Here is a 72,089-nt window from a genome sequence, read left to right as displayed (position 1 = left end):
GACCAACCTCCATGAAGGAATGAAGGCCATCGCCGAATGGATGAAGAGCAGCTGCCTCAAACTCAATTCCGACAAGACTGAATTCCTCATCTTCGGCTCCACCCCCTCCGCATGGGATGACTCCTGGTGGCCTGCCATTCTTGGAGCCGTTCCAACTCCCACGACCACGCATGCAACCTAGGATTCATCTTGGACTCCTCATTATCCATGACCCAGCGAGTCAACATCATAACCTCCTCCTGCTTTTACACCCTCCACAAGCTCCGAAAGATCTACAAATGGATACCCAACTGTCATAGTTTGGACTCTTGCTCTAGGCAAGACTGCTGGTTAAAGGATGACAGTACTTTTGTTTGGAGTCGACTATGTCTTTCCTACAAGTCGCAACTGTTGTCCCAACCATACCGGCTCAGTAGCAGCACCTCACCAGAAACAAAATAGTAAAAGGTGATTTGTGGCAGCCTTTACTCATGGAATCAAGAGTAAGACATCTCAGGGAGTGACATGTTTAAACGGAGATTAACCCTTTCTCACAGATATATCATGTCTCATACAAACACAGGCAATGACAAAGTTGCTGTAAAGTTTCAATAGCTTTTATTCAACATAACTGTAATTTGCGATAAGTCGCATGGGCTGCAATGATTAGGATAATGAATAATGCAAGAAGCAGAATTGTGAAGACGAGATTCATTTTAACAAAGACCCCCACCATCTTGCAATGCATATAAAAGACTTATGAGATGTAATGTTGCCTAATACCCTAATGTGAAAGGCCTGACCTCCTACCTAAATGAGAGCTGGGTTTGTTAAACCTAATCTGCCAATGCCATGTCCATGAGAGGAGCCCCCAACCCTCGTCACCTTGGAATGAGGTCTCTACCTCAGACTCCGCAGGGACACGAAGACTGGATCAGCGATAAGATGACCGCAGCATCGATATCAGGGATGGTGGCGATGCCCTCTGGTCGGAATCCCTCTGATTATCTATCTAAAGTGCAATATATTTATACAGATCTTCAAGGACCCCTGACGTAGGTGTGTTCCCAAACAATAGATACCAAACATGCTTGGGACGACAATTAATATAAACAATCCCTCGAAAGTATAGAGAGGGAAAATCCCTAAGTGTGAACACCTACTTTTTGTTTGTCTTTGGTGCTTGATCCTGACGCCTTAGCGCGGTGACACTGATAATGTAACTCATAACAAGTGGCCTAACTCTAAACAAGGCAGCCATTTTAGCAGAAATAAATAATTAAATGTGCTAAGACAGAGCAAGCTAAGTAGGTTAAAAGTCACTAGGTGACGGGGGAACGAGTCTGCAAGCCAAAGGCTAAGCTAACTCCTGTCATCCCATTAAATAAAGCAGGATTCACTACATAACATAACCAGAAGAATAGTCACCCAAGCCCTCATAAGCAGCAAACTGGACTACGGAAATGCCCTCGGTGCAGGAACCATAGCCAAACTCCTGAAGAGGATGCAACGCATCTAGAACGCCTCTGCACGCCTCCTCCTGGACATCCACTGCCACTGCGACATCACAGACCACCTGAAGAACCAGCACTGGCTCCAAATCAACAAGAGAATCATCTTCAAACTCCTCACCCACGCTCACAATGCACTGCACAACACCGGACCAGAATACCTCAACAGACGGCTCGCCTTCTACACCCTGACCCGGCCTCTCTGTTCCGTCGCCCTCGCAACGTCCCACGCGTCCTCAGAACTACAACCGGCGGTAGATTATTCTTGCACCTTACCACCAAAACGTGGAACACTGTTCCCACCCACCTGCACCAGACTAAAGACCTCCTTACCTTTAGGAAACTTCTCAAGACCTGGCTGTTCGAGCAGTAGCAGCACCTCCCTATCCTACTCCCCCCTTCTTCTCAGCGCCTTGAGACCCTCAAAGGTGAGTAGTGTGCTTTACAAATTCCTGATTGATCGACTGATTGATTGAGATGTACTCGTCCGCCAGGCATACCATCTGCACATTCATGAAGTGGACACTTTTATGATTCCTGTACACCTGTTCAATCTAGGGGTGGACGGGACAAGCGCAATATGTGTCCCGCCAATCGCACCAATAATATTGGGGATATGTCCCATTGCATAGAATCTGACATCCACTGTGGCCAAATCTTCCACTTAGGGAAAAGCTATGTAGCTGCACATGTGTCTTACCAGGGTAGACAAGAGACTTGCCAGCACGATTGAGAACATTGGCTGTGGCATTCCTGCTGCCAAGCCCACTTTCACTTGGAAAGAACCAGTTGCCAGGAAATGGAGCACTGATAGAACTTGCACAAGAGGGGGGATCCCAGTAGGATGACGGATAGCTGATATCAGGTCAGGCTCCAACTGGGCACATAGCTCTGTGATTGTGGCCGTGTCCAGCCTATAGGTGAGGATATTGTGCCTGTCCTCCAGTGTAGCTAAGTCCACCAGGGGTCTGTACACGGCTGTCGCAATTTGAAGAACTAAACAACAACAGCAGTCCACATTGTGCAATTAGGTATAGGGACAGTGTAAATTTCAAAGTATGTGCCTATTTATCCTGTGATGCTTATCGATAGGCCTGTTCACCCCCCCTGGATTGGCGACTGCCTGTGAACAGCTGTGCAATTCCTCAAAGATAATATTGGGCCCTGTGGACTACAGTGACCAATGGGGATGTGCGCCTGCGGTCACGTTATACACCGCTGCGGACGTGACTGCCATTTTGTAAATCATTCCTCACTTGTTTCCTGACCTTGAACAGGAGACCTACACTGCGTGTACTGCTGTGATCTGTGTCTGGAACCTACAATGGCCCGTGTGTCCGGGGAAGGGGCCCCAGCCTTCACTTCGGAGGAGTGGGAGCCACTGGTGGATTTGGGTCCCACCCCAGTACGGACTGCTGTATGGACCTCCAGACCAACATGTGAGTACACTGTGGACAAGATGCCTGTGGATGCATGGAGATGTGTGTGAAGGCATTGTGTAAGGGGGAGATTATCTGTTGCTGGTCTACATGTCATGCGCTGGGCAAACAGGTATGGTGGGCCATGTGTGTGACAGCCAGGACTGTTAGTTTAATGGAGTTCTCCTGTCTTTATTGCCTCTGCCTGTGAGCGCCCATCAAAATAAGGGAAAATGGCGTGCCATCGCCAAGGAGGTGCAGACCCTGGGGGTCAATGGCAGGCTGAGCATCCACTGTCGGAAATGGTGGGAGGACCTGAGAAGCTGGCCACAGAAGACCCGTCAAACCCTGACCCCCCGATGGCCCGTATACTGGCGGTGGCGTACCCTGAGCTGGATGGGTGCTGGATGGGTGCTTGAGGGAATCACGGCAGCCACAAGGGGGTGAGTAAAGTGGGTATCATTACAAATTTTGGCTGGTGGCGTGGTATTCAGGTGTGGTGTTTGTATGTTAGTATGTTAGTGGGTGCCCCTAAGGCCAGGCCAGACATTGCAGCGTGGGTCCTATAAAGGGTAATGATTGCATGGTAAATACAGGAAACCTAGCTTGTTAGTAGTTTCTTCCAGGCAGGATATCGTTGGTCCCAGGTGTGCTACAGTTAGCGGTGTGTGCTTCTCATCATGCCTTGGTGACTAGTCATATCACTGGTAGTGCAATGCATATTGCGTAGGCCTGTTCCCTGTGTGTGAGGGTGTTGTGTACGCCAATGGTGGTGTTGGTGCAGTCATTGACCCAGTGTACCCTTTGTCTCTCTCCCTCCCTTTCTTGTTTTGTCATCCTGTCCTTGTGTGCATTAGCATCATCTGGCAGAGGAGTAGGGGCACTGGCAACAGAGGGAGCTGCATCCCACATGACCCTGGAGGCAGAGTCCACCGACGCCGAGGGAACCAGTGGGACGAAGGGTGAGGTGAGCACCAAGGCACAGAGTGGAGATGACAACACAGACTCTGATACCTCCTCAAGTCCCTGGTGGTGGTGGACACCTCTGTGACCACCCCACTCCAGGTACAGCCACCACAACCCATACCAGCACCGTCCTCCCAGTAGCCCCTCAGCGAGTTGCCCGTGCCCGCTCACCCAGGAGGGTGGGCATCTCCTTCGCCCCAGGCACCTCAGGCCCTGCCCAAGTGAGCCCTGCTTCCCTGAGTGAGGAGGCTATTGACCTCCTGAGATCCATCTCTGTAGGGCAGTCAACAATTGTGAATGCCAACCAGGGGCTGGCATCCCAGATGCAGCAATGCAATGCATTCCTGGAGGGCATTCACTGTGGATTGGCGGCCCAACAGAGATCGATTCAGGCTCTGGCCTCCTCTATGATGGCAGCCATTGTCCCTGTTTCTACTGTCCCCCTCCAACTACCACTACCCAGTCCCACTCCCCTCAACCCCAACCTATCCAAGGCACCCATACAAGCGAGCATGCACACAAGGCAACAGACAAGCGTGACACAGGCAAACACAAGCACTACACTTCATCCCACAGGCACTCACACAAACACCATAGAGTTGCAGACACAACAACATCCACTGCCTCAGCTGTCTTCCCCTCCTCCTCCACCTCCCTCCCAGTCACGTCCACACTCACATCTGCATGCACTACATCTACATCCACTATCAGCATCACCACACCAAGCAGAACACACTGGCAGACACCTCCACAACAACTATGCAAGTGTCCCCTCTGTCCTCTCCCACCATGTCTGTCCCCCCAAGGGACACAAACGCAAGCACTCACACACCCAACAGCCATCCACCTCACATCAGCATACAGCCCATGCACCTGCACCCAAATCCAGCAGACATACACCTCCAACAACCACTCCCTCACCCTCCACTCCCATTACTTCTCCCTCCTCCCACCCCAACATCCCTAAATAGCTTTTCCTTTCTCAAATTGACCTCTTCCCTCCCCCTCCACCGTCCTGCACATATGGGCAGGGTACCAAGGACACAGCTCAGCACCTCAGGCTAACACTCCATGGGGACATCGGTAGCATCACCTGTGCTTGGTGGTAAGGATACCAGACCTACAACACAGAAGCACCACCAGTGAAGAAGGGGAAGGAGCCTGCACCACCAGGGAAGAGTGTGAAGAGTCCTTCTCCACCAGGGAAGAGTGTGAAGGGGCCTGCACCAGCTGTGAAGAAGGGGAAGGAGACTCCACCACCAGGCAGAGAGGGTAAGAGCCCATTCACCCCTGCCAGGAAGGGTAAGGGATCCACAACCCATGGACAGGAGGAGACGAGGCACTCTACACCAGTGAATGCTGTCAGGATAACACCACAACCACCACCAGCTGTTACGGGCCCCCACTGCCAGCTGTGGAAGTGCATCCATCAGGGAGTGCAGCGTCTGCCCAGGAGGCTCCTCCAACCACCTCTCTCTGATTGTTTATCAGATGAGTCCTGAAAGGCACGAGAAGGGTGTGTACCAGTATACTGACATCTATTGGGAGGTTTCAAATTGTCAAGATTGCATCTTTTCTTGGAGATCCCTGAATGCATAGATTAATTTTATCTTTACTATTTTTTTGTTTATCTGAGCATTTTGTGGAACCCTCCTGTACTTACTTGGTATTATCCTTGCCAGAATCATGTTTAAGATGTGGCTTACTTGGTCTGGCCCTAGACTATCCTGACCTATATTAGTAAAAGTTTTGACGATAATCTTTGGCAGCTCTCGTTCATGGTCTATTTGAGGAACATCTCGGAGCAGCTGATGTACTGGCAATGCTGCTGCTTCTCCTTTAATATTACTTAGTATAATTGACGACTTGAGAGTCGCAAGTGCTGGTGTACCATGCTTGGTAGTATAAATTACAGCAAATACTGTGCCCCAAGTGACACAGTCATCCATGGAGGGAACCGTTCCAAATGGCAAGCAGATTGTGAGAGTTCTATGTTTATCTTGGGATCTGTATGGAGAAACACTGCTTCTAGCTGATTTGTTTTTGGTGTTATTCAATACGGAATTTAATTGCATTTGGTGGGAACCTTACCCATTATTGAATGAACAGTTGTCAGGTTTATCCCGGGTGTAGCCAATTGTGCAGCAGCTGGAGCAGCCCTCGCTGAGGTATTATCTAAAGTCCACCTTATGAATTGTATTAAGCGTCTGTATATCCTAACTAAATTAATATATAATGGGCTCATGTCTGCTGCTGGTAAATTTTGAATGTTGGGAAATGGTGAATATGTTGCCAGTTCTGGCAGTGTAGGTCCATCTTTACTTAGGGGATCTAGTCTAGCACTTTCAATAATGTGAAGAAGGGGTCCTTGAAACCAATTATGTTGTTCTTGATATGTAAGTGCTATTTTTTTATTGTGCAGGTGGGTTTGCTACAGTATATGTATGAAAAGTGTTTGAATTTGCATCTACTACAGTAAAGGGTACACATGAATAGAAAATGTCTGTTTTGTACACATCGTGTGCCTCTACCACAAACATAACTTCTCCACCCCCATTAGCAAGTAAATGTGTGACGGGTGGTCTCATACTTACTAGAATAATCACCGGTTGTGCCACATTTAAACAGTAAATTCAGAGATGAAAACACCAAATGGGGTATCCTTTTAAGATTCAAGCTTGAACAACATACAGACTAAGATAGTTACTACAGTTTTAGCTAGCACCACAGATGTCTCCATATAAGGGTGATTAATGTACCATTGACATGTGAGAGAGAGTTACCCAGGAGATCCGTTCAATTTGAACCTGACCAACATTAGTATCACCATGTCGTGCGGTTCCTATTTTGATAATAAAACTGTGGCCCTGATTTACCAAATAGTCATGCAGCGCAGTGCAGTAGCGAATTTTTTTGCATTTTGCTGCTTGACAGGGAGGGAGCAGTAGAGCACCATATCTGCAGATATGTGGCTCTCCCTAGCACCAGGCTGACTTTAGCTACTGTGCGCCACGCACACACCTTTGTATCCTAGTGCAAGGGTATGTGTGGGGTTTTGTACTATAAGGGTACGCTTCCAGTACAAAATTCTATGCTTAGACACACGTAAAAGATTTTCCCCACATTGTATGTGTGCAGCACACATGCAAAGTCAGAAAAAAAACAGAAATGAAAACTTTTCTCCTTTTACTGACTGGTTTTAAAAGGCATTCACTTTTCGTGCAAACCCGTTGTACTATTTTTTGTAGATAGGGTTTTGCATCAAAAGGCTTAGGTGGTTGCATGGGAATGCCCATGCACCACCCATGTAACACCACTTTGGTGCTACATTACCCAAAGCAGTGCTATGAGCTGCTTTGTGTTACTTTTAGGGTACTTTCCAGTACAAAACAAGTTTTGCACTAGAAAGTAAATAAGTAAAAAGCATTTTGTGTTGGTTAACAATCACAATTGTGGCACTGACCCAGCGCAAAGTGTTTTTAAATCTCCCCCTCATTTTTTAGGTCAGCAGCACCACTGAGTGTGGGTGACTGAGTCAGTGTGATACCGTCTGGAAGTTGCCCGCCTAATTCCTGGCTAGCCCACAGTGCCTCACCCAACCCTGGAAAGAAAAAGTGATTTGTGGCATCCTAAACTCGACACTCAGGCTCCTCAGGGAAGTATGGTGAACAGATCATACCTGTTCCACTCAGTTACTCAGAATCTCACAAATACAAAGGCAGAACAAGGGATGCAAAATAGATTTCAATGCATTTATTGAATCAATTGCATCCTAATATATAATCGCTGAGCTGTGATGATTAGGCAGATGAAACATAAAACAATGATGAACCTTACATGCTAAAAGTTTAGAGATTCCTACACCTTATGTCTAAAATTTGAGAGCATAGCGGAGGAAACCTTTCTGTGTATCTCATTTTAAGGGAGTGACCCCAACCCCATACCTGAAGAAGCTGGCAAGAGTCTGCCTGTTGTCTAGATGGCAATCCTCTTGGGTAGCTTTAGAGTCAGCACCAGGATCAGCAAAGGTGTCAATGGAATGATGTGCGTCACTGGATGGTCATGACTGAAATGCCCTCTGCTCCCTTTCATCCTATGTGGTGTTTATATAATAAATCTTGCAGTGTTCTAAGAAGAGGCATGGCATACTACTATGTCTAGAAATTGGGGTCTGACTCCTGAGCTCCTAGAGTGGCAATACGTGTTAGAATATCATGCACTGAACTTCACAGCCTTTAACAGGACAGAAAGTGAAATGTGCACAAAGGGCTGATAAAATGTGCAGAGCAAATAACTATGGCCCTCCTTACGACCTTGGCAGCCAGGTGACCACCAGGCTGGCGATGGTGGTAGTACCATCGCCAGGCCGGTGGTAATGACCGCCAAATAATGACCATTGCGTTGATCCCTCCCTTACACAGCCAATGTACCACCCCAAACGTCAGTGCGGTAGGAACACTGAACACTGCGGTAGAAATCTCCAGGCAGGCAGAAGACAAGGATCCCACCATATTATGACATGGCACACCACCAGGATTTCTGGGGAGGTAGCAACGCCACCAAAAGCCTGGCGGAAACACATCATATAGAAGGAGAAACTCACTTCCAGGGACACAGAGGAGACCATGGCCGCCATGGAACCTGAACTGGAAGTCGTGCTGTACCACACCATGGCCGCCCTGGAGCACCAACGCCGATTAAAACAACAACGGTGAGTACAACTGCCTAGCAAACAAGGGAGGGAGGGAGGGGACAGTGACACAACATGTGCAACACACATCATACACACACACCACACACCTAGAACCATCTGCAGAGTTAAACAACAGTAACAGAACCCAGGAGCAAAGAAAGTCAGGACACATACATCTGTTCCAACCACTGTAATCCTGTTGGATGAAGAGCCCAAATCCACAAAATATATACATCAATCAATATTCAAATGCAGCACCAGTGGCCAGTACAAACTCTGAAGAAGCCCACAGGGCAAAGTCCAAGCCCCAACTTGACTCCTGGCAACATCGGAACTCCACTGTGTAGAGGCATCATGTTGGAAATAGGCAGGCACTTTTGGGGGCGGGAGACTTCTTTTTGAGAGGGGAATCCTTGGGTTTGGGTTAGGGAGAGGGCGGCACTTTACTATTCTGTTTTGAGAACGGAGGAGTGGGCTTGGGGCGGGAGGCCAGAGTTGCAGTCATGTGCCCCTTAGTGGCAGCTGAAGTCTTTGAGGGTGGAACAAGGCTAGACCTGGTGCTGCAGGTACTAGGCAGGATGAAGGGGAGGGAAGGGGTCAAGGCAGTAATGGAAAAGCTTCTTAGGGCCAATTGGCGGGGTGTGGGAGGAGGGATGGGAGTGGAGGTAGAGGGAGTGGTCATTGGAGGAGGAGGTATGCTGGACTTGGATGCAGGTGCATAAACAGTGTGCATGTGTGATGTGCATGGCTGTTGAGGGTCTGAGTGTGAGCATTTGTATGTCTTTGGAGGGGGGCAGACAGGGTGGGGGAGGTCCAACAGGACATGTGGATGGATGTTGTGGTGGTGTCTGCAAGTGAGGTGGGTGCACTGCATGAGGTAGTGATGGTAGGGTGACTGCACATGTAGTGTGGGGTGCATGTCTGCGGGCCTGCTGTTGTTGTGACTGTGGGCAAGGCTGTGCAGGTGGCAGGTCCAGGGACGGTGGAGGGGGAGACAGTGGAGGCAGAGGATGATGTTTTGTGTACATTTGCGTGTTGGCTGTGTGAGTGCTTGTGAACTGAAGTGTGCTGACTGTGTTTGTCTGTGCGAGTCTTGTCTGTTGTTTTGGGTGCATGCTTGTCAGAATGTGTGCGTGGGATGGGTTTGCGGTGAGGAGACTGGGACTGTGAGGAGGTAGTTGGAGAGGGGACGAAAGAAACAGGGACACTGGCTGCCATCAGAGGAGGCCAGAGCCTGAAACGATCTCAGTAGGGCAGCCAAGCCACTGTGAATGCCCTCCAGGAAGGCATTGCATTTCTGCATCTATGGATGCCAGCCCCTGGATGGCATTGACTATGGTTGACTGCCCTACAGAGATGGATCTCAGGAGGTTAATAGCCTCCTCACTAAGGGCAGCAGGGCTGACTGGGGCAGGGCCAGAGATGCCTGGGGCAAAGGAGATACCCACCGTCCTGGGTGAGAGGGCACAGGCAACTTTGTGGGGGAGCTATTGGGAGGGTGGTGCTGGTACAGGGGTGGCAGTTGTGCCTGTAGCTGTGGTGGTCCCAGAGTGGTCCACCAGCACCAGGGAGCTACCATTGGAGGCTGTATCAGAGTCAGTTGATTCAGCTCCAGTCTCCCCCGTGGTGCTCCTCTCCCCCTCACTGATCCCCTCGGTGTCAGTGGACTCTGCCTCCTCGGTCCCGTGGGCTGCAGCTCCCTCGGTTGCCGGTGCCCCTGCTCCTTCGCCTGATGATGCTAATGCACACATGGACAGGATGACAAAAAGAGGGGGGGAAGAAGTGGAGCACACAGTCAATCACAGCAACAACCAATGGCATATACATCACTGTCACACACAGAGATTATGAATGGGCATTATGGACCACAATGGCATTCCATTGGTTAGGTACCACAGCAGGTAGGAGCCAAACACTGCCATCTGCACATCAATTGGAACCAACTAAGCCCTGTCTGACATGAAAAACCTGCTACCTAGCCATCTACAATATGCATTATACCCCAAATACCTAAGCTGGACCACTCTGCGATGTATAAGCTGGCATATTGGGGCATCAACTGACTAGAACAATGCACCAAAACCCCATGCCAGGCAACATAGTTAGTAGTCACACACACACTGTGCTCACCCCATTGTGGCTGCTATGATGCCCTCAAGCACCCATCCAGCTCTGGGTAGGCCACCGCTAGTATGTGGGCCATCAGGGGGGTCAGGCTCTGATGGGCACCCCTCTCTCATTGGGAGGCCATCCCCAGCTGAGCCTCCGTGGTCTTCCTAGCCCAGAGTCTCGGATGCTCCCACTGTTTCCTGCAGTGGGTGCTCCTCCGGCTATTGCCCCCCAGGGTCCACACATCCTTGGTGATGGCACTCCACAAACCTTTCTTCTGATAGGAGCTGACCTGCAGAGGAAACACTGACAGAAAGACACCATTAACCATACAATCTAGACTGTCATACAAGTGGCTCACATACTGCATTTGCCCATCATCAAGCACACACATAACTCTTACCACTGCAAACACATTGCCACCAGCCATAGCCCCCCAAATGACACACTGCCAGCACGCACACATCTCCATGCAGCCATGTCGCATGCAACGTACCCGTGGTGTACTCTCCTGTTGGTCTAGAGGCCCATGCAACTTCCCATACAGTGGTAGGATCCCATCCATGAGCCTATCCAACTCCTCCGAAGTGAAGGCTGGGGCCCTTTCCCCTGTTGCACGGGTCATGGCTGATTCCAGACACAGGTCACAGCAGCACACGCAATGGAGATGTGGTCCTGTGAAAGGTCAGGAATCAAGTGAAGTGGTAGAAAGAAAATGGTTGTCATGGCCACGGCGGTGAACACCGTCACCACCGACATTGATCATCATTGGTTGCTATGCTCCATGGAGGCCCATGTTAGCCAATGAGGAATTGCACGGCGGTGCAGACCGCCTTCCGCCATGACGCCTAACGCGGGCGGAGTGAGGTCACTTTCACCTGTCCCTGCATACAGGACAGGCGGTTGCCATTTTCTACTGCTAGTACACATGTACTGATTTAAAAGTGTGTCATTGTTGTTGAATGTACACACCTAGACAATTCCAGTGTAAAACATACAATCATGCTCTGTGTACACTGATGTAGTATGTCCATAGATCCTGTTGTTACTCCCTTCTTACTTTTGGGTCCCTTAGGTACCAGCCACTGCAGAGGAATAGGAGGAGGAGGCAAGCACCCTTGTACAGACCACTTGTGAACTGGGCTACACTGGAGAACAGGCACATCATACTCACCTATCGCCTGGACAGGGCCAAAATCACAGAGCTGTTTGCACAATTAGAGCCTGGTCTGCTACCTGCTATCTGTTGCACCAAGGTAATACCCCCTTTTGAGCAGGTCCTTTCAGTGCTCCATTTCCTTGTAACAGGTTCTTTCCAGGTGACAGTGTGCTTGACTGCAGGAATGTCACAGTCAATGTTCTCGATTGTGCTTACAAGGGTTTTGGCAGTCTTGCTCAAACACATGTGCAGCTATATCGCATTCCCCAGGTAGGTGAATTGCCCACTGTGAAGGATGGATTCTATGCAATGGGGCACATACCACATGTTATTGGGGCCATTGATGGGACCCACATTGCCTTAGTTCTTCTCCCCTGGCCATTGAACAGGTGTACAGGATTAGGAAGAGTTTCTACTCACTCAATGTCCTTATGGTGTGCCTTGCTGACCAGTACATCTCCCATGTCACTGCTAAGTATCCTGGGTCAGTGCATGATGCCTTTGTCTTGAGGAATAGCAGCATTCCACAGCTGATGGCACAACTACAGAGGCACGGAGTGTGGCTCATAGGTCAGCCAGAATCCCACCCAATGTCTCCATGTATGCCTTCAGGAGTCATACTCCCTGCCATTGTGCAAGGCTAATGTGTGTCCCTCACTTCTTGCAGGTCATTCCGGCTACCCAAACCTGTTGTGGCTCTTGACCCCTGTTAGGAATCCGATAACAGGGGCTGAGAATAGGGACAATGATGCTTATGGTCATACCAGGAGGGTTGTTGAGAGGACCTTCGGTCTCCTGAAGGCGAGGTTCAGGTGCCTCCATCTGACAGGTGGATCCCTATGCTACTCCCCTCAGAAGGACTGCAGGATTGTTGTTGTGTGCTGCATGTTGCACAACTTGACGCTCAGATGCCATGGGCAAGGTGAAAATGCCCCTGTGGCAGCAGTGGACAGTGAGGACAGTGAGGAGGAGGAAGAGGAGGAGGATGTGGACACTTATGATACAGCAATGCTTCCAATGACACTCAGGTAAGACTACTGAACTAAACATGTCTCCATTTAAGTGTTGTGCTGTGTGGCTGTAGCATAATGTCATTAACCACCTTTGTATCCCAACTCACTGTGACCTATGGCTTCCCATATTGCAGATTTTGGGTGTGGTTACAACACTGTGATGCTGCTGTGAAGTGTGCAGACTGTTGAGACACATGTAGGATGGATCAACATATTACTGGACATTTGCACAGGTAAATGTAGTTCAAAACAGTTCAATACATTGTAAATTTACTTCAGATAAAGCACTGTTACTCAAGTTGTGTTAACAAAAATAACAATTCAAAGTGCAATAAAATGGGGTGATGGTTGGGAAAAGTCCAGTGTAGTGGGCCAGTCTGTTTGTTGTACAGGTCCAGTGTCCAAGGGGCTATAGGAAGGGGAGTAATGGCATTTCATAGTGGACAAGGTGACACAGTGAAACACAAGGGGGAAATTCAGGAGGGGCTCATTTCCTGGCGGTGGTCTTGGTCTTGGCAACTGTCTCTGGTGTCTGTTTGGGTTGCAGGAAATGTTGGCGGGGTGGTTCACCTTCTGTAGGGGGAGGGATGCTGGTGGCCTGTGGGTCCTGTGGCAGGGCCTCCTGTCCCCTAGCTGCAGCAGATATGGATGGCTGGTCAGTACACTGACAAGTGGTAGGGGCCATTTGGTGTGCTGTTGTGATGTTGATCACGTCACACAGCACCCCTGCAATGGAGACCATAGTGGCATTCAAGGCCTGCCATTCTTGCTTGATCTCCTGGTGGTGTTCCCCCTGCAGGCGCTGGTTCTCCTGCTTGATGTTTAACACCTGACCCATCTTATCCTTGGATTGATGGTATGCCCCCAGGACATTGGTGAGTACCTCCTGGAGAGTCGGTTCCCTGTGCCTGTCCTCCCCCTGGTGCACAGCTGTCCTCCGACTATCCCTGGCCCCCTGTGCCTGTGTGCACTGAACGGTGTGCCCACTCCCACCGACCCCTTGTTGTCTTGCCTGTGAGGTGTGGACTCGGGTCCCTGTACAGGTGGGCACACTACTGATTGTTGTGTCCTGGGGATAGAGGTCTGGGGATCTTTGGTGGCAGTTGTTGTGTTGGATTCTGAGGGGAGAGGCTCTGTAGTGGACTGGGTGTGGAATTGGGTATCCGACTGACCAGTGGTCCCAGGTGGGCCAGGGAGTTCATCCAGATACAGAGCTCCTGAGTTGCTGTCATTACTGATGACATCTTCTGGTGGGGTACTGGTTAGCCATGGCACCTCCTCTCCTCTGACATTGGCTGGGGCACCTGTGGGGATGTAAGTAGTGTATTATGCCACATGCCTGTGACATATTCTGCATCACTAGCTTCCCCAATGTTATTGCTGTTGCCCTGCTACTTTTGGTTGTGTATGGATATGGATTGTGGGATTGTTAGTGTTCTATGCTGTGCATGCATTGGTGGTGGGTGTGCATGCAGAGCTGGAAGGGAGGTCCATGCAGTGGGTATGGCATGCAGGGCTTGGCATTTCATGTTGGTACTTGGGGTGGTGCACTGTGTGGGACGGAGTGGGGTGATGGGTGTCAGGATGAAGAGTCATGGTGGCATGCAGGTATGGGGGGGTGATAGGTAGTAAATGTTGACTAACCAGTTGCCAGACCTCCGGCTACTCAGTGAGTTCCTCAGGATGCGAGATTGCCAAGACTTGCTACTCCCATGCTGTCAGCTGTGGGGGAGGAGGTGAGAGTCCACCACCAGCCCTCCTGATGGTGAGCTGGTGCATTGCTGCAATGGAATACACCTTCCCCCGTAGGTCGTTCCCCCTCTTCCTTATGACGTTTCTTGTGTGTGGATGTAGTACCACAGCGTTCACCCTGTCCATGATACTCTGCCATAGCTCCATCTTCCTGGAAATGAAAACCTGCTGGACCTGTGCTCCATACGGCTGTGGCTCCACCCTGACTATTTCTTCAACAATTACCCACAACTCCTCATCGGTTTAATTGGGGTGCCTTTGTGGGGACATGGGTGTTGTGTGGTGTGTGTATGTTGTGCAGAGGGTGATGTGTGAAGTAGTGAGGTGTGTGGTGCGTGGTACGTAACGGATGAATAGGTAGTTGTGTTATGAGTGTGCAGTTCTCTTTGGGATTGGCGTGGCAAAGTGTAGTGGTCTTCTGGTGTTTGCAGTGGATTGTTGGTGATGTGGGGGGGTGTTTTATGGTGCTGTTGGTGGGTGGGGTGTGTATATTTGTGTCAGGTGTGGGTTTTTGTTTCTAGCCAATGTTGTCTTGTTTTGTATTTGGGTGGTGATTCGTGGGCCATTATTTGAAGGGCGTTGCGTTGGTGGCGTAACGGTAACAGTGTTAGTACCGACAGTTTATCACGTTCAGTGGATCTGGTGAATTTGTGGTTGTGGCAGTTTTCTGTCGGTTTTGTGTGTATGTGTCATAATCTGGTGGACGGATGTCCACCTCCGTGGCGGTATGTTGGCCGCAGTCAGTGCAGCAGTATTCTGTATTTACCGACAATGTCATAATGAGGGCCTATGTCTTCTCAGAATGAAGCAGCTGATTAAAACATAAAAACAACAAGCTAAAGGCTGGCAGTGCTAAAAAATATGACCAGAATTAAAATGTGGCTAGGTGTAAAAGGCACAGGCTACGGGCCTAATGCTAAAATAATGGTTTCCAATCCAGGCACTGAGGAGAACCCACAATAAAATAGCTAAAGTAAGAAAATGTCAACTTTCTAAAAGTGGCATTTTTGGAATTGTAATTTTAAATCTGACTTGACCAGAAGTTGTAATTTTAAATTTAAATTGCGATTCCAGAGACCCCAAACCTGGGGGGTCCCCTCTCTTTCCAATTAGAAATTACTCTTAGAAAATGTCATAAGGCAATCCCAGTGTTTTCTATGGGAGTGATAGGCCTTTGCAGTAGTGAAAACAAATGTAAGAGTTTCTCACTGGTAGGACATGTAAAACTTAAAAGTATATATCCTACCTTTTAATTACACCGAACCTTGCCCTTGGGATGTCTCAGGCCTACCCTAGGGGTGACGTATATGTATTAAAAAGGAAGTTTGGCCTGGTAAGAGGGTTAACTTGTCAGGTCGATGTGACAGTATAAAACTTCACACACAAGCTCCAAAAGCATCTGAATGCTGGCCATAAGGTAGCATCTTTTTAAAGGAACTAATTGAAGAGTGGTGTGTAAAATATAGGAAGTGGAATCAGTGGAAAAAAACTGTATTGCGTACCTATTCTTAAGCAAGTCCACAGGCCATATGTCTGAGGTGTCCTTTTTCCAGATTTTGTGGAATTCTTTTAGTTGTAATCCCACCAGTTTCAGAGGAGGACTGACTTGTCAGAAAGGTTGACTCTCTGATGATTCAGAAGTAAGATGTACACCTTGCCCTTGGCTTTGTAGGGCCTATCTTAGGGGCAGCATATATGTATTGAAAAGGAAGTTTGGGTTTAGCAAACAGTTCACTTGCCAGGTCAACATGGCATTTTAAAACTGCACAAACAGCCTCTGCAATGACAGGCCTAAGACATGTTGAAGTGCTACTTAGTGGGTGGCACAAGCAGTTCTGCAGGCCCACTAATATAATTCAATTTACAAACAATGGGCACAGGTAGTGCACTCTATTAGGGACTTATGAGTAAATTCAATATGCCAATTGTGGATAAGTCAATATTACCATGTTTTAAGCAGAGGGTGCCTACACTTTAGCCCTGGGTAGCAGTGATAAAGTGCCGAAAGTGCTAAAGCCAGAAAAAAGGAGGTCAGCAAAACAGGAGGTCCGAAGGCAAACACGTTAGGGGAAACCACGCCAAGAATACCAGGTCTAACAACATATATATTGATATTTCTTAAGTAGGTGAGTGGTCGATATTTCTATGAAGGTTTAGAGACAAGGTCTAGAAGAAAGTCAACCCCTTGCCCTATTTCTTTCACAGGAGCAGGACATATTGCAGCCGTTTCCAAAAGCATCTTAATGCTGGCTATAACGTAGCACCTTTTTAGAGGAGTAGGAGAGGAATGTGTAAAACATAGGAAGTAGAATCAGTGGAAAATACTGCATTGTGTATCTGTTCTTTACCACCTCCAAAGCCCATCTGTTTGAATGTCTTTTCCCCAGATTTTGTGGAATTCCACAATTTTTATGGGAGAACTGAATTTTCAGGAAAGTTTACTTTCTGATACTTAGGAGTAAGACACAATTTGGAATAAATTAAGGATCTTTTCCCTTCTTTTTCCTGCTAGCTCAATCTCTGGATGGTAAGTATTTTAGAGGAGGGAATTCACTATCTTATCAATTTTGTAGAGCGTGCAAGTAGCTAAAAGGTGTCCTTTTGCTGAGAAACTGAAACAATCACTAGTCTGCCACACGAAAGCCCCAAGATGAGGCACAGACAGCATAATTTTTGTCTGTATACCCAGCTTCTTAAAGCCTTTCTAAAATGGGAGAAGGTAGGGATTTTCCAAAGTGTTTGAGACAAAGTATTCCATAACCTTGCCAATGCTAAGGGAAAGGCCCTGGCACCAGCCCAGGCTTGACTAATTCAGAGAACAGAAAGAATCAATGCATCCTTGGAGTGCAGCAAGTGCCCAGGCACATAGATGCTAAATTTATTTCTCTAATACAATGGACCTGAGTGATAAAAGGCCCTATCTACTTGACAAAGGCATTTAAATATGACCCTTTTTGTCACAGAAGCCAATGTAGTGTATCCAAGGCATGGGATGCAGAGGCAGCAATAAGTCAAACATGTAGTCATTTAGACAAAGCATTTTGGATGTGCTGAAGCTTCTTCCACACAATGAGGGGGCACCAGGAAACAGGGGAATGCAATAGCCAAGATGGCTAAGAACAGTCATCTGAGCCACCACTCGATGGACATTTGTGGGAAAGAGTGGGGTAATTTTTTTCAGCACCCTCAAAAGGAAAAGCAGGTTGAAGTTAGATAATTGGTTTGTCTGTCCAAAGATGAATTGCCCTCCTGGGTGTAAGCCAAGGTTCTCATCTGGCTTTACTGGACTTGGTGAAGCAAACAAAGAGGAAGGCCAGAAACTATAGGCAAATAGTCTGACAGGAGCTGTATGGCATAGCCAAAAAACAATAGAGAAATATGCAAATATGAATATACACTCCACCTGCTATGAATAAGTGTAGTAGATTACACACTGCCAGAAGTCCTAACAAAATAAAACAGTATTATTGCTCTAAAGTCACAAATTCTTATCTCTAAATAAATAGAAAACTGAAATCACCAAAATTGTTGTCCATATGCAACAACATACCTGTAATGTCAATGCCAGTGAAGCTTAGACCATACTGAGGAACCAATTTGTCTCCCTCTTTTACTCTTCAACATGTACATTGATGACTCTATCTAGATAGAACACATCATCTGCCACCACTTTGCTTAGCTAGGTTGCTTAGCATCCTTCAATTGTTTAGTGACACCCAGTTGTGTTGCTGTTGTTGTGAACCAATGCAGTTTGATGGCAGTAATTCATCCGATGACCCTGGTGGAAAAATAAACAATGGTGTCAGCATTACATGCCTATTAAATATTTTAGACAATTTAGGTGCCATTTACATGTAAATTATCTGTGTAGTCTATCAAACATCGGGGACATTTAAGCCCAAGATTTACAAGGAACTTTTGCCTTTGTTGTGCATTTTTTTTTTGGTACAACAGTGGTGCAAACCCAGCACCATATTTACAAAGTGGCGCTAGACATGTCAAGCACCACTTTTTCAAGACTTGCGTCATTTTTTGAGAGCGCCACATGACCTTGCGTCATTTACCGAAAATGATATGCAAGGTAGGCATTCCCATGCAAAAAAATTATGTTAGCCCGCAAGCGTCAGATTTACAAGCCTCCTTAAAAAAGAAGGGCTAAGCAAAAATTATGCTAGCCCATATTTGTGTCAAAATTTCAAAACCTGGTCAGACCAGTAGTTAAAATGACACACATGCACATGTATCTAAGGAGAACAAATACAAAACACCCTACCAACACACAGGACACTATGGACTTGCTGCTGCTCCAATTTGGAACCTGCAGATGATGCCAGCGATGCATCACTCACCATCACCACCACATCAACCAGAAAGGCAGCACAGGAGGAGGGAGCGCGTATAATGGCAAAGAAAAAAGGTTTTTGGGGTCTGAGAAGAAGATGTCACAAGATATTACCATAGGAAGGGGAAGTGACTTATCCTGATGATCCAAGAAATTGCACCTGCCATTACGGTAAGAGTTGGAAGGCATGCCAACATTCCACCCCTCACAAAGCTCCAGGCTGTGCTGCACATGCTGGTCTCTGGGTCCTTCCAAACAACTGCAGCATGAGTGGGTGAAATATTCCAGTTCTCCTTCTTGCTATCCCTTCCTACTGTACTGGATGCCATCGTCTGCCTAACTCCCCACCACATCCTCTTCCCCAACACTGAACTAAGGCAGCAGGAGATCAAAGAAGGGTTCTACACCATCTCTGTCTTTGGGGTGCCATGGACTGCACACATGTGCAATTTGTCCCCCCTGCAGCTACGGAACACTTCTACCATAACAGGAAGCATACACGTTCAATGAATGTGCAGGTGATTGTGAACCATTGGAGATTCTTCACAAATGTCCTTGAGAAATTTCCTGGAAGAGTCCATGATGCCTTCATCTTGAGGCACTCAATCATCAATCAACGTTTTCAGGATGGACATTAATGAAATAGCCTGTCTGTAGGTAAGCCAGCAGACACTACAGAATACATACAACACAGACACATTGGCCAAACAGTGCACACAGCACACTCTGCTCACATTGACAGTCACTCACAGATGACTGCTCATCAACACAAATGCAACATGCATCACTCCACAAACTCAATGGACATCACACACACTTAGGGAACATATGTACAAGATCCTTGCACCACTAGGGCCTCATGTTTACTGATGCTCTGGTGGATCAATTCCCACTCTGCATTTAGAAGGCGGTGTCAAGGCACTTTTTGAGTCTCAACGCTGTGTTGTAAATGCCGCACCTACACACGCATCACTTAGGGCCGCAGGTACATGCCTCTGGTGCTGTCTTAGCGCCACCTTAATGTCATGGCTATGATGCTGAGGTGGCGTTAAGGTGGCAATTCGTCCATGTCTTATAACAAAGTAGCGAGATGCATGCATTGTGCCACTTTGAAAACTTCTGTGCTATCTCAAGGCTGCATCAGGCATAGTGTTTGCACTGGGGTATTCCCACACAGGGATGCCTGAAAAAAATGGCATGGGGAAAATCAAAAGATTTCACTGTGCAATTTTTTTATCTCAGTCCAAATGCCTGCTCAGGGCAGGTGTAAAAGTAATTCCCACAACAGAACCTATGGGTCTCCCTGAACTTGGCTGCACTAGCACCCAAATCATGTTTACACTAGTCCGGCTAAAGCCAAATAACTGTGTGAAATTTTCAGACTCTGTCTTGGTAATGGCAGCCATGTTGCACCATATATTAAATCAGCACAACCATAGTGTAGTAAGGAGGGGCAAGGGGGACTCATGAAAACAGACGCATCCTGATGATATGGCCCATAGGGGCCCAGATACAAGCCCCTAGTGCCATTGTAGCATCACTTGCTGTGGCGCTCTGGTGGCGCTGTGCTCTGTGACAATTTTACAAGGTGACGTCAAACACCACCTTGTAAATACGGCCCATTCACACACAGCACTTTGCATGGAAGGGCTGTGCAATGGGTGTTGCTGTGGGTGTTCCATACCATTGCATTTTTGCACTGCCCCACATTTACGGAAAAATGGTAACATAATGCTGCATCTAAAATGTACACTCCACATTATAGGTGGCATTACCATGGTGCAAGCTGGAGAAATTCCTGAATTCACTGAAGTAATATCCATCTTCCTAAGTCTGGTGCTGTCTGCAGCACACATGGGAAGACTTCATATACATCAGTGATTGGTCATGTGCAGAAAGGAACATCTCTCTGCACATCATGAATCACAACCACAACAAAAGCATCTGTGCACCATGGTGCTATGATGCCCATTTGTAGTTTGGCACCTGGCTCTGTGCCAGTGCAGGGGATGAGGTCAGAAATGAAGTTTGGGGGTTATTCCAACTTTGGAGGAGGTGGTAATCCGTCCCAAATGTGACGGATTTACCACCAGCCGTATTACGAGTTCCATAGGATATAATGGACTCGTAATACGGCTGGTGGAATATCCGTCACTTTACCGTCACTTTTGGGACGGATTACCACTTCCTCCAAAGTTGGAATAACCCCCTATATCTTGTGGATATAGTGCTTTGCTGGCCTTTCACGGTGGTGCAAGCTAGCGCAGCAAAATATTTCATACCCTGCCCTGCCCTATGTCACAAGTCCTTGTAAATCAGCAGCAGACCACGCAATAGATCTGTATCCACTATACCACACATTGCATGATGGTTACACATACACATGCTTGTCAGCCAGCACATATGGATAACAGCTCTGTGTGCAAATGAGGTGTACAATGTATAAGGGGGTGGGTTGGGGACATGCAAAACACAGGGCGCAACACCAGTCTCATGGCCCACATAACACAAACTAGAAGAAAACTCACACAGAATTGCCCCTTGGCAGGTCCTGTGTCTTTTTACCACATGTACAAGAATCTGCAACATCACACACATCCTGCATGGGTGAACTCACATGCCACACAATAAACACCATCAGCAAGCCCCTAAGCCTGTATCCTTGACTGGAATTACCAGTCACACACCTACAGACATGCATGGAAATAGGAAGCCTGTATCCTTGACTGGAATTACCACACACACCTACGGACATGCATGGAAATTGGAAGCCACATAATGTGTAGCCCTACTTCACAAACACAAACTAAGCAAGGTCAATTGTTACTAAACACAAGGCCAAGTCTGACATTGTCTCTCCTCTTCCATTGCAGCTGACCAAGGTTATGGCATCCAGCCCTGGGTGATGACACGGTATGTAAATCCACAGAGTGACGGTGTGAAAGCCTACAATGTGGCACTAGTACCCACCAGAAATATAGTTGAGCGTACATTCAGGAAACTCAAAGCAAGATTCTGATGCCTAGATGTCTAAGGGGGAGTCTGTTGTACTCACCTCCACTGGTGTGTAAGATCACTGTTGTCTGTGCAATTTTTCACAACATATGTGTGCGGAATAATGACCCCTTGGAGTATCAGTTGGAGAATAGTCAGGGAGGAGGATGAGGATGATGATGACCCACCTTTGGATGGGGAAGGACCATATACCACTGCTGGGACAGTCAGGCATCCACCCATTGTGGACTTTTCTCATGAGTCTCACACTTGAACTTTAACTGAGAAACAACTTGTAAATAAATCACTTATTCACACACATGTCTTGGAGAATCTGTCACATGCAAATACAACTGCAAATCATGCATAATTAGGAAATCAAGTCTGAGCCACAGCAGTGGGTAAACAAGTAGGAACATACTCAGGAGCACCATACAAGAACACACAAAACAATGAGAACGGAATGTGTGGGTGTAATGTTTGCAATGCCAGTGTAAATACATATCACATTTAAACATATTTGTCATGCAGGTCTGTTAGGTTGAAATTTGGCAGCAGCCACAATGACACTCCTTGTGAGAAATGTTATCCAGATGTCAGCCCCTCGCAGGACAAGTGCAATCAGTTCCCACAACAGTAGGGCAATGTCAGTAATGTGATGCCATTTCAAGAACCCAAGCACAGGAGGAAACATCCTAACATATCCCTCAGTGACACGCACATGCATGGCAAATAGTGTTGACATACATAGGGCACAACAGCAGTATGTCTAGGCCTGTCCCACTCAAATAAGTACTCATCTCCCATGCATATTCAAAAATGTAATTTCAGCATTCTTTCCCTTGACAAATCCATGTGTCAATCTGGACATAGACATATTTACACATGCATGGGTGTACCCTAGTTGTCAGGAGTACACATGAAATCAATGCATACTCATTGTGCATCTCACAAAGGATGTTGGAAGCAGTTGTGTGTGAGTGCCCATGTTAACACACATTGAAGGTCAGCTGAGACACTCCTGTTCTGAACTGGCACAGCCACTTTGTGGAGGTGACTTAGGGGGTCATTCCAACCCTGGCGGTCAATGACCGCCGGGTTGGAGGACCGCGGGAGCACCGCCGACAGGCCGGCGGTGCTCCCAAGGGCATTCCGACCGCGGCGGTAAAGCCGCGGTCGGACCGGCAACACTGGCGGTCTCCCGCCAGTGTACCGCCGCCCTTTGGAATCCTCCAAGGCGGCGCAGCTAGCTGCGCCGCCGAGGGGATTCCGACCCCCCCTACCGCCATCCAGTTCCCGGCGGTCCGCCCGCCGGGAACCGGATGGCGGTAGGGGGGGTCGCGGGGCCCCTGGGGGCCCCTGCAGTGCCCATGCCACTGACATGGGCACTGCAGGGGCCCCCGTAAGAGGGCCCCTACAAGTATTTCACTGTCTGCTTGGCAGACAGTGAAATTCGCAACGGGTGCAACAGCACCCGTCGCACCTTCCCACTCCGCCGGCTCGATTACGAGCCGGCATCCTCGTGGGAAGGGAGTTTTTCCCTGGGCTGGCGGGCGGTCTTTTGGCGACCGCCCGCCAGCCCAGGGAAAAAGTTAGAATTCCCTCCGCGGTCTTTCGACCGCGGAGCGGTATTTCGACCGCGGAGCGGTATTTCGGAGGGGGGAAGTCTGGCGGGCGGCCTCCGCTGCCCGCCAGACTTGGAATGACCCCCTTAGTGACTACACAAGAGCTGTGTCAGGAGTACAAAGATGCTTGGATGTCAGTCTTCCATCCTGCATATAATAGTCAATCAACAGTTAACATTGTTTGACCTGTAGCAAATTCAAGGTTCATTGGCAAATATCTTATTGAAAAGATGCGTTGGCATTCATGAAGGACAGGACAGTGAGAATGAGGATGAGGATGATGACTGCCAAATACCAATTGTCAAAGGACTGCCAGCAATGTGTCATTTGAGGCATACATTACATCATCTTGCATTTACAGGTGGGTATGTCTGCTCAATTCCATCACATCAGTTCACAATACAACATTGTACATATGTAAGACCATGAACATGAACACACACATTGTGCTGGCCACTTGCCTTCCCAGTCACACTGTCAGCAAGGTCACCTATGTGTGTGCCCAGCACAAACAGGTATGGGTGATGCATGGGTAAACTGTCAATATATGTACCCTGGGGCTGCACACATGTCCCTGTTCTACTATCTACCAATGGAGTACCAAATAATGAAGGCTCATATACAATTCCTAATCACATACTCTAGTAATTCCAGTACATGAGAGTCCAAGACTGACAGAAAGCTCCTGTAAGGCCCTAGTTGTTAATAGGGCAAGGCTGACAGAAATCCCCTGTAAGTCCTTAGTGGTTAATAGGGCAAGGCTGACAGAAATCCCCTGTCAGTCCCTAGTAGGTAATACAGCAAGGCTGAAAAAAATACCCTGCAAGTCCTTAGTAGATAAAAGGGCAAGGCTGACAAAAATCCCCTGTAAGTCCCTAGAAGATAAGAGAGCAAGGCTGACAGAAATCCCCTGTAAGTCCCTAGTAGATAATAGGGCAAGATGACAGAAATCCTCTGTAAGTCCCTGGGAGATGATGCAGCAAAGCTCAAAACAATCCCCTGTGTGTCCCTGGTAGACAAAAGGGAAAAGCTGATAGAAATCCCCTGTTAGTCCCTAGTAGGTAATAGGACAAGGCGGACATCAACATCCTGAAAGACCCTAGTAGATAATAGGGCAAGGGAGTGTAGATATACATATGGTAACCTGCACTTGAGTGTGCACTGGTGTGTAGCCTGCCTCCCTGTTTGATTGCAACCGTGCCATGCACACTGTGTGCTATGAGGGAATTATTTGCAAACCTATGTAGTGATGAATTGTACCGTCAAAGTGTATGTGAAAAAGGCATTGTCACAAAATGCAAGCTTTATGTCCACGCTCAGTGTCCCAGACACTGTGTGGACCACAATTGTGAGCATGGGCAAATTTGGAGATGCATTATAGCACCCAATTTTTGAGTAAACCACCTCTTAACACTTACAAACAGTAGCAATATATCTACAGAGGGTAAAATGTCATTCTCTGAAATGAGCAAAGATATTGTTCGAAGGAGGGTTATGAGCAACAAATGGACCATGAAGAATGCAGAACTGATTTCCCAGACATACTACTGTAGAAGGCAGAAGAAAACACACATGAAGAAAACAAGCCAACAATATGCATGGCATGACAAACATCCATGGCACATGTCTTTCGAAAGCATCATAACAGTCTCCTGCATGGGGACTGTAATTTGTCCATCTTGTATGACAGGCTGATGTCTGCTCTATTGGACACACATTAGACTGACACACAAATGCAATGTCATGGGGTGGGTCAGGTGTCCACAATCTAGGGAAAATCCAATGTGTTCTAGGAAAAACACTTAGCAAGGGAAACATGTGAGTGAACAAGGCTAACACATGGGTCATCCATCCTAAGCTGTCTGGCTAGAAAAATAGTGGTAATGTCCTATCTGTCTTGTCAGATCCCAAAAAGAGCATATACCTCCACATACATACACTTACAGAAAACATGTTGTACACATGGGCATACAGGAAGGTGTGAAATGGTGGAGCTACTGTCAAGCAAGTTGATTGAGATTTACATCACAACATTTGCTATCACCTTGCAATTTACACACCACCACCCCTTGCCTGACAACCTGCTGTATTTGCATTGGAACAAAGCTAAAATTGCCTGATATGTGCACAGTCCTACATGTGGGAATATGGACCATTTTTCATGGTCAGTCCATGGCAACCCTGGGTATGAACTGATCAATGGTCCAAGGTGACTACACATAAGGGCATATTGACAAGTAACGGAGGCGTTGGCCATGATGAACAACTTCTATAGGATTGCCATGCGACCCCCTACCAACATCATGGTAGCGATGTAGTCCCAAAACATTACTGCATGGCACTATTTAGCACAGCTGACCCAAAAACATTGAATGCAGTTGTGGCACAATGCTGGACTGCCATCAAAGAATGTTGCACTAGCCTAAGAAAGCTGATGTGATCTGATAGTACATAGCACAAGCATCAGTCTAAGGCCTGCCATGGCCATTCATTGCAAAATGAGGCAAGGATGGTGCAAAGACATCTAGTTAGTTTCACAGTGCAATAGCCAATGTGGCCTCCCTGTTGGTGTAGGCTCATCTTGCACACATCAGACCTTCCACAGGTATGATGTGTCAGAATGGGTTTTAAAAAGTGGCTTCATAGTAGCATTGTGCCACTTGAAACATATATGGCTCATGGTGAGGTCCTGTTTAATGGCACTGTACTGTAACTTTTTATTTTTGACACTACGGAGGCACAAATGTGTGCAAGGTTATTTTAAATGTGTCTCATTGGTGGCACTTGAGGCCTCCTCATGAAACTAACATTGACATGACTCATGTGAAATGTGGCCAATGTATTATCTGGTCCTTGTAAGGCATGTGCCGTCACACATGTCCACTTACAAGACATATTTTATACACATGTAAATTGAGCAGGATGTTGACCTCAAGTAATCACAAGTAACACAACACTACACATGACAGTTCTATTGTAAATGTACATTTTGCCTAGGACACCATACCTTTTTATATTTTTACATGCCTTGCATCAAACAAAATTGACGCATTGCCTCCAGGCGTGTTTTTTTATAGCATTGCATCCATCAAAATGGCGTATGTCATGTAATGCGTTGGATTTGTCTAATGTTGTAAATTTCACTCACAGGTGCACAGCATAAAAAAGAAGATGCATCCTCTAAAATGTGACGTATCAGCACAGGAAGTGAGATAAAGGATGTACGATGCACACCACGAACTGCAAAATTACTTTCACTTTCTTTTAGAGTCACAGTCTTTTTGCCTGTCTTTGTAAGAGGTGGTGTTTTGGAGATTCGTGAGAGAGAGAGTGGTGTTTTAGGTATCATTTTGTGCTGTCTGCTGCCCCATTTGTGTCCCTGACCTCTCCATTAGTCATTATATATTGTGCTGTCATAGTATTGTTGGGTGTCTGTCTCTGGGGTAGCATAGTTTGTTAGGTTTCTTGGGGGTTGTTTGGTTTTTCATTTTTGATGTGTGCAACAGTATGTCTGGAAGGGAAAGGGCACATCTCTCCAGTGCTGACGAGTTAGGTGGCTAGTGCCACATTACCTGTCTAACAAGGTGTCAGTAGGTGAGCAAGTGGAGCAGACTGACCGGCAACTAAAGCATCTCTGGGCAGGCATAGTCGGCAGGGAGCAAGACCTTCTGGACCACATTGGGATAGATTTTGGCGGAACTATGGGTGAGTACACAAACTTTGTGATTGACTATTGCTGTACAATTACAGGTATATGTCTGTTGGGCCTCCCTTATCAAGTTGAGGCAAAGGGCAGGGTTGTAAGTAAAGTGTTGGTGCAAAGGAGAGCATCCATGACAATGGCAACACTGCACCATCAACGAAACAAAATGCTTGGTCCTGTCATTGCCCACTGGGTTTTGCCACTTAACTCCGTTGTACACCAATGTCGACACAACTGTGTCATGGTGGAAGGGTACATGGTTATCAGGAACTAGTGCTCATGTCCGCTAAGGGCCAGATTTACAAGGCCCTAGCACCTCCTTTCGCCACACTAGCGTCAATATTTTTTATGCTAATGTGGCTCAAGGAGGCATTTTTCACCACCCCATATGTACAAAGTGTCTCAATGCATGCATTGCACCACTTTGCCACCCCTTTCGCCACATTATGACTGCATCAGGCATAATGTATGCAAGGGGGAGGGTCCGGCATTAGGAGACACACAAACATGGTGCAGTGAAATCTAGAAGATTTCAATGTGCCATTTTCTGTGTCAATTATAATGCCTGCTAAGAGCAGGTGTTGAAAGAATGTACCCATTTCAATCAATGGACCTCCTTGCACTTTGCTGCACTAATGTCAACATGTTTGACACTAGTGCAGCAAAGCACCACAACAGCGTCAAACATTTTGATGCTATTGGCCTAAAGTGGCCTAAAGTGTTATATGGTGCGCCATATTGTACATACAGTGCACCAATGGTGATGTTAGATGGCGGTGGGGGGCGCAAGAAAATTGGTGCATCTGTGCTGATGTGCCAGTTTCTGGCACTTAATGCCTAGCTACTGTTGTATGTTGCATAGTCATGTACAATTGATATCATTAATCACACAGGAGTAAAGGCAGTCATTGGCTGAGTAGGTCCTGTGAGTTATATATGTGCAGGGTGACATCACAATTACCAATGTTCAATAAAGTTTGCAGTATGAAGTAATATGAACTTAATTGGCAATGTAGCCATGACATTTATGGTTGGTTCCTGAACATATGTGTGCATGTCAGCCTAGCCTACCAATGTGTGTCACTGAGCCTTGTGAAGTGCCACTGTTGAGCATTTATCTACATAGGTATACTTATGTCATTGGCAAATGATGTCTGATGTAGGATACTTGTCCATAGTCTCCATATTGCAACAGTCATAGTGCCATGTCTCATGTTCTGTCTTGCAGGTGGGCCCTAAACATATACAATCAAGGTGGTGAAAAGTTTCAAGGACCCGTGGGCAACCTGTAAGTAACAGTCTGTATGTGTTATGTGTTGGGCATGTTTTTGTGTGCAGTTGTATGTTTTATGCAATGCCATGTACCAAGTGCATGTATGCTACCACAAACATAGTATGCTTAACCAGGATATGTAGTGAATGGTTGCAGATGTGTTTAGGCTGTGCATCTCATGAAATGATTGTACTGCTAGCAACATGTTTAGAAAAGGCCATGGAAATGTTGGACATGGTACATGAGTTCCATATCAGTGATGACTGTATGGTCATGTGGCCGAAGTTAAGGGTCCAATACGTGTGCTGGGTTGCTAGATGTTGTTGGCTGGACATGTCACTGACCTGTGTGCCATACATAGCACTGAGTAACTCAGCTTATGGGGTGATGCATTACCATGTGAATAATCAACTTATAGTAGTAGGTCAGTGGTCAACATTCCCCACTTGGGGGCTTTTTCTCAAGTCACTAGCTCCGCTGGTACATCACTATTAAAATAGGTATGAAGTGACGCACCTGCTTCACAAGAGGCTTGTAAATATGTCTCTTGATATGGCCAAACTTCCAGCAGCAATGTGGTATAATGCCCCATTATATGAGTATTAGTTAGCAATATTTCAAACCTATGTCATCCTCATGTCTTCACATGTCTGTTTAGTCAGAGGGACATCCATATTACATTGTCATTTGACATGGATTAAACCACAGCATCATCTGCTTGTGGTGATCCTCTTATTGTCCAGGATCTGATATAAAGACAATTGCCACACAATGTACAGCATTAGCCTGCGCTGGACCAAGATCCCTGTGCAGATGTGGTGTGGGACATGCATACATCCACATGTGAGTTGGTGGTGCTGAGTGCCATTACGCAACACACTGAGCATAGTTTGGGAGACATTTGCAACCAATGACCAGCATAGTGTGAGAAAGCAAGTCACTCAGACTATGCAGCAAGCCTTGGAACAGCTTACCTGGCACTGACCTGTGTCAAAATGAGAGGAGTGGCTTCATCCTCTGTGTGGCACGAATGACAGCACCACCCTACAATTTCACATATGAATTCTGTCCCAATCAGTTTACCATTTAGCAATGTGTCCTCACATCTCTACTTGCCATATGTTGTCCTGTTGTGGGGCCACATTACACTTGTAGTACTTCCTCAGATGAGTTAGGTAAATGTCAACCGATCTGAGGTCACTTGCACAAACATGAGGTATATTGATGTGCAAACCACCATGATGAGTATGAAATTGTTACATGGAAGAGGTGTATGACAATCTTAGTCAATGATGACATGGACCTTCAATGATTTACCAAGATGTTCAAAGTAATCGTGCAACGGTAGCTAGTCTTGATACCATGAACATGAGCAATGTGTATCTTGCGGTTGGTGTGCAGATATATGTCTCCCCTGCCCTTCAGGTTATGATGTTGATTATTGCTGGCCAACATCTAAAAGCTGTGGATTGTGTATCAATTGCATGTGTGTAGTTTGTTTGCCAAAATGCAAAGTTGACTAACATGTCCACTTCATGTTGCAGCTGCAAACATAAATGCATCCCAGAGGCATGAATTTGCAAAGAGGGCTGAGAGGTACCACCACATCTGACAAGTTTCGAAGGGGTAATGGTGGATGCAAAGGAGATATGATTGAGAGCATGCCTCGGGGGGTTGGAAGGCCTTTCCTAAAGGGGGACAAGCAAAAGAACCATCCATCACAACCACCCATGCTGTGGCAAGGCCTGTGGCTACAGTAGCTATTCTTGATACCATGAACATGAGCAATGTGTATCTTGCGGTTGGTGTGCAGATATATGTCTCCCCTGCCCTTCAGGTTATGATGTTGATTATTGCTGTTCAACATGTAAAAGCTGTGGATTGTGTATCAATTGCATATGTGTGGTTTGTTTGCCAAAATGCAAAGTTGACTAACATGTCCACTTCATGTTGCAGCTGCAAACATAAATGCATCCCAGAGGCATGAATTTGCAAAGAGGGCTGAGAGGTACCACCACATCTGACAAGTTTCCAAGGGGTAATGGTGGATGCAAAGGAGGTATGATTGAAAGCATGCCTCGGGGGGTTGGAAGGCCTTTCCTAAAGGGGGGCAAGCAAAAGAACCCTCCATCACAACCACCCATGCTGTGGCAAGGCCTGTGGCTACAGACAGTGGCTGTCCTCCTGGGGCAGGACCCTCAACCTCTGCTCCACCAACTGGTCCAGCTACAACAACTGCGGCCCATACCTACAATAAACCCCTCTATGTGCAAGAGTTCTGTATGGAGTTGGTGGGCCAAAAATATTGCATTGCCTGGTTGGAGTACCAAAATGGGCAGAACTTGTCACTGCTTAGAGAACTTAAGGCTCATCTGATGAAGCACTGTGGGCACACGTGAAAACTGACTCAGCACATTCCTCACAATATGTAATGTGCATCTATATAGTTGGGATATTTAGTTAGTAAGGGTCTGTTAAGTTAGAATAGTGTAGGTTCGTTTGCAGTACTTAGTGATAGTTTATTTTTGGGCTGGGTGTGTGGGGTATCTTTCATCTTTTTTGGGGGGTTATGGAGGGGGATGATGTTTGGTTGTATGCAAAAAAAATAAATGAAAAAGGTACCAAAAATATATATAATTGTTTAGGCTATATGTTTAGTTAGTCAAAGGTTAGCTTTAGAAACTGTTTTCCTTGTCATTAGATGTATATTAAGGGGGCAGGAGGCTGATGTTTATCGTGTGGCGTCATGTTTAGAATAAGTAGTGATAAGTTAAGTTAAGTTGTTAGTATAAGTTAGGGTAAGATAGTATAGTTTAGGTTAGCTTAGGAAGTTTAGTTAGCTTAGGATTTTTAGGCTTAGTTTGATTGTCCAATAAATCATTTTTCTATTACTAATATGTGGTCTCCATCCTGATTTAGCATGTAGGTGCTAGTATGTATGCACAGGTCATGTTAGGCACATGCTTTAGCAAGTTATGGTTAGGTTATATATGGTTGGCAATGGTACTCCATTCTGCAACTCCAGACATATATAAGCAATGTACGTGACTCTCTGAATATGCATGGATACACATGCCAGAACAGAGATTCAAACAGCATGTCTCTTTAATTTTCTGTAATTTGACTTCCATTGTCAACATGTTGTTGTACTGGCACTCCCCCTCAATATAGATTTTGTGACTGAGACATTCATGACTGCCACTCACAGTCTCACACATTCACCATTTATCTGTGTTATCAATGGTTTACCTGTTGCTACCATCCTTGCTAGTCCCAGTCACTTGTGTTGTGATTGCTGTCAGCTGTCTCATTACATGCATGCTAACTGTCAAATGCCATGCTTGGGATACTCAGGTTCAAATTGCTTGTTCACGTAGCTATCAGTCACCTCGTTCATGTTGCAGTCAGTGTGTGTGTGTGGCTTTGTGTAAGTCACAAATCCAAACATCCCTTAGGTAATTACTCAGGGGCATGATGACAGGCCCATTGCACCATCACAGCTTTTCCTTTTGTTACTTCAGTGGAAATATGCCCTTTCACTAATTTTAAAGGATGGCATGAAGTCACATTGGGTCTCTTAAAATAGCACTGTATAGAAGGCTCCCACCCAATGCAGATTTCTGTGGCAGAGGAACATGAAATGGGTGTTGCTCTGGGCTTACCCATGCAACATCCTTTGCAATTGGTACTGCCTCAGAGTCAGAATGAAATGTACACATAATTGATACATAAGCCTCAGACACAGATTCAAGACAATCGATGTTTAGGGGAGAGTTATTAGTATGTGAATTGATGTCATTGGCTGTATAGAGTACATCCAACAGGAGACTAACCTCATTAGAGATCCAGAATCATTGGAAGTCCAGATAGAGTCCAATGGGGGGTGGTTACATGTCATGAGACATGTGTAGCAGAGGAGTGCATCAGTGAGGGAATGATCACAGTGCCAATAGGTAGGAACTGGCCAGGATTACAGTTCACATGTGTGATTGGTCAACAGTGGGAGAGTAAAGAGGGGACGTTGATAGGTGTTGTGACACTGGCATGACCTTCAAAAGATAGGCGCCAGGTAGGGACAAATCTGATCCTGAGTTTAAAGAACAGTACTTGGTTCTGTTACTTTTGAGTTCATTTCTTTCTCATATTTATTTCAAACAATTTGAAAAAAGGAGTTATGGTTGTTCAATACATAAATAAATAAACACCACATCAAATGCAAACACACATAATTGATACATAAACAATAGACGGAACATTACTCACATTACTAACAAATGATTAGGGTTTAACAGTATAAGAAACCCATGGAGGGTTATGCCCTACACATTTAATCAGTGGTCACTATCGTGTGAATACACTTGTGATCCACTCCTACTTGCTAAGGGTATGGGATTTACATGCACATAACTATCAAAACTCTGTATATTTCTTTCACACAGGCGTTATATAGTGCATCTCAAGTCTTTGAATTCTAATCCGTTGTTTAGCAAGCCCACAAACTTGCAATAAAAGAAGTCAACGCGTTTCGGCCTTCTGATTTAGGGCCTCATCAGGACTGGAGAAGGGCAATATCATCTCTAGAAAAACAATAACAAAAACTCTTTCAACTAAACATTCAATACCTTTCAAGTGGTGTTATAGTGATATAAACAGCAATATAGGGCATGCCAGTGACAACAGATTGCCTTATGTGACTTCTTTTCCATTATTTCATTATTTTCCTTATTAAACCGACAGAGGAACACCCAAAAGAAATCGCAATTTCTACCGTTATTAGTATATACCTAACTATGACATAATATTTAACAATGTTTGCTATTACATCTATTCACACTTATATTACACATTATGGCCCTCATTCTGACCTTGGCGGGCGGCGGAGGCCGCCCGCCAAAGTCCCGCCGTCAGGTTACCGTTCCGCGGTCGAAAGACCGCGGCGGTAATTCTGACATTCCCGCTGGGCTGGTGGGCGGCCGCCTTCAGGCCGCCCGCCAGCCCAGCGGGAAAGAGGCTTCCATGATGAAGCCGGCTCGGAATCGAGCCGGCGGAGTGGAAGCTGTGCGACGGGTGCAGTTGCACCCGTCGCGTATTTCACTGTCTGCGCAGCAGACAGTGAAATACATTTAGGGGCCCTCTTACGGGGGCCCCTGCAGTGCCCATGCCAGTGGCATGGGCACTGCAGGGGCCCCCAGGGGCCCCGCAACCCCCCCTACCGCCATCCGGTTCCCGGCGGGCGGACCGCCGGGAACTGGATGGCGGTAGGGGGGGTCGGAATCCCCTCGGCGGCGCAGCTAGCTGCGCTGCCTTGGAGGATTCCAATGGGCGGCGGTACACTGGCGGGAGACCGCCAGTGTTGCCGGTCCGACCGCGGCTTTACCGCCGCGGTCGGAATGCCCATTGGAGCACTGCCGGCCTGTCGGCGGTGCTCCCGCGGTCCTCCAACCCGGCGGTCATGGACCGCCAGGGTTGGAATGACCACCTATATGTCAAACCACAAGCTTTACCTGAACTATAGGAGAAGGGGGGAGTTGCTGCCTGCCATCCTCTAGTGTTTTAATGTATAATCCTTGTTACTCGGATTGTTTTCAAATAAGCATGGCGCCAGGGATCAAACCATTTACCTAAGAAGAGGGAAAACGATATACCATACAACGATGTTTCAACTAAAACTCGCACTCAATTATGTTAACTAAAGTCTCAAAAGCATCGCAATCTTACCGCGAAAGGCGTTAGATTGTGTCCTCACACATTACGGCAAACCAGCCTTAAGCCGAGTCTTCCGGATTGTTTGGTTGCTAAGTAACATCGCGCTCTCTGTGGCTAGCTCGCGTCTCCTATATCAGGGCCCACCGACCGTAAAGAAAATGCCTATGTGGATCGCCTGCCTTATAGCAGCACACGGGGAAAGTGAGGCGGCCATCTTAGTCGATGCACATTTCTACACCCTTCCCTTCTTAGTAGTGTCTGTTTCGTGTCTGACACTGTCTGCCTGGCTACCAAATGCTATCAACGATGCAAACTATTGATGTATCAAGAACCCTGGACTACCAGTCATGTTGAGGCTATTCTTTTTAGTTCTTGGTCAAGAACGTCGGCCATCTTGAATGTACCGCAATTATACAATATTTATACTCGAAGTATCTATTCTAAATCAAATGGCATTATCATCTAACCACTTCGGCCATCTTGAATGTACCGCAATCATCCATTATTTATACTCGAAGTATCTATTCTAAAGCAAGTGGTCTTATCATCTAACCAGTAGTCACATGCTGTATATGTATATACAAGATGGTAACAGCTGACTTTATTCTCCACCCTTATCAGTAACTATTCTTGTAATTATTTAAACAAAAGGAGTATACTCTTTCCTAGAAGTAATCTAGACCAAATTGTTCAAAAGACAACTCACCATCCTTGGCACTATATTATTAGTTGTTAAGAGTAGTGCAATGTCATTCTGTGAGTGCGCACATGTATATCTTACACTTATCTTTTGAAAATGCAATATGTACAGTGCAAACCACAAGATGGAATAAATTAAACTAAAATAAATTAAATTAAAATAGAATGAAAGGCTCAATTAATTAGAGCCCACATTTCATCATCGTCATTTAGTCCAGTTTTGGCTGTATGAAATCTCTCAATGAACCACGCTTCAAGTTTCAGTAGTTTCCTTGTCATTGTGGATCCCTCCGATTTAGATTGTATTACCACTAGTACTGTCCACCAGATATCTTCTGCTGTATGCATACAATCTACAAAATGCTCGACTAATGGTGCTCCTTTAACTGCACATTTAATTCTGGACCGGTGCTGGAGAATCCGAGTCTTTACTGGTTGCGAAGTCTGTCCAATGTACGCTTTCCCACACGGGCACATAATGCAATAAATCACATTTTTTGTGTTTCAATTAGTGAAATCATTTTGTACATGTGCTATACCATTTATTTTAACCTCTTTAGTATCTTGTGTGTATTGGCATGCTATACATTTGCCACACCTATAGTGCCCTTGAATTGCTGGGAGCTGTAACATAGTTCTCAGATCTTTCTTTCTTTCAGGTTGTTTCTGTGCCGCCTGTACCCATTGATCCTTTAGGCTACGTGCCTTCTTGAACGAAAAAAGTGGTTTATCTATTTTCAACTCACTGATAATTTTCCAATTTCGTTCAATAATGGAATGTATTTTATTTGCCTTAGGGTTAAATGTAATGACACATGTCAGAGGAACGTCTTTTGTTTTTTCTTTTGGGACCAGTAGTGTTTCTCTTGGGGTAAACCAAACTCTTTTGGCTGAATTTTTTACCAATTTTTTGGGGTACCCTCTATCAATCAGTTTCTTGGTCAGTTCTTCCGCATTATGGAAATAATCAGTTTTTTCAGTACAGTTCCTCCTAATTCTTAGAAATTACCCATAAGGCAGATTTTGTTTAAGTGTACGTGGGTGCCCGCTTGCAAAATGTAACAGGGTGTTGCGATCTGTGTTTTTTTTATGTAAACTAACTGCTAGTTTACCGTTTTTATTCCAGATCCATAAGTCAAGGAAATTGATTTTGGTTTTATCTTTGTTCATAGTAAAATTAAAATCAACTGTGTGGCGATTAAGCCAGTTAAGAAACAAATGTAGCATTTCTTCCGTCCCTTGCCAGATCATCAGAATATCGTCAATGTAACGGAACCAGTGGTTAATGTGTCTCCTATAAGGATTGGTTGGTGGATAGATCCATTTCTGTTCGAAATAATCCATCACCAAGTTGCCAATCTCCGGGGCAAAACTGCATCCCATTGAAACTCCTTTCACTTGGCGATATAACCGATCGTTATATTTAAAGAAGTTGTTTTTCAGACATAATGTAGCTAACTCCACTAAGAAATCTGCAGAGGGAGTGTTAGGTTGGATATTATTATTCAGAGTCTGTTTAATAATCTCTATTGCTTTATCTTGCGGGATGTTGGTGTAGAGCGACTCATTGCAAACATTGTAAAATATTATGTCATAGTTAGGTATATACTAATAACGGTAGAAATTGCGATTTCTTTTGGGTGTTCCTCTGTCGGTTTAATAAGGAAAATAATGAAATAATGGAAAAGAAGTCACTTAAGGCAATCTGTTGTCACTGGCATGCCCTATATTGCTGTTTATATCACTATAACACCAATTGAAAGGTATTGAATGTTTAGTTGAAAGAGTTTTTTTAATTGTTTTTCTAGAGATGATTTTGCCCTTCTCCAGTCCTGATGAGGCCCTAAATCAGAAGGCCGAAACGCATTGACTTCTTTTATTGCAAGTTTGTGGGCTTGCTAAACAATGGATTAGAATTCAAAGACTTGAGATGCACTATATAACGCCTGTGTGAAAGAAATACACAGCGTTTTGATAGTTAAGTGCATGTAAAGCCCATAACCTTAGCAAGTAGGAGTGGATCACAAGTGTATTCACACGATAGTGACCACTGATTAAATGTGCAGGGCATAACCCTCCGTGGGTTTCTTATTCTGTTAAACCCTAATCATTTGTTAGTAATGTGAGTAATGTTCCGTCTATTGCTTATGTATTAATTATGTGTGTTTACATTTGATGTGGTGTTTATTTATTTATGTATTGAACAACCATAGCTCCTTTTTTCAAATTGTTTGAAATAAATATGAGAAAGAAATGAACTCAAAAGTAACAGAACCAAGTACTGTTCTTTAAACTTAGGATCAGATTTGTCCCTACATGTCGCCTATCTTTTGAAGGTCATGCCAGTGTCACAACACCTATCAACGTCCCCTCTTCACTCTCCCACTGTTGACCAATCACACATGTGAACTGTAATCCTGGCCAGTTCCTACCTATTGGCACTGTGATCATTCCCTCACTGATGCACTCCTCTGCTACACATGTCTCATGACATGTAACCCCCCCATTGGACTCTATCTGGACTTCCAATGATTCTGGATCTCTATTGAGGTTAGTCTCCTGTTGAATGTACTGTACAGCTAATGACATCAATTCACATACTAATAACTCTCCTCTAAACATCGATTGTCTTGAATCTGTGTCTGAGGCAGTAACTGTGTGAACTTCATGCATCGTGTGAAGCATATACACTAAGAGGCTTATGTACCATAGCGAATTGGACAGCATGATGCTGCAAGCAATGTAGATGTGCTGAAGTGTGTCATAAATAAAATGGATGTAAGTACTGTATGCAATAGGATAATGACCAATCATGTTTTTGTCCAGCACTAGTGCATATGCAGCTGTCTAATGCCAATGCAGGCACACTTGCACCATATAGCAAGGGTGTCTGTGTTGCAGGGACTGAATGTTTATGAACAAGAATTCTTCCTCCCTGCACATATACTACAGTGAAATCTCCTTGCTCCTACTATGGAAGTTGCTAAATGCATCACACAAACAATAAGGAAAACCAGCCTAAAGGTTTGTCTGTCTCCCTGTTGGCATATGCAAAGTACTCCCCTGGGCTGCCGTCACAGTTTCAGCACTGACTCTGCTATACATTTCATTCTAACTCTGAGGCAGTACCAATTGCAAAGGATGTTGCATGGGTAAGCCCAGAGCAACACCCATTTCATGTTCCTCTGCCACAGAAATCTGCTTTGGGTGGGAGCCTTGTATACAGTGCTGTTTTACGAGACCCAAAGTGACTTCATGCCATCCTTTAAAATTTGTGAAAGGGCATATTTCCACTGAAGTAACAAAAAGAAAAGCTGTGATGTTGCAATGGGCCTGTCATCATGCCCCTGAGTACTTACCTAAGGGATATGTGTGGATTTGTGACTTACACAAAGCCACACACACACACTGACTGCAACATGAACGAGGTGACTGATAGCTACGTGAACAAACAATTTGAACCTGAGTATCCCAAGCATGGCATTTGACAGTTGGCATGCATGAAATGAGACAGCTGACAGCAGTCACAATACAAGTGACTGGGACTAGCAAGGATGGTAGCAACAGGTAAACCATTGACAAAACAGATAAATGGTGAATGTGTGAGAATGTGAGTGGCAGACATGAATGTCTCAGTCACAAAATCTATATGGAGGGGGAGTGCCAGTACAACAACATGATGACAATGGAAGTCAAATTACAGAAAATTAAAGAGACATGCTGTTTGAATCTCTGTTCTGGTATGTGTATCCATGCATATTCAGAGAGTCACGTACATTGCTTATATATGTCTGGAGTTGCAGAATGGAGTACCATTGCCAACCATATATAACCTAACCATAACTTGCTAAAGCATGTGCCTAACATGACCTGTGCATACATACTAGCACCTACATGCTAAATCAGGATGGAGACCACATATTAGTAATAGAAAAATTATTTTTTGGACAATCAAACTAAGCCTAAAAATCCTAAGCTAACTAAACTACCTAAGCTAACCTAAACTATACTATCTTACCCTAACTTATACTAACAACTTAACTTAACTTATCTCTACTTATCCTAAACATGACGCCACATGATAAACATCAGCCCCCTGCCCCCTTAATATACATCTAATGACAAGGAAAACAGTTACTAAAGCTAACCTTTGACTAACTAAACATATAGCCTAAACAATTATATATATTTTTGGTACCTTTTTTCATTTATTTATTTTTGCATACACCCAAACATCATCCCCCTCCATAACCCCAAAAAAGATGAAAGATACCCCACACACCCAGCCCAAATATAAACTATCACTAAGTACTGCAAACAAACCAACACTATGCTAACTTAACAGACCCTTACTAACTAAATATCCCAACTATATAGATGCACATTACATATTGTGAGGAATGTCCTGAGTCAGTTTTCACGTGTGCCCACAGTGCTTCATCAGATGAGCCTTAAGTTCTCTAAGCAGTGACAAGTTCTGCCCATTTTGGTACTCCAACCAGGCAATGCAATAAGTTTGGCCCAGCAACTCCATACAGAACTCTTGCACATAGAGGGGTTTAATGTAGGTATGGGCCGCAGTTGTTGTCGTTGGACCAGTTGGTCACACGATAGTGAACACTGATTTAATGTGTACGCATAACCCTCCGTGGGTTTCTTATACTGTTAAACCCTAATAATTTGTTAGTAATGTGAGTAATGTTCCGTCTATTGTTTATGTATCAATTATGTGTGTTTACATTTGATGTGGTGTTTATTTATTTATGTATTGACCAACCATAGCTCCTTTTTTCAAATTGTTTGAAATAAATATGAGAAAGAAATGAACTCAAAAGTAACAGAACCAAGTACTGTTCTTTAAACTTAGGATCAGATTTGTCCCTACCTGTCGCCTATCTTTTGATGTTATATTGACCCTAGGCAGGTTAGGGTTATAGGGTTCCCCCCTTTTTTGGTAACTGGCATGACCTTCAGCAGATAGCAAAAGAGAAACTGTCCATGCGCCACAGTCTGTAGCTACCAGGTGTTTTTTTGTGTGAATGATGTTCCTTCCACATTTTAATCCCCGGATGTATGCAGTGTCTCCTGTGCCATGGGTAGTGGTGGTGTGGAAGGGCTTGAGATGTGGATTCAAAAGTCCTGTCATCTGTGAAAGATGAAAGGCATCACTGCAGCAAGGAGGTACTGCTGGTTTCGCAACACAGCAGGAACATAACAGTGGTAGGCAGCCAGGTGGTCACTGAGGGATCCCAGCATCCGCTGCATGGACTCCAGGATAGTTTGGATAGCCCCCAGCATGCTGTCAAGTCACTCTGGTGCCACTGTAAGATGGCAATTGTTCGACACTCAGCCTCATGACACCATCTATGTCAGCCAGGGACTGCTGGAGTCCAGTTACCAGAGAGTTGGTGCCTTTGATGGCAACAGAGTTGTCCTTATTTGGACTAAAGCACCTCTGGACTCCCGCTAGGCTGCCCACCACAGTCTTCATCTCCACCCACACAAGCTGTTCCAGCTCGATCTGGACTCCTGCCTCAGTACTTGGAAAGATGATATCTGGGTCCTAGGAGAACAGGACTGTGGATGGGGTGGCAGGTGGTGTGTGTTGTGTGGTTGATCTGGGGACCCTGCAATGCTGTGTGTCCTCCTTGCGACCAGAGATTGTCTATGGATGGTACCCAGGATCTCCTGGAGAATGTCAGACTTGATGTTTTGGAGCTCGTCATCACCATCATTGGAGAACTCTAGGACATGCAGCTGGCTGTGTGGCATTAGATCATCAGCTGCAAGGAGATGTAAATATGTCAATGTTGATCTGTGTTAGCTGTTCAGATGAGTCTTAATCTTGTAAAGCATGGTGCATTCCTTACATGGCACAGAGCCACGCAACAGGTGCCACATTTATTGGCCCATAGAGGCACAGTGTGCCAACAGGGTATACATTTTTGGAACATACTGTTGGCACATCATGGCAGTCTCTAGTCCACTCTGATCCATCTTGTGTGTTGTTTTGAACTGCTCGTAGACCCCTTTCATGCATTACACTGCATGACAGTTGTGTGGCATGGGTGTTGCTTGGGGTGTTCCCATGCAACACCCATGGAGATGTACTGCATCTATTGCATTGCCACCTCTGTGACATTTGATGTGTGTCACAAACTTCTACCAACCCGCATGTGTTGTAAGAGGGATGTAGGTAGATAAATTGTCAACATGCATTCTCCATCTCACCTCTTATCATATGTGCTGTATCATTAACAACCCATGATTAGATGCAACCACCTCTCATGTATGTGACTGTACAGGAAGGTGTCCCTTCCCGCACAACAGCACTCATCCCCACAAGACAGGTCTCCTGGCAGCATGGGTGCAAGGGTTCCTGTGTTGCAGGGCTGAGTGTTGTTGCGCCTGAAGGGACACCTTCCTGCACAATCCCATACATGAAAGATGGTTGCATCTTACTATTGATGGTTCAGGATACAGCACACATGAAAAGAGAAGAGAAGGCAAATGCATGTGGACTGTTGTCCCCCTTGCATTACTGTCATGATACACATGGGTTGGCATATGAAGCTGACACATTCCCAACCATCTCAATATGTGAATGCATCAGCTAGTATCACTGCCTCAGTGGTGGCATTATGATTGTGTTACATATGACTAACATTGTTGCTGGTCCTATGATTCCATCTTTTCATGTGTGCTGCAATTGGCAACAGACATTTGCAGTGGCAGACAGCATTCCTGATTGTTGATGTTGCAATATGTGCCCCTTCCTGCACATGTGCACTCATACCAGAAACACAGGCACCCCACGCCATGTACAAAGTGTGCCAGTGTTGATGTTAGGCAGCAGTTTGTGCCCCATAGCCAAGGTTGGTACAGGGATGCATTGCACGTTAGTGACAAGTATGCATTCCATCACATTAAAGATGGTGCAGCAAACCGAAGCAGGCTTGGCTGCTGTACTGCACTGTATGACTTCATCGTGCATTTTTAACAATGGGCCACGTTTCCCAGAGACTGGCTGCACACTGCCCTACCAGGGCATACTTTTTATGTTACACTCCAGTGGGGAAAAGTGCCAGTCCATATTTCATATTTGAAGGAGGACACCTTGTATGGCCTACATGGGCCCCTTTCATATCTCACACTACATGTAGCTGTTATTTCATGTGTGTTGCTTGGCTTGTTCCCACAGAACACACATGTATCCCATGCAACTTCTTATGTCTTCCCAGATATTCAAGTCTGGGAATGCTGCTGTTTCATACACCACCTCAGGGTTTGCCTAGTTGAGACATGGGGCTGAGAGTAATCTTTCTTTGTCCTAGTGATATCATGTTACTCTATGTTACTCTATTGTGCTGCATTGTGCATCATACATAGTTAGACAGTGACACCACTTGTGCCTGATGTTATGCAGGAAGGTCTCCCTTGATGCACAACAGCAATCATCCCCAAATCACAGGCACCCTTGCAGCATGGTGCAGGTGTGCCGGTGTAGGTGCAAGGAAGCAGAAATTGCCCCAGAACAGACTTTGATGACAGATATGCCCCATATGTTGTGTATACATCACATTGGAGCCCTATCCCAGTAGTGGAGGATGGTGTATCCCTACCCTTGGATGGCCCGCCCTGTGAAACAGGCCTGGTACATGATGGCCAATGAAAGTTATACATAGCAAGATGGTTCAGTTGATATGGTGAAGGAAGTGTAATGATAGTTGTGAAGTGGTCTTCACATATGGTGGTGGGGTCAGTGCACATTACATGTGTTTGTTTTTTCACCACAATTGTGCCCCATGCAACCCTTTCACATGCATAGAGTGTCTCCTGTGTGCCTCCCCCCACCGCAACTTACTCTGTGTTTGTTGTTGCTCATCATGTGCCTCAGTGTCCTGTCCCTGGACTCCAGTGACCACCGCCTCCAGGATGACTGGTGCCACCATCTCCTCCACCTCATCTAGCTCCTCTTGGGTGCTGGACTTTCACCTCAGGTTTGCAGTGCTGCCTTTCGGTTACTGGCCAGTTTCTCTTTTCTTTTGCGCTTGCAATTGGGCCAGCACTTCTTACAATCAGCCACAGTCCTCTTCATCTCTGCCACACTGTTTACTTTATCAACCATAGACTGCCATATGGCCTCCTTCCTACTTATTGGTACTTTAAAGGGGACACAAAATTGGTGTTGGTGCTCCATCACTTCTGTGTTCAGGATCTGATTCTCCTCCTGACTGAAGCAACACTTCCTCGTCCTTTCCCCCTCTTCCTGGGACTCTCTCCTTCCATCCTGGGTTATACTGGGGTGATTGGGGTCTCTTTAGGGTCTCTCCTGTCCTGATTTCTCCCTTTTTCTTTCTTTTGGCTTCTGTTTGGCATTTTTGTGGGTTTTTTTAGCCGCTAATAGGGAAAAAGTGACACTAGCATGAATAGTGTCATAAAACGTGCCGCAAATCATGCTGGCGCCACTATCTGGCACTTAAGTAATTTTTTTTTTGCATCATGTTGCAAGGGTTAGCATTCGTTTTTTGACTCTAACCATTTCTTACCACCATGCTGCACCATTTTATAAATATGGTGCAAGCATGGTGGTAAGAAATTACGTTAGCCAACGTTAACATTTTTGACGCATAACTGTGCTTGTACAGTTGTGTGTCATTTCTTGTAAATCTGGCCCTTAGAATCTACATCCCAATTCCAGCCGTTTAAGTGACTATGAGTATGGTAAATTTGATGTACAATCATGAAATGCTGAACTAACAGACTAACAAATTATCCAACCAAAGTTATTGGCTACTAACAAGACAGCTATTAATTATGTTATCCCTCGTAACGGTTACACCCAGTGTTCTTGTCCATGCTGCCACCAATGCATCAATACAAACCGGTAAGTGTTACCCGAATAATGTATTAACGGTTTTAATATTGGGTAAGGGGGACTAGTTAAGGACTTCCAGTAACTCAAAAGTATCTCTGTATTTCGTTGACTGGATAAGATAGTAATGAACCTGAAGATATTTGAAGAACCTGCCTCTAGGGACATGGTCTGCAAGAGTCAAATTCCCATAAGAGTGAAGTATACTGTTCACACATAGCATAGCTATGAATGTAGTACCCGACTGTACCCATAGATTAATAATGGTATCATAAAAGATGACTGACAGAATAGTTGTAACGCCCAATGGGAGATACCAGTGTGTCTTAGATATGGACAAACATTTACTCTGTCGAGTCCAAAGCATTTTCACAACCAAAACGACGTTAAAATAACCCTATTATGATAGTTTGGGTCTAATAAACAAAAAAAAACGACCCAGTAGAATCTGCTTCTAAGCAAAGTTCATGTAATTTTAGAAGTGCCTAAAATGGATCTTTAAACAGCTTAGCCATTCTTTTATCTACCACCACCAAATAATACAATTTTAAATCAGGCAATGCCCACCAAACATTGCTATGGGGAATTTTTAAGAATTTGATAGATCTACATGCCCTTTTATAACACCAGAAAAAGGAATCTGCTTCCAATTGGTAAAGAAATACCTGCAAGACATCTTAATCAGGTTGACCCTGGCAACCAAATTAATCGGGAGTCTATCCCACTGACGCTTAAAAACGTCTTGTCAAAACAGGCTTGCAATTCAATTCAAAGATCCTATGTGGATTGTAGGAGATAACGATGCCCAGACATTTTTATTTTGTTATTTTTATTTTGTATTTATTTTTGACACACAGCAGGATGCAATTTTATTAAAAAAGTCTCAATCAATCATAGGTAAATAATAGTCAATCACTAATACAGTACATACGTAAAGGAAGTGCAACTTCATTAGCCACCTAATTGCTGATCTATCCTCTCAGTACTCTGGAGCCATGACGAGAGAGGGGCCCAAATTCTAGAGCCCCTTTTTCTTGATGTGGTACCCTTTCTCATATATAGGCAAGATTCCAGATGGTATGCAGACAAAAGCCGCGTAATCCATTGATTCCAGGAAGGAGGTTCAGGTTTCAACCAATCAGATGCCACACACCCACGCAACACTGATATTGCCAGAAAAAGAAAGTATCACGATTGGTTCTTACAAACAGCCTCATCAACCTTTAACAACACCAACTGGGGTGTTAGGTCAATATCCTGTTTCAGCAGCTTTTTCAAAAATTCTGAGATGTCGCTAATAAGCCTAGAAATTTTTCCAAAACTGACAAACATATGGCTAAGATCGGCCTCCAAGCTCCTACACAAGGTGCTACCTTCTATCCTACCCTAGCTAGCGATCTTGGCGGGTGTATAATATAAATTAAATAAAACCTTTTAATGCTGGGCTTGCGGTCCGGCTGACAAAAGCACACTTTGAGCCATATCTAGAGACTCTTGGACCACAGCCTCCCTAGCTCCTATCCGCCGCTCCCACTTCTTGACAAGAAGTCCCAGACGATGCCCAGACAGTTTACCACAGATTTAGTTTTAGAAGTAGTTTGCTCACTGTCATAATGAGTTAAAACCTTAGTTTTTGTCTTATTCAACCCCAAACATCTATTAAACTGCAAAGCAATATTTTTGACTCCCTCAATTGCCTTAATAACATCCTGCAAGAAAATGGCAATGTTATCAGTATAGCAGCAACCCTTAGCACCATTGAACTTAGTCGTACCACAGTATCTGTTCCTCTATTTTGATCTCAACCAGAAAAGTCTCCCAATATAGGGCAAATAGTAAATATGACTAAAGGAATCCCCCGGCATGTACCTCTCTGTATTGAATATTTTGAAGATAGACAGCCCATCATTGCTATGAAAGAGTAGGGTTTTGTTATACGTTTTGTACTATACTGATGAATTTATTGTCGAAATGCATTTGCCTGACTACCTGTCATAAAAACAGGCAGGCCACCCTCTCAAACGACTGTTCTGCATCAAAGAAGGTCATATTTGCCCGTGCAGACAAACCATTAGGTGGGTCAAAGATGGTTATAGCTGTATTGATGTGAAACGTAGTATCACAATTTGGCAAAAATATGTTGCTACTATGATACCAATCCTTTAACTACTGTGCTCAGCTGACTTGCCAAAATTTTTGAATATATTTTAGCATCTGCGTCAATCAAATAAATAGGCTGATATGATCCCCTTTATTTTGCTGGTGTGTCTTTCTTCAGAAAAACTGTGACTGTGGTGTCTTAGCAAGAAGGACGACCTGAGCTGCACTTATAGCCATCCCTTGGTTTAATCTAGCCAATGCATCATTAATCTTCTTCAGCTTTCTAATCATGTAGCTTGTTATCACCCCCCATATTGTATCATTAAGGCATTCCACACTATCCCAAGACTAGAGGTATGCTGATTTCAAATACCCAAGTTCTGAAATTTTATCCTTCATGAAAGACCTAGATTCCTCTACATGTAACACCCTTCTTTGAAACGTCCATCGGCTTACTCTACTCTTTGATTCCAATGTTATAGTCAGTTGAAAAGGAGAGTGATTAGAAAAAACGCTGATTTTCTGTTGTATACTACATTGATTAATGACATCCTCAAAGACGAAAATATAGCCAGTCAAGAATATCACACATGGGTGTGGGAGTAAAATGTAAATCCATCAACATGTGCTTTTCTATGGTTGGACACCAAAATGACTTCAAGCCCTAAACAAAACCCTGACCAAATATTTAACAGTGGCTCTAACCATGGAAAGATTAGCATGTCTGGAATGATTCGTAACATCATGAAATCCATCTAATGGACAATTGATGTAACCACAAAATATGCTTGGGTTCAGCCAATTGGCCATCTCCAAAGTTAAAAAGTTAAATAGTGAAAGATAATCATTGTTAATACTGTAAACAGAGCACGCAGTAAATTTGTAATTGATGATCTCTAATGATACAAAAATCACCCATATCCAATACATTGTGATTATTTTCTAGAAACAGCAATGACACCCCCCTTTGTACTTGTGGATTGGGAAATACATGTAGCCAAAGGCAAACCTAATTGCTGGAATTAAGCCCTGACTGCATATGACACTTGTATCTCTTGTAATCAGATAACATTATATGCAAATTTATCCAAATCAGGTCTAATCTGATGCACCCGCTATGCAAATTTAAACTATTGTTATTCTGACTAAGAATCTTGAGTAATTCCATAGCAAATTGTTTTGACCCATGGACCAAGTACTTTAATTTTGATTATCTCAAATCTCTTTTTTATTCCTCTACCCTTGCCAAACCCTTCTCCTTGCCTTAGCACCCCTCCACCTATCACCTCCTGGGGTTCCATCTGTTCCCCATGAGCCTCTCCTTCCATGCAACTAAAGGATAAGTTTCCACCCCCACAAGGATGCGATGATGTGTGTCCAAATGTGAGAATGTGCAAGAGCTATGTTTAGTGGAATCATTCAAAAACAGCAGATCTGACCCAACCATAAACCTTTCTTCATTTTGCTGATAAAGGTCCATGCTTCATTTGGTGTGTGTAACAACATGTATCTCCCCGCCACAGAATCTTCAAACTAGCCAGCTGAATAGTTTGCTTCCTAACCCCCTTGTGTGCTAATTTCTGGAATCAATGGATGCATGACGCACTCCCACGTTCTGTCTCAAATGACATGACCTGAAAACTGGAAAATGTGAATCCTGCCATAGCTTTAAGACTTTGTTTGTTTCACACCATTTGTAAGAATCATCTCTTTCATTAAATGATATGAAAGCAAGCTATAATATTGTGCTGTTTTGATCTATTTTGATTCAGCTGGAGCAGTACTTGGAGTGGTCTTATAATAGTCATATCCTGATGTGTATCTTCATGTAAGACCACCTTATTGATCTACACACTCAAAATATCCACAAGGGGAAGACCTAGATTCTATTACTTCTGGGATCTCTGCAATCCTCAGATTGCATTGTTCTGATCTGTTCTCTAGGTCTTTGTTCTTCCTCTGAAGTTTTGCAATTGCCACTCTTGTCTCATTGTGTCTAGGATTACACATGTTGTGGTGAAACAATGCAAATCTTTCATCAATTGCTTCCAATTAGACAGTATGACATGTATATCTGTCACAATTATCTCCTGATTTTCTTTAGTGTCCAGAATTGCTTTAAATATTAAATGCACAAATGCATGTTGCTGCTTAGGCGGTTGCAATTGATCCTCATTGATACAGGCAAGATCCTCCTATTAATTTACCACTTCTGCTATTGCACCTGCTTCTACTTCTGCTCCTGCCCCATTTCTGCCTGGGAGTACTGTAGGTGCAGAAGCTGTTGGTTTGATCATTTATGCGGCAGGCTCCAGCATACCTGGTGCAGGCTTTTCTTGCCCCTTCCCCTGGATCTATTGACTACTTAGAACTCTCCCTCCCTCTCTCAAGTCCAGTACCTCAAATGCAATATGGAAATCTCCTGCCAAGCCATCACCATCACCAAGCCATCACCATTGAGGGGACATACTTATTCGAATGAGCTAGAATCAAGCTCACAATCATCAGGCTTGAGTTGTTGCCTGTGCTTGCCCGTGGGTCTTGACCCAGATTGACCAGATCTGGCTGCAAAACTGGTCTCCCATTAAGGACCACTATATCCTCTTGATAACATCTAATAGTCCCTGTAAGGCAGTGTCCTTAGCCACCCATGCCTGCCTTTCCATGTAGACTGGCTCAACCTCTGCACTAACTATAACTTCTGTATAATCTTTATTATCTGATTTGGCTGTGGTATTACTGAACCATTTTTGCATACTGTAAACACTGGGAAGGACCCCCTTGGTCTACCTACTGTGCTCATTGTCACCCTTGCACCTTGCCTAGAGCAGGGCCTCTTGACCCAGGTTTCTTAGGGTCATGACCAGCAGCTTGTCTCAGCCACTTCTATAAGCCTAGCTTGTATGGTTTCCATCAAATCCTCTTGTGCCTAGGCATCTAACTTAGATGCATACTTTAAGTTACAGTCTGTTCAATCAATATGTTTTTTAGGCCCGAAACAAGTGGCCAGCTCTCCTTTCAATCAGTCTCTGCTTACATTAATCACATTTACCTTACTCATACTGGAGACAGAAAGACAGGACTTACCACAACCTGCATTCTTAGTAGTTGCTCCCAAGCTAGGCAGCCTGGATACTATTGCATTTGCCACTTTTTTCCTTGTTAAAATATCCATGTTTGCTATTTCAAGCAGTTGAAGCATCCGAATCACCCATGTGGATCAGTTTCTTTCCAAACTGTGACTGGAAAGCCTGTCTAGGTTCACAGGAGGGACCTGTGGTCTGTCTGAACTGAGAAGTGAGTGCCAAAGTGCGCTTCTCCAGTGCCCATACCACATCAAAGGCCTCCCATTCTTTTGCACTCAATCTCTGTTCCCTGGGGAGTAGCCTACTACTAATAAAGGCTACAGGCCCTCTTTATTATGCTGTGAGAGATCGGCCCTTATGCCATGCTCTGAGGCATCAGTCTGCACCACACCTTTTTGACAAACGTTTGAGGGCCTTCCTCACAGGTCCCATGCACATAGCCTCCTTTAGGATGTCAAAAGATGTCAGGCACACCTCTATCCAGATCATCTAAGGGGCTGCCTCTTGGACGTCTACTCTGTCAAGGGGCAACAATGGTGCCATATCTCTTGATGAATTGATGAAACATACAGTGAATCCTAAGAAGAGTCTCACTTATGTCTGGTCTTGAGACAAGCCTGAATGGTTGCAATTTTGGCCTGGAGAGGCTGCACCTTGTGACCTCCTACTTGGTAGCCCAAGTAGACCACTGAACCCTGCTCTATTTGGCACTTATTGGCCTTGATAGTCAGGCCTGACTTCTGCAGGGCCTCAAGGAGTTTCTTAAGGTGGCCCAGATGGTCATTCCATCTAGAACTGAATACCACAATGTCATCTAAGTAGGCAGCACTGAGGTTCTCCAGTCCAACTAGGGCTAGGCCGAGGTGGAAATGTCACTACGCTCATAACGTTTTTGGACTTTCGCCACTTCACACTACGCTGAGTAGCATGGAGTTCCCAAATTCTGCACTCTCCAGCATGAAGCAGAGTTCTTTTTATGTTCACGTGTGTGAGATTTGTTAATCTTGGGTTACTAAAGAGTGCATGCGAGAATTCACACTCACTCGTGCGGCTTCCAGCTGTGACAGAGGCAAAAACAATGCCATTCGTGACTGTACCTCGAGTCGATTTTTTACTTGAAATGTATCTAACTTTCGTCAAAATCGGTTTTAGAGTGGATTTTATTCTCCAATTAAACCTTGAAGTTGTTTTTAGTTTGAGAAACCTTTTTTTCCAAACAGGAAGGAAGTGCCTGGAAGGATCACTCTTTTTGTCTCATATATATATATATATATATATATATACCTTAAGATTTATGGACTTTTTTTGTTTGGGCATGCACCAGTATTTTGTTGTTCTTTAGTTAGATTTTTACATTTTATAGTTGTCGTTGGCCTGGAGTTTATTGTAGTGTACTGTATTGTAATAGTATTTATTTAGTGCTTATTACCCCTTACAAGACGCCAAAGCGCTTTTCCGCAACTAGCACACTACTCCGGAACCCAAGAGGAATTAGTGGTGGATTAGTATAGAGAAATATGAGTACAGGTACAGTTTTCGTATTATTATGAGTTAATTTGAGCAGAGGATATGTGAGTTTGTTAGTTGGATTGACTAGAGTAATGGAGAGATAGAGGAGTGAAGAATCCAGAAGTATTAATTGGGAGTTTATAGTAATAGGATGAAGCTTGGGATGAGTAAATGAGAGATGGAGGAGGGAAGAGTCTGTGGAAAGGGTTAGGGAGATCATAGTAGCAGGAGGGGTTTTGGATGAGTCAAATGTGAGATAATGGGGGACAATTTCTTAGGGTTGTTTGGGGCGTCATGGTAGTAAACTGATGTTTGGGTGAGCTTGATGTGGAAGAGAAGGGAAGAGCTTGGGAAGGGTTATTTTGGAGATGAAAGTAGTAGAATGGGTTTGGGATGAATCAGAGTGGGGTTGGAGGATAGATTGATAGAGACATGACATATGGTGATTAGTAGACAAAGTAAAGCTTACAAGAGTGTACATTTATATTATTTGTATTGATTTATAATTGTATTTATATATATATATATATATATATATATATATATATATATATATATTTTTGATCATTCTTATTTTTTATTATTTATTTATTAATTATTAATATGTTTCTTTGATTTACTTATTTATAATTTGCATTTTACTTATAGATTTTATTTTATTTATTTGTATTTCATTTGCTCTAGTACAATAGGACTAGATATGCAAAATCATAGTAAGGGAATTTATGTTCAAGGAATATATATCAATAGGTATATAAATATGAGGAAAAAAGTAGTTTTGTATAAACACAGACTTTCAAAATGTGTAATATTTGAAGTTAATTAATGAGTGTACTTCTCTAACATTTATTTCTTTTCACTATTTCTGAATAGTGTCTGAGTTATTTATTGTGCATTTCATAGATTTTTCATCTTTTTTGTTGCACAGCTGAATACCTTTTCTCCATGTTTGTTACATTTGCAATATTCATTTATTTTTCTATATTGCCTAGGCTTCTAACTAGCCATCTAGCCAGAAGACCCAGTGCTAGCAGTCATCAGTACATGAAATAAATGTTTCTGTGTTATATGGTTTTAAAATGTCATTTAGGGCAGGGATGGCATTGGATTAAATTAAAAATGTTGGTAATTGTTTGCATTTCATTTTTATTTGCCAAAAGTGTATATGTCCTGGGGTGATATTTGATGGTATTGGAGGATGTGTGTTGTTATAAGGTTTTTATAGTTCAGTTAATTTTTGTGTTTTGCTTTGCTGAATTAATGTTAATGTTTTCGTCAGTGTTACCACCATGCCTCCTATTTCTGGCCTGTGTATTTATGTGTGTATGTGTGTGCATATGTGGGTGTGTCTGCATGTGTGTGTATTTGTCATCGGCCACCATTTGTCTCTGTTGTCCATGCTGCCAGGTGCCAGTTTGTGTTGAATATGGCCATAGCCTGCATGTGCTGTTTGTTTCCAATGCCTCCTTGATTTCTGTTGCTGTTTGACCATATGGGTGGTGGCCATTTTGTGCATCCAGCCAGTGTGTTTTTGCCATAGACTTGCATTTGCTCTTCATGTCTCCTTGCTCACTGTTGTTTTTTGACCATGTGGTTGGCAGCCATTTTGCGCATCTAGGAAGTGTGTTTTTGGCTTGGGCGTTCATGTATTGTTTGTTATCCATGTCTCCTTGCTCGCTGTTGTTGTTTGACCATGTGTCTGATGGCCATTTTGTACATTGTGCCAGTGTGACTGTGCCATAGGCTTGCATGTGTTCTTTGTCCTCCATGCTTCCTTTCTCTTTGCTGTTGTTTAAGCCTTTGGCTGGCTACCATTTTGTGTATTCAGCCAGTGTGTTTTTGTGGTTTGCATGTGTTCTTTGTTCTCTATGCCCCCTGCTCTCTGCTTTTGTTTCACCGTGTGGCTGATGTCCATTTTGTGCATCCAGCCAGTGTTTCTTTGCCCTAGACTTGCATGTGTTCTTTGTTCTCCATGTCTCCTTGCTCTCTGCTGTTGTTTCACCATGTGGCTTCCATCCATTTTGTGCATCCACACAGTGTGCCTTTGCCATAAGCTTGCATGTGTTCTATGTTCTCCATGCCTCCTTGCTCTTTGCTCTTGTTTAATCATGTGGCTGGCGGTCATTATGTAAATCCAGCCAGTGTGCCTTTGCCACAGGCTTGTATGGATGGATGTGATACCAGTTTAAATATGCCTGGGTATCATTGTGGACTGTGTACTAAGAATATGATTTTGATGAACAGTGCTTAACTTATTACATCCTTTTCTTTTTTTTTTCTTTTTTGCGCCTCCTTGCCTCACAATAGGTTTCTTTCTTCTCTTCAAACAAACATCAGCAGTTATTCATATTTTTAAATTAAATATTGTATTTTAATTGTATTATTTTATTTCATTTTTTATTTTAGATTGGTTAGTTTTTTATTTGTTTTATTTTATTTTTCAAATGTATTTATTGATTTTTTTTGCATTTTGCTTTGATCCATCCATCCACCATAGGCACACAGCTGCACTATAGCTTCAGTTTCTTTAGGTATAATTCTATTTCCTCCTGGACATCCTGGCTACAGTGCACTGCAGACACATCAGCACACTAATATTGCATTTGTCTGTACTATTTCAACCTGCAACAAAGCCATGTTCCACTAAGTACGTGTGTTTTTCTTGCTTGATTGCTTTTAGTTGCACAATAAAAGAAGAGCAATCAGCCACAGTAATGCCAAAGTGAATGCCTGTACAGTGATTGCAGTTCTCAACCCTTTCCACTTGTGCAGCTTAGTGCCACTGCCAACTGTGAGCTTTAAGATGGTCTCAAAGAAATTTGCTCCCAAGAAAGTGGTCATTGAGAAGAAGCCGCTTTCCACCAGTGGCGTGCAGACCGTAATCTTTTTAGGAAGAAGTATGCCTGCCACACCAGCTTCTGGGCAGGAACCTGGGAGAAGCACACCTGCACCAACAGCACTACCATAACCACCTAAGCCGAAGACCATGTCTGTCAGTGAGGAGCCACTGCAATCATGGCAACACCGAGAAGCAGTGACGCTGAATTGGATTTTTCCCTTTTGCAAAGTAGTACCCAATTGTTTCAGAAAATGGAGTAAAGTGGACAGGAGGCACAGCCAGCAACAGTAGATCTTCCTGAACTTGGAGCAGAACAGCAGGTTGACCATCCTGCTGAGCAAGAACCACCTCTTTTAGAATCATTGTCTCTTTGATCTCCATCTAGGAAAAGGAAGGGTACTACTACACTTCTCCAAGCACTACATCTTTTGACAGTGGTAGAGACATCGAGTGGACCCCAGCAGAGTCAAGGAGACGCCAGGACAGGCAAGGGAAAAGAAAAGTTCCAGAAAGCCTCAGTATCATGGAGGATGACAACAACTCGCCAGTCATTGTGGAAGCTTGCACAGAGGAGTCTGACATTACTATCCAACCTGCTCCGAGGGATTTGGCACAGGTAGAACTGCCAGCTCCCATATTTGTAAGGCCCTAACCAGACCTGCTCCAACCCCTACCTCTGTAGAAGTATGGATTGCAGAGATTCAATCAATGCATCCGCCTACCTCTGGTTCGTCTTCAGGCATAGGCCCACTAAGAAAGTAGTCCTCCCCAGTTTGGACTTTTTCACACTTAGCAAAAAGGAGGAGACCATTGCAATATGCTTTATTGGCCACACAAGATGTAAGCATGGTTCACATTATGGTACTGGAGGCAAGATGACCCATAGGAAAAAAACATCATGCAATGATCCAGTGGGAGGAGTACCTTAAAAAATTGTGGATGTGGTCATGGTGGTGAAGGTGAGGAAAGCTGGGAAACATCAGCTACAACTAATCTAATCACAGTGGAAGGTGAGGAAGAAGAGGGTGCTTTCCTCATTCAAAACAGCCCTGTCCCCAGCAGTGCACGAGCGGTGCACCAGAATCCTACATTAGTGACCTCACAATGGCACAAGAAGAATCAGAGTCAGATGCAGATACCATGGCATACAATGACTGCCACATGGCACACATTTCATCTACCACCACATTCTCCTTGAAAGTCATCTGCATCAGTGGCCCCAGAAAGGAAACAAAATCCAGGCTACTATTATGGGCATGTTTATTTAGGAGGGGCCCTATGACTGCAACCACCCAATGGCACGTTTGTACAATAGGAAGCTTGCAAAAATGTTAGCGCTTGACCTCCTCCCTTTTTCTTTTGTGGACGGATTGGGATTCTTTAAATTTGTGGCAGCCATTTGCCCAAAATGGAAAGGTTCCAATTTGAACCTATTTTGCCAGAGTTGTTGCTCCAGCGCTACATCACAATATGCTGCAATTGTTTGAACAAGCTTTGCAGCAAAGTGTTGTCCACACTATCCACCTGACGACAGACATAGGGACCAGTTGTCAGGTGACTGATTGCATTATTGCACACTAGATCTCTTTAGCGGGGGTAAAGCAAAAGCTACCTACAGGTCTAGGACCTGAAGAAAATTTTAAGAGCATTCAGCAGCATGCAAAAGTAGCCATTTTTGCCATAGATAAATCTCATACAGCTGCAAACATCTTGAACAATTTTAACAAAAAGGTGTCTGAATGGCTGCTACCCAGAGGAAGTTTAGCCATGGACAAAAACACAACATTGTCAAGATCATGGCAGACAATGGCTATTTCAGGGTCCTGTGTTTGGCGCACAGTATCAACCTGCTTGTGCGAGACTTTCTAAAAAAAGAAGAAATATTCCACAACAGACTGAAAACCTGAAGACGAGTCTGCACTCATTTCAGATATTCTTTTACAGCACTGAAGCTGTTGCAGATTATTCAGAATGCAAATAGAGCAGCACTTAAAGCTCTGATATAGGAGGTGCCAACAACCTGACATATTATATGTTGCAATTTCTGTTTGAGAAGTAAAGACAGATCAATGACTATGTCATTCAAAGAGGGGATGCAATTAGGAAAGCTATGACCAGGAATGTGGACACATAGGTCCAAGACAAATGACTGACACTGATGCTGCTCCTTTTTGATGTTTTCACATGGGAAGTTAGCAAGGAAGACAGCACAGTTGGCCAATATATTCCATCGTTGCATCTGCTATAAGACCAGCTAAAGAAGGTATCTAAAAGGTTCGCACTGGAAGGTGTCAACGAAAGCATAGAAGCGTATGCCTTGGTTGAGAGCTTACACCATTCCTTGACTTGTACTCCAAGGTTGTAAAATGACATTACCTCATCTAAAGTGCCACCCTTCTTGACCCATGCTACAAAATAAGTCTTCCCACTTTCATTGCTTTTTCTGAAGGGGATATTTCAAAATACAGGTAGACTGTTGAACAAGCTGGATACCAGGAAGAAGAACAGCTGGAACTTAGAGTCCCACTCCACAGTTCTGGGGTGCAGCCTTCAACTTTCAGAGAGGGCAGTCTTGTCTCTTCAAAGCAGCCAACACCAGCAACAAGAACTCTGGCAACAAAATCAAACCCAATCTCTGCATTGGCTTGATTTTAGGTGGCAGGTCTTAAGTCCAGTACAGAGGTGAAGGCAAAGGAGGTAAAGCACGTGGCAGTACCAATGACCATTCAGAAGATGTTCCTGGAGAATCTGTATTACCCAAAAGAGTTGTATGTGGATCAAAACCTATTGGTGTACTAGTATGGGAAGATGTGCCAATGGCCAGAATTTAGCAGGCTGGCAATAAGGTATCTGGCTTCTCCTATAGCCAGTGTGTCTGCTGAGTATGTGTTCAGCACAACTAACACACTTGTTACAGTGAGAAGGACTGGTCTCTTACCTCAAAATGTGGAGAGATTGACCATAATCAAAATAGACCAACATGTCATACCTTCTGATTAGACTATTCCTGAAACATCACAGGAGGAGGATTAGTCAGAAACAAGTGTGTTAGCTAACTAAATTCTGGGTGAACCACCGGAGTTTGAGGATGAACTCCACTTCCCAAACTGAGTATCCCAGGGCCATCATAGAAGTTTTTAATTATTTTTCATTGAACTTCATTCTTTCTTTGCAAAAAACAATAGCTAGTGGAATGTTTGTGTCCGATTTATACTGCCCCACCATTTTCAGTCACATATTTGACCCGATTGGAGTTGAACCTGTGTGCAGTGAAGATGCCTCCATATTCCCTTCAGGACATTAGTGACAATGCCTGCTTCTCTCACATGCCATTGCCTATCCTTTTTTGCAGCATCTAGAAGGGCTGCCCCAGAAGATCTTTGATTAAAAGACTGCCAGTGCTAATGCCAAATTCCAATGTGTTGCTAGCATCAAAGAGGAGGTAAATATTTGTATCTTTCACTGTGCTTGAATCAAAAGATGCAGCTACTCACTATTGCACTAATGTGTGATGATCCAGTAGGCACCTGGATACCAAGTTTGCCACTTGCCAGTCACTTCAAGTTCCTGCTTGTTCCAGACTGACACAGTGACACCGCAGCTGCCTGTGTTTTCCCACTGGAATTTTACCACTCACTGTTCTACCGTAGCTACCCTAGGACCTACTTACAGCAGGATGCAGTGCTATTGCACCACTGGTGCACTGAGAGCTCACAAAAGGCAAGCCGTCTGTTTCTGTCCTTGCCTGGACCATGCTTAGTGCCACGACCGAAGATCCTCCCTCCCCGTGAAGATACACCATCTTCAAGCTCCACACCCTCAAACCTGGTCACTGCAACAAACTCTGCCTCTGCGCTGACCCAGGATCCACGTTGGGACCTTTCACCTGCACCCACTGCCATTTCACCTGCCAGAGCACACACACCAACCAGCCCCACCCGAACACATCACAGACACCACCTGAATGAAAACACCAAATTGCATGCACCCTTCACACACATAAGCTCACTATGCAAGTATTCCACCGAATTATGGGACCTCCTTCCCTCTCTTGCACCAACATCGTCTTCCTCACTGAGATCTGACTCAACCTTACATACACCCCAGACATTGCCACAGCGACCCCCAATGAATATAAAGTCACTCACCAGGACCCCACCAACAAGCCGGGAAGGGGAACAGCCATCATCCACAAATAAACCATAGAGTGCACAACCATGGACAATACCACTACTGCAATGGAACATATCAACTTCAAGCTCAACATAAGCAACAAAACAACCATCAGAGGCATCCTTGCATACTGACCCCCAGGCTTGAAATACAGCTTTTGCAACACCATTGCAGACTTCATTGTGTCCCTAGGTTTAGACTCCAAAGACTACATCTTCCTCTGTGACCTAAATCTCTATATCAGAAACCCCAAAGATAACAACACTGCACGCCTGTTTAACAGTATGAGTAGCCTTGGATTGACCCAGATCGGCCACAACCCAACAGACACCACAGGTCACATGTTGGACCCCATTTTCACCTGAAGCAACTGTGTCAAATACAGCCACGTCACAGAACTTGCATGGACCAATTACTCCATTGTCCACTTCAGTATCTCCAGCCCCACATCTCCAAGATGACCAGTGACCCCCACTGGAGGTGGAACAATATCTCATGGACCAGCTGGGAAGATGCCCTCAGCACCTCTAACCCTGCTACTGCCACCAACCTTAAACAGGGTGTAAAATACTTCAACGTCTGGATCACCAATTGTGCCAACAGCATTGTCCCCGTCAAGAGCAACAACCAGACAAAATCCTCCAAAAAGGACACCTGGTACACCCAAGAACCCAGATCAGCAAAACAAGACAGCTGGAGAGGAGATGCCACACGAGCAAGAGACAGAGAGCATCCTTCAAGACCTCCCTCTGCCTCTACCACCGCATGCTGATGGCAACAAAGAAGACAGCCCTTGCTGCACGCATCAAAACTAGTACCAACAACACCAAGGAACATATTTAACATCATTAAGGAATTCCCCAACCTAGCTGCCAACAAAAACAACATCACACCCTCACAGGAGCTGTGTGACAACCTCGTCAACTTCTTCCACCACAAGATTGCAACCATATACAGAAACTTCGAACCCCAACTCGCACCTACTGAGTTCCTCGACAGACACACTACCACCCTAACTGACACGGAACACACACTGACCACCTGGAACATCCTCTCCACCCAGGACATCACCTTCAGCATGAAATAAATCCACTTGGGTGCTCCCACAGACCATTCCTCCACCACAACTTTGATCTTTGAAAACAAAGGATCGGCCAGGAACTCAGCACCCTGCAATATGTCTATCATCACCGCACCTTTTCCTGATGCCTGGAAACATGCCAAAGTTGGACCACTACTTGAAAAACCCTCTGCCATCGAGCCCAAAAAGTACTGCCCAAACTCCCTGCTCCCATTCCCAGTGAAGGTACTGGAAAAGATCATCAACAAGCAACTCACGACATACCTGGAGCAGAACCAGCTACTCAATGCCTCCCAATTCTGCTTCTGCAGCAATTACAGTGCCAAAACTGCCCTAATCACAACCACCAATGACATCCAAACCCTCCTCAACTGGGGAGAAACAGCAGCTTTGATCCTCCGAGAACCCTCAACAGCCTTTGGCACCATATCCCACCACATGCTGATCGAAAGACTCCACCACATCGGCATGCAAGGGAATTTGCTCAGATGGCTCTCCTTCTTTCTCAGCGGAAGAACCCAGAGGATCCACTTCCCACCTTTCACCTCTTAACCCACTGAGATCACCTGCAGTTTCCCCCAGGGCTCATCCCTCTACCCCATACTCTTCAACTCATATAGGACCACGCTGGCAAACATCATCAGATCTCACAGTCTCATCATAATTTCCTATGCAGATGACACACAAATCATCCTCTCATTCACCAACGACCCCTCTACCACCAACACCAACTCCACAGATCCATGACATCGCTGACTGGATGAAGAACACATGCCTGAAGATGAATACAGCGAAGTTGGAAGCACTGATCCTTGGTAATAGCAGCAACACATGGAATGACTCCTGGTGGCCATCAGACCAAGGACCCATACCCACTCCCTCCGACCATGTCAGAATTCACTGAATCATCATAGACAACTAGCTCACAATGAAATCACAAATCAGTGCTGTCTCCTTCACCGGTTTCCTCACTTTGCGCGTGTACCTAAGATCTTCAAGTATCTACCCCTACACATGAGACACACCGTGATACAGGCCCTCATGACCAGCCGACTGGACTACGGCAACACCCTCTACGTTGGAATCATCACACACCTCCTACAGAGACTTCAGACCATACAGAATGCTGCAGCCAAAGTCACCTTCATCCTTCCCCAATGAACCGATAGCACACCCCACTTCAGACAACTCCGCTGGCTCCCCGTACAGAAGAGATGCTTATTCAAGCTGCTAACCCACGCACACAAGGCTCTACACTACCAAGGACCCAGGTATATTAACCACTGCCTGGACATCTACCAGCCATCGAGAAGACTATGCTCTGCCTCCCTTTCACTTGCCCATCCTCCCCATATCTTCCGAAGCAGAAGGGGAGAGCGCTCCTTTTCTCACACCGCAGCAAAAACCTGGAACAGCCTCTGCACACACCTCCAGACCATCACCTCACTACTGGAATTCAAAATGGGTGATAATTTTTTCCTGAAAGTGATTGGCCTTTCCAATTTAGGAAATTTTACCTACAGAAATCTGGTTCTTCAGAGACCAGACCAGTCGTTTTAGTTACCAAAAACAAATCTACACAAATCACTCCAATTCTGTTTCTCTACTTGTTCTTCAACAGCAGTGCACTACACAGGTCTACCTCGCTTGGTTTGGGACTGGGACTGAATTACTCAGAATCGGGAGGAAGAGGTTGGAAGGAACTACCTCAACAGCTAGAAGGAAAAAGTAATTGACTTTAAAGAGAAACCATGATGATGCTGAAGACTCTGAGGCCTATTACTCACTCAGCTTGGTGGTCTGGAGAGAGGTGCATTGATTTGGGAAATGCTGCTGAATGTGTCTGTGCTTCATTACTGGCTCAAATGTCCGGACTCCTTGTGAAGCTTGCCTTGCTTCCTTCTGTTCTTCTCCTGTACTCTGTAATAAAGTTATTGTTTTTCCATACGCAGGTCTTCTCTTAGTCCTCTCCTGCATGAACCAAACTTGGAGAAAGCTCAAGACTCCAGATTACCTATCAGAAAGGTTCAGCCAGGCTCCCAAGACTGACGGACATTCTGAGAAGAATGGAGATGCACCACCCAATTTGGCAATACAGTATCATTTCCCTTTTAACAATCATAATTTTTAGAACTGGGCGGGTTAACTTCAGTCTTCCATAATTTTTATTTTTCGAACCTCAAAGACAGAACATTTAGATATATACAACTTAGGTCTCTCTCGGGCTGAAGAACTGTTTGCGATGCATTTAACTGAACTGTGTCATACGCATTCCTTCATTTCCTTCCACAACAGATGGTGTGCTGCTCAGTACGCCGATGAATATTCTTGTTGTTTCTTTTGTGTAGTGTTTGTCTTTGTCACACCCTTCCCCAAATCCCCTTTACCATTAATTCATTGAGCCCCTAACCCTCTTCCCCTGGGCTGTGTGATTTTAATTTTTACTGAGGTGTGACTTCATTTTACACCATAATGGATCACACACCTGCTGGAGCAGATGTTGTGAAAGTGACACCAATTCCATGCATGATCTTAGCAATATTCCATACAAAGGCAACACTACTGTACTACTGAATTGAACCACACTGCAGTTACATCATAGTAGCATATGAAGAGAGAGGTATTATTATGGATGTGAGGATATATATCTGTCTTGCTTAACAACCTCTATGAGTTAAAGGAGTAGACAGAAAACTAAAATAGCCCTCACTTTGAACCAAAGCTTTGAACCAAAGCTCTGAATCATGCAAACCAAGCGAAATATGTAAACAGTTGTGTCCCTCTCCAGAAGAGCTCCCTTATTTCTTGATCCAATCAATTATCCATTCATCTTTTCCTTCATCTATTCACCCTTTGATGCACACCATTTAAGCTTTCCACTCTTTTGTTCAGTCTTTCACCATTCAACTCCAGCCATCCATATATATCAACCCCGTCCATCCATAGACTTACCTATCCAGTCTACCCTTTCAACCACCCTTTCACCTATCCATCCATTTACCATCCATTCATCCCCACCTGAGCATCCATTTACCCATCCACCATGCACCCTTTGAGGCAGCCTATCACTCTTTCTATCCATCTCTTAACCCACCCATGCATCTCCTATCAATCACCTACACATACTTTCCTTTCACCCACCCACAAATCCTTTCACTCATATACAATTTCACCCATTCTTTCTTTTAGCTATCCATACTTCATTCACTTTTCCAAGCCATCATTTGTAGTGTCCATTCATTATGAGCTTTTTTCTGCTGATTTGCAGAATGAAGAGGGCATTAAGAACTCAATCCTGCTGTAGATGCTAAACGAGAGGGTTCCCAAGCAATACTCTTTCAGTGAGTATACTAGTAATTGTTAATGAGCAAGAGCAATATGACTTAACAATGCCCCTCAATGCTGCTGCCTCTTCTCCCCTTCTGACTGCTGCTGTGTCTGGTGCACTGGTGCTGCTCCTGGTACCTGCACTGGTGGTTGGTGCTCCTGGAAATGTTTCACACATTTTAGATTTCAACAACATACAACCACAATAGATCACCACAGTTCTATCTTCTTCTATCATTCACTTTACGAATTTTGGGCCAGGTGTATCAGACTACCATTTTACGTTTCCTAAATAGCGAATTTTAAGAAATTGCTATTTAAGAAATTGAAACTGGTATGTAAGAAAATAATGATTTCTTAAAATTTGCAATCGCTATTAGGGAATCGCTATTAGGCTATAAAGGCTGTAAAGCACTCACATGCCCTAGGGGCATGTGTGTGCTACATGGCACTTTTAAAAATGTATTTTGAAAAATTGCTCTTGGTTACACCCAACTTGGAGTTGGTGGTAAATACATTTCCTAAATGCCCAGTTCACGTTTAGGAAATGCATGATACATGAGCATAGGTAATCACAAATAGGTATTCCCTATTTGCAATTTCCTATTATGGGAATTGCAATTTGCGATTTGCAAATTTGAGTCACAATTTTAGGGAATTGCTATTTTAACGATTCCTTAAAATTGCACTGTGAATGCCTTTCATGAATCGTGAAAAGCTATTTTGCATTTGCAAATGGTGGAATTTTGTGATTTGCACTGTTTGCAAATGCAAAATAGTTTGATTCATTTGGCCCTTTGTCTGTTAATTATGTTAGAAAAACCAAGTAGTCAGATCAACCGCAAACGTTTCATAATGGAGATGCAGATTTAACCCGTACAGTGCCTCGTAAGAGCTGGTCTCGTCCACACACACGGTTCCCATGTGCCAAGGACGAGACCAGCTCGTCCTGCACCGGACCCACGGGGGGAGCACTAGCGCCCCCACATGGGCCCAGGGCAGAGATGGAACGGGAATCACTTCCCCTTCCACCCTGACCCCTCCTCCCAGTGACGTCTAATGATGTCAGTGCACAAATCGCACGCTGACCTCACCAGAGGTCACCTCCAATATCCCAGAAGAGAAAAGCAAAAGCATTTCTCTTCCGATCGGGAGGTGGGGCGGGAGAGGCATGAAACAAAAGGAAAGACCTTTCCTTTCCTTTCATGTCTCTCTCAGCAGAAAGGCCCACTAGACACCAAGGATATTTTTTTTCAATATTTTTCAATAAGGGGAGCGGCTCCTTGGGAAAGGGTTGGTCCCTCGGGGGCAATTATTTTTAAGGCCTTTTCTGCCACCTCCCCCCCACTGGGGGCAGATCGGCCTATTGTTATTAGGCTGATCTGTCTCCAGGAGGGAAAGAAACCTCTAGACACCGGGGATTATGTATTATTATTATTTTTTTGCAGGAGGGGAGCGACCCCTTATGCAAGGGTCACTCCCCTGGGGGCAAATTAATCTGCCCCAAAGGGGCAGAAACCACTAGATACCAGGGATTTTTTATTTATTTATATTTATGTATCAGGGGAGTGCCACTTGGGCAAGGGCTGCTCCCCCGTGGGGCAAAATCTTTAAGGCCTTTTATGCCTCCCCGGCCTATTATGATTAGGCCGATCTGCCCCCCAGGGGGCAGAAACCCCTAGACACCAGGCATATATATTTTGTTGGTTTACTTTTTTTTTTTTGTATATGGGGATAGACTCTTTAGGCAAGGGTCACTCCCCTGGGGGGGCAAATTGTATTTAGGCCAATCTGCCCTCAAGGGGGGCAGAAACCACTAGATACCAGGGTTTTTATTTTTTGTCAGTTTCACGTAAGGGGAGTGATCCCAACAGTTTGTTGTAGGGCATTTCTTCCCCCACTGGGGGCAGATCCGCCGAATGTAATTAGGCTGATCTGCCCTTGGGTGGGCAGAAACCCCTAGACACCAGGGATATATATTTTTTTTGTTTACTTTATTATTTTATTTATGGGGCGCAACTCCTTAGGCAAGGGTCGCTCCCCCTGGGGCAACTTGTATTTAGGCCATTTCTGCCCCCCTTGAGGGCAGATTGGCCTATTTTTATTAGGCCAATCTGCCCCCAATGGGGGGGCAGAAACCACTAGACACAAGGGATATCTGTTTTGTGTCCGTTTCACATAAGGGGAGCGACCTCTTAGGCAAGGGTCCCTCCCCTGGGGGGGGGGCAAACTTGTTGTAGGCCATTTCTGCCCCCCTTAGGGGCAGATCGGCCTATTGTAATTAGGCTGATCTGCCCCCATGGGGGTAAGGAAACCCTAGACACCAGGGATTTTACTTTCTGTTTATTTTATTTTTTTATCTGTGGGGAGCAACACATTAGGTAAGAGTCACTCCCCTAGGGGGAACATTCTCTTTAGGCCATATCTGCCCCCCTTTGGGGGTAGATTGGCCTATTCTTATTAGGCCAATCTGCCTGGCGGGGCAAAAACAACTTAGGCAACAGAGAATGGTGTGTGTGTGTATTTGTGTTTGTTTGGGGGCAGCCCCTTGGGCAAGGGTCGGTCCCCAAGGGGGCACATTACTGTTGGCCATATCTCCTCCCCTTGGTGGCAGATCGGCCTATTTTTGAAAGGCCCATCTGCCCCCCTCCAAGGGGGAGCAGAAAGCCCACCAGAGATCAGGGCAGATTTTTTTTCAAAATAAGAGAGTGGGAGTACGGCCATACCCCTACCCCAAATAAATGGGGCCAAAGTTCTTCTGCCCACCAGTGGGTAGATGGGGCAATTACCCGCAATCCACACCTCGGGGCAGAAATTCTACTAGATGCCAGGAAATACAAAAATAAAAAAATTGTGGGGTGGTGGCTACCAACCAGTACGGGCCTGGATATGCCCCCACCCCAACTGAAGGGGGTAACAGTTTTTCAGCTCTCCCCCGCACACTAAAACATCTTATCCCATGGCAGGCAAGAGGACCCTTGATTATTTTGGGTTTTGGTTTTACATTTGGGCCATGAAAACTTGGCTAACTCTCAAAATCGTCCCACTTGGAATGGTGAGGTCTGCACTTTTTGGAATTTGCCATGGAGAAAAATCCGCAAGACGTAGACAAATCTGAAAACCAAACATCTGGGTGAATCGAGGGTGGTGTGCTTCACATGCACCCCTCATCATTTTCTTACCCACAACGCCCAGCAAACCACCAACTTTTCTGGAAATCACACATTTTTCCCACATTTTTGTGGTTGAATCTTCCAGAATCTGTAGGAACCTACAAAATTCCTACCACCCAGCATTGTCTCATCTATACCAATAAAGGTTCTGTTCCACCTGTCAGCCTAAAACTTTTTTTTTTAAACTGCCATTTTGGACCCGCTTTGGTTCCCCCTCAATTTCGACATGTTATTGGTTCTACCCTGTCACAGGCACTTGGCCCACCTACACAAGTGAGGTATCATTTTTACCAGGAGACTGAGGGGAATGTTGGGTGGTAGAATATTTATCCCAGTGCAGTGATCCCGCACAGAAATGTGGGGAAAATGATATTTTTTATCTAAATTTAAGGTTTGCTGAGGATTCTGGGTCAGAAAACATTGGGGGATCCACGCAAGTCACACCTCCCTGGATGCCCTCTGGTGTCTAGTTTTCAGAAATGTTTGGGCTTGGTAGGTTCCCCTATATGGCTGCTGAGCCCCAGGGCCAACAATGCATTTCCCACCCGCAAAAACAGGTAGTTTAGTGTTTGATAATTTTGATGTGTCCACATAGTGTTTTGGGCCATTTCCTTTCGCGGGCACTAGGCCTACCCACACAAGTGAGGTACCATTTTTATCGGGAGACTTGGGGGAACACTGAGTGGAATTAAATTTGTGGCTTCTCAATATACCAGAACTTTCTGTCACCAAAATTTGAGGAAAAAGTTTATTTTATTGCCAACTATTTAGGTTTGCAAAGAATTATGGGTTACAGAACCTGGCAAGAGCCCGATAAGTCACCCCATCCTGGATTCCCTTAGGTGTCTTATTTTCAAACATGCACAGATTTGGTAGGTTTCCCTAGGTGTCGGCTGAACTAGAGGCCAAAATCCATAGCTATGCACTTTGCAAAAAGCAGCTCTGTTTTCTTTGGGAACATGTGATGTGTCCAGGTTGTGTTTTGGGCATTTCCTGTCAGGGGCACTAGGCCTACCCACACACGTGAGGTACCATTTTGATTAGGAGACTTGTTGGAACACTGGGTGAAAAGAAATTTGTGGCTCTTCTAAGATTCCAGAACTTTCTGTCACCCAAATGTGAGAAAAAAGTGTTTTTTTTAGCCATATTTTGAGGTTTGCAAAGGCTTCTCGGTAACAGAACCTGCTGAGAGCCCCACAAGTGACCCCATCTTGGATTCCTCTAGGTGTAAAGTTTTAAAAAATGCACAGGTTTGTTTGGTTTCCCTAGGTGCCAGCTGAGCTAAGGGCCAAAATCCACAGCTAGGCACTTTGCAAAAAACAGATCTGTTTTTTTTGGGAAAATGTTATGTGTCCATGTTGTGTTTTGGGGCATTTCCTGTCGCCTGCACTAGGCCTACCCACACAAGTGAGGTACCATTTGAATCGGGAGACTTGGTGGAACACTGGGTGAAACGAAATTTGTAGCTCCTCTAAGATTCCAGAACTTTCTGTCACCAAAATGTGACAAAAAAAGTGTTTTCTTGCCAAATTTTGAGGTATGCAAAGGATTCTGGGTAACAGAACCTAGTGAAAGCCCCACAAGTCACCCCATCTTGGATTCCTCTAGGTGTCTAGTTTTCAAAAATGCACAGGTTTGGTAGGTTTCCATAGGTGCCAGATGAGCTAGAGGCCAAAATCCACAGCTAGGCACCTTGCAAAAAACAACCCTGTTTTCTTTGGGAAATTGTGATGTGTCTACGTTGTGTTTTGGGGCATTTCCTTTTGCGGGCACTAGGCCTACCCACACAAGTGAGGTACCATTTCTATCGGGAGACTTGGGGGAACGCTGGGTGGAATGAAATTTGTGGCTTCTCCAAAATACCAGAACTTTCTGTCACCAAAATTTTAGGAAAAGGTGTTTTTTTAGCCACATTTTGAGGTTTGCAAAGAATTGTGGGTAACAGAATCTGGCAAGAGCCCGATAAGTCAATACATCCTGGATTCCCTTAGGTGTCTAATTTTCAAACATGTACAGGTTTGGTTGGTTTCCCTAGGTGCCGGCTGAGCTAGAGACCAAAATCCATAGCTAGGCACTTTGCAAAAACCAGCTCTGTTTTCTTTGGGAAAATGTGATGTGTCTACGTTGTGTTTTGGGGCATTTCCTGTCGCAGGCACTAGGCCTACCCACACAAGTGAAGTACCATTTTTATCGGGAGACTTGGTGGAACACTGGGTGAAAGGAAATTTGTGGCTCCTCTAAGATTCCAGAACTTTCTGTCACCGAAATGTGAGAAAAAAGTGTTTTTTTGCCAAATCTTTATGTTTGCAAAGGATTCTGGGTAACAGAACCTAGTGAGAGCCCCACACGTCACCCCATCTTGGGTTCTCCTAGGTGTATAGATTTAAAAAATGCACTGGTTTTGTAGTTTTCCTAGGTGTCGGCTGAGCTAAAGGCCAAAATCCATAGCTAGGCATTTTGCAAAAATCAGCTCTGTTTTTTTTGTGAAAATGTGATATGTCCATGTTGTATTTTGTGGCATTTCCTGTTGCAGACACTAGGCATACCCTTACAAGTGCGGTACTATTTTTATCGGCAGAATTGAGGGAACACTGGATGAAAGGAAATGTGTTGCTCCTCTAAGACTCCAGGACTTTCTGTCAATGAAAAGTGAGAAAAGAGTGTTTGTTTGCCAAATTTTGATGTTTGCAAAAGATTCTGGGTAACAGAACCTGGTGAGAGCCCCACAAGTCACCCAATCTTGGGTTCCCCTAGGTGTCTAGTTTTAAAAAATGCACAGGTTTGGTAGGTTTCCATAGGTGTCGGATGAGCTAGAGGCCAAAATCCATAGCTAGGCACTTTGCAAAAAACAGCTCTGTTTTCTTTGGGAAAATATGATTTGTCCATGTTGTGTTTTGGGGCATTTCCTGTCACGGGCAATAGGCCTACCCACACTAGTGAAGTACCACTTTTATCAGGAGACGTGGTGGAACACTGGGTGAAAGGAAATTTGTAGCTCCTCTATGATTCCAGAACTTCTGTCACCGAAATGTGAGAAAAAAGTGTTTTTTTAGCCATATTTTGAGGTTTGCAAAGGCTTCTGGGTAACAGAACCTGCTGAGAGCCCCACAAGTGACCCCATTTTGGATTCCTCTAGGTGTAAAGTTTTAAAAAATGCACAGCTTTGGTAGGTTTCCCTAGGTGCCAGCTGAGCTAAGGGCCAAAATCCACAGCTAGGCACTTTGCAAAAAACAGATCTGTTTTGTTTGGGAAAATGTTATGTGTCCATGTTGTATTTTGGGGCATTTCCTGTTGCATGCACTAGGCCTACCCAAACAAGTGAGGTACCATTTTTATCGGGAGACTTGAGGGTACACTGGGTGAAAGGAAATTTGTGTCTCCTCTCAGATTCCAGAACTTTTTCTCACCGAAATGTGAGGAAAAAGTGTTTGTTCAGCCAAATTTGGGGGTTTGCAAAGGATTCTGGGTCACAAAACATGGTGAGAGCCCCACAAGTCACCCCATCTTGGATTCCCCTAGGTTTCTAGTTTTTTTAAATGCACAGGTTTGGTAGGTTTCCCTAGGTGCCGGCTGAGCTAGAGACCAAAATCCACAGCTAGGCACTTTGCAAAAACCAGCTCTGTTTTCTTTGGGAAAATGTGATGTGTCTACGTTGTGTTTTGGGGCATTTCCTGTCGCAGGCACTAGGCCTACCCACACAAGTGAAGTACCATTTTTATCGGGAGACTTGGTGGAACACTGGGTGAAAGGAAATTTGTGGCTCTCTAAGATTTCAGAACTTTCTGTCACCGAAATGTGAGAAAAAAGTGTTTTTTTGCCAAATTTTTATGTTTGCAAAGGATTCTGGGTAACAGAACCTGGTGAGAGCCCCACACGTCACCCCATCTTGGGTTCTCCTAGGTGTATAAATTTAAAAAATGCACTGGTTTGGTAGTTTTCCTAGGTGTCGGCTGAGCTAGAGGCCAAAATCCATAGCTAGGCACTTTGCAAAAATCAGCTCTGTTTTCTTTGTGAAAATGTGATATGTCCATGTTGTATTTTGTGGCATTTCCTGTTGCATACACTAGGCATACCCTTACAAGTGTGGTACTATTTTTATCGGCAGAATTGAGGGAACACTGGATGAAAGGAAATGTGTTGCTCCTCTAAGACTCCAGGACTTTCTGTCAATGAAAAGTGAGAAAAGAGTGTTTGTTTGCCAAATTTTTATGTTTGCAAAAGATTCTGGCTAACAGAACCTGGTGAGAGCCCCACAAGTCACCCAATCTTGGGTTCCCCTAGGTGTCTAGTTTTAAAAAATGCACAGGTTTGGTAGGTTTCCATAGGTGTCGGATGAGCTAGAGGCCAAAATCCATAGCTAGGCACTTTGCAAAAAACAGCTCTGTTTTCTTTGGGAAAATATGATTTGTCCATGTTGTGTTTTGGGGCATTTCCTGTCAGGGGCAATAGGCCTACCCACACTAGTGAAGTACCACTTTTATCAGGAGACTTGGTGGAACACTGGGTGAAAGGAAATTTGTAGCTCCTCTGTTAGAAATGGGGTCTCTGGTTGACAGTCAGGTTACCCCCTGTTCAAGCAAGGACCCTCACTCTAGTTAGGATAAAAGAGAATCACCCTCAGCTAACCCCTGCTTACCCCCTTGGTAGCTTGGCAGAGCAGTAGGCTTAACCTCAGAGTGCTGGGCGTAAAGTATTTGTACCAACACACACAGTAACTTAATGAAAACACTACAAAATGACACAACACCAGTTTAGAAAAATAGGAAATATTTATCTAGACAAAACAAGACCAAAACGACAAAAATCCAACATACACAAGTCAAGTTATGATTTTTTAAAGGTTTAAAATAAAAAGAGTCTTTAGGTAGTTGTAACACCACACTAGCGCTGCTAGCGTGAAAATGTACCTGGTTTGCGTCAAAAATAACCCCGCACGGGCGGTGTGCGTCGAAAATAACCCTGCACGGTTATATGCGTCGAAAACAACTCGGCACGGCGATGCGCGTCGAAAAAGCCAGCCACGCGACGGTCCGAAAGTCCCGCGGCGCAGGTTGCGATCTCTCAGCCTTCGTCAGCGATGCTGCGCGTCGTTTCTCCTGCTCCGGGCGTCGATTCTCCGGTCGCGTTTCCTGCGGCGTCGTTTCTCAGCTGCGGAGCCGGCGTCGCGTCGTTTTCTCAGCCGCGATCGGATTCGCGTCGATCTTTTCTCCGCACGGCGCTCGGTGCGTGTATTTTTGTCCTTAGGCTGCCAGCCTCTCCTTTCAGGGTCCCAGGAACTGGAAGGGCACCACAGAGCAGAGTAGGGGTCTCTCCAGAGACTCCAGGTGCTGGCAGGAAGAAGTCTTTGCTATCCCTGAGACTTCAACAACAGGAGGCAAGCTCTACATCAAGCCCTTGGAGATTTCTTCTTCAAGATGGAAGGCACACAAAGTCCAGTCTTTGCCCTCTTACTCTGGCAGAAGCAGCACTGCAGGAAAGCTCCACAAAGCACAGTCACAGGCAGGGCAGCCCTTCCTCCTCAGCTAACAGCTCTTCTCCAGGCAGAGGTTCCTCTTGATTCCAGAAGTGTTTCTAAAGTTTGTAAGTTTGGGTGCCCTTCTTATACCCATTTTAGTCTTTGAAGTCACCTTCCTTCAAAGGGGACTCACACCTTCTTGTGGAATCCTGCCTTGCCCAGGCAAGGCTTCAGACACACACCAGGGGGTTGGAGACAGCATTGTCAGAGGCAGGCACAGTCCTTTCAGATGAGAGTGACCACTCCACCCCTCCCTCCTAGCAGAGATGGCTAATCAGGAATGCAGATTACACCCCAGCTCCCTTTGTGTCACTGTCTGGTGTGAGGTGAAAACAACCCAACTGTCAAACTGACCCAGACAGGGAATCCACAAACAAGGCAGAGTCACAGAATGGTTTAAGCAAGAAAATGCTCACTTTCTAAAAGTGGCATTTCCAAACTCACAATCTTAAAATCAACTTTACTAAAAGATGTATTTTTAAATTGTGAGTTCAGGGATCCCAAACTCCACATGTCCATCTACTCTCTAGGGGAATCTACACTTTAATCATATTTAAAGGTAGCCCCCATATTATCCTATGAGAGAGACAGACCTTGCAACAGTGAAAACGAAATTGGCAGTATTTCACTGTCAGGACATATAAACCACATTACTATATGTCCTACCTTATCCATACACTGCACCCTACCCTTGGGGCTACCTAGGGCCTACCTTAGGGGTGCCTTACATGTAAGGAAAGGGAAGGTTTAGGCCTGGCAAGTGGGTACACTTGCCAAGTCGAATTTACAGTGTAAAATTACACATACAGACACTGCAGTGGCAGGTCTGAGACATGATTACAGAGCTACTTATGTGGGTGGCACAACCAGTGCTGCAGGCCCACTAGTAGCATTTGATTTACAGGCCCTGGCACCTCTAGTGCACCTTACTAGGGACTTACTAGTAAATCAAATATGCCAATCATGGATAAACCACTTACATACAATTTAAACAGGAGAGCATATGCACTTTAGCACTGGTTAGCAGTGGTAAAGTGCTCAGAGTTGAAAAGCCAACAGCAACAGGTCCGAAAATAATAGGAGGCAGGAGGCAAAAAAAAGACTGGGGATGACCCTGTATAAGCAAAAGTCTAACACGACCCCCTACCAGCCTAAAGCCAGGGGAGAACAATCAATACCTTGATGTACTTCCCTGATTGGGGCGATAGAACAGGGACCCAGGCCCACAACAGCAGGGGCATGTTCCAGTTCTACGCCTTCCTGACTCCAGTTGGATCCCTCTGTCCATACTCTCAGGGCCCACTAAGCTAACCCATGGGGAACCCTTCTCCACATCTACAGACACCATCTGTGCAACACCTAACTTTACTTTGCTCACAGGTGTATTGCAATGGGCAGATAGTACCACCAGGGCCAACACAGTGGTGTTGCCCACTCCACCCCCGGGGTGTGACTCTCGTCCTCCCCCC

The sequence above is a fragment of the Pleurodeles waltl genome, chromosome 4_1 (genome assembly GCF_031143425.1).
Source record: "Pleurodeles waltl isolate 20211129_DDA chromosome 4_1, aPleWal1.hap1.20221129, whole genome shotgun sequence".
NCBI lineage: Eukaryota > Metazoa > Chordata > Amphibia > Caudata > Salamandridae > Pleurodeles > Pleurodeles waltl.
The sequence above is the reverse complement of the archived record's forward strand: the minus strand, read 5'-3'. Positions refer to the sequence as shown.